At 39.1% G+C, this 63,623-nt stretch overlaps 1 long non-coding RNA gene across 1 annotated transcript; it reads right to left on the reverse strand.

Moving 5' to 3' along the window:
* Window positions 1–7,819: 7,819 nt before the first annotated feature.
* On the reverse strand, window positions 7,820–42,315 carry LOC115108909 (uncharacterized). The gene is made up of 3 exons (XR_003860432.2): window positions 42,122–42,315; window positions 8,451–8,778; window positions 7,820–8,308 (listed from the first exon to the last, which is right to left on the reverse strand). It is a non-coding gene; the product is annotated as an uncharacterized LOC115108909 (long non-coding RNA).
* Window positions 42,316–63,623: the final 21,308 nt, after the last annotated feature.

A 63,623-nucleotide genomic window follows, 5' to 3' on the forward strand; every position in this document is an offset into this window, starting at 1 on the left:
TGAAATTCTCTCTGTTTTTGCCAAGTGCTGCCTGTGAAACAGAGCACTCTAAGTTCCTTCTCCATGGTCTAGTGTACAGCCGCTTCACCCAGTCCCCTAGAGCGGGTGCTGTGAGGTTAACAGGGAGAGGGCTGGCGGAGTCGCGTTTAGTGAGAAGTGCGGGATCATGGGGGCCAGCTGGAGGGGTTATGGGGAGCGTAATTGTGCCCGCTGTGTGGATAGGGCGGGGGGTGAGAGGATGGGGTGAGGAGCCCTGGAAAAAAGGCAGGGGAGGGGACACCTCAATTACCTGCACTCCCTCTGACCCCTCCCAGTCTCTCTCAATGGACTGATCCACTTTCTGAGGGGCTGACTTCCACAGACAGACAGCCCCCGCTCTCTAGCAACTTAATATTCTCTCTTTCTCTCGGCCAGTATGCCTTTTATTTCAGCTATATTCTTAAATGCCTTTGTTCGGTGCTACATTATCATTTTTACCTTACTGATATAATTTCTGATGACGAATTGTCTTTAAAAAATAAGTTAGGGATTGTTTAGATCACAAGGGTCAACATTTAGACATGAAAGATTTGATTGCATACTGTGCGTTAAAACATTCCATCTTCAGAAAGAAAAGTAGCAGGTTGCATGTGAAACCTTCATTGTTTAGTTAGGAACTTTGATATGGCTAATACAGTAAGTGACAGAGACTGGTGTTAAATCAATACTTCACAGGACTGTGATGTCTTAATAAACTCTGTTGTTCAGACAGGGAGGCTAGACATGTACGAGGAGGGCTACAGCGTGAGGCATTGTGTAGCTGTCATGGCTGGCCCTCAAAAGCAGATGAAGCTGTCAGATTATTAATATATTTATACTGACAGGCCCCAAGTCCAGCCTCAAAACCCTCCCTTCTTTCGATGTCCCTCAAAAAAATATGCTCAGCTTCAAAGACAGAGGGCGAGGGGTTGGATGAAAGGTCAAAGGCCTTAGACATTTTGAAAGCGAATTCTCTCCCTTTTGCAACCTGTTTTTATTGCCGTCGCTCCCCTTCTCTGTGGCGGCCATTCAGCTGAGATTTAGGCTGAATTGGCAGCAGCTTTCAAAGTGCTTGGCAGCCTGGTGATCCTCGGGAGCTCCGGCTGACATCTCTCTGGGTCTGTCTATGCAAAGGGGTCAGCACAGGGCCCTGACTCCCAGGCCCCGCTCACTCAGGCGCTACCATGAGTCAGTCCTGAAGACTGAAATTAAAATGTGAAAAGCTGGGTGACTGAAGGCATTCCTCGCCCCCCATGGCATTTTCTTTCCTTTGTGACAGTTCCTCTGAGACTGCTTTTTCTTTCATGATAATTTTTTTCTCCTTTCGATTATTTAACAACATACGAACAGAGCTGTCAAGGAGAGACATGCTTGATCGACAGTGCAAGGTAGTGTTTTAGTCAACACTGGGTTAAATGTGATTTTCTAAATGTTCAGTGCTGTAGTCTCAAGGCGTTTAATGCCACTGCTTGATGGATTAATTATCCAGTACAACATGTTGTGAAGCCTGTAAACAAACATAGAAAGTTGTGACCGGTGTTGTGGTTCCCTCTATTAGAATAAGGAAATTGAAGTAATTCAATGACAGCAAATCTATTCTTTGTTTGGGGCAATCTCATTATAGGCTCTGGAAGTTTGGTCTGTGAAACCCTGGAAGTGAAATACACTCAACATGAAGTATTGGGGCTAATAATATTCATTTTAAAATCTCTATAATTCAGAAAGTTGAAGTTTTTCAAGCAGAAAGAAAGGATTTGACAAACTAATAGCAATAAGTTTTGCAGATACTATACTGTATGTCTATTGGTATTAAAGCATGTCCTCTGTAATCCATATGGTATGCTTGCTGTTTTAATACATTTCTTTGATGGTTAACATACAAATGTATAAACAAACAGCAAACAAAAGTACAAAGGTAATATGATAAGTTTTTAAAAAATAGATAGATAGTTAGTTTCCAAAAAAGTGAAATGTGCAAAGACGAGCCCAGAAAGGGAATATTTATTTTTAGTGGTCTGAATTTCATTTTACGACTGTGACACAGTCTTGCTTTAAATCAAACCTTAGCATCAGACCACCTTTATTAGACTGAATTCATAATAATTTATTGATAAGTATCAATCACTATTAATAGCAACGTAAGGGGATTTGAACCAAGGCGATGTGAATGTCCGTAATGGGTATGTGAGGAAACTGCGTGAGAGAGTCTTATCGGGATGTGTGCTTCAATTTGCGGGGGAAGAGATTTATTGGGATTATCAATGGTATATTATTCTAGTCAGTGGTATAAAGGAAAAGGAGGGAATATATGCTTCTCTTTTATTAAGGATTCACTGGGCCCTCTGTCAATGGTTTTGCCTTGGATGGGTCCCCTCATTCCATGGAATGATCTCAGACCTAATTTAGTGGGCAGCTCAGGATCCAGACCATACAAGCTTGTTGTCTGCATAGGATGTGTGAAATAGATAGAGCAGTCATGCCTCAGATGTGCTGAAGTAATCTTCAGCCTGCGCTGGTCCAGCAGGCCTCACCCCTAAAGGGATTGATGCAGTGTCAGAACCTTTGGCTCAGGGGTCATTTTCTGTTCTTGCCTACCCAATCTGACAAAAGCTGCAATTCTTTCCCTCCCTATTCATTTCTCTTTTTTCTTCTATTGAATTGAATCAGCCAGGGAGGCAAGGAGCACGTTCATTTGAGATGTGAAAGAAACATCTTCATTAGAAGGGAGGCGAGTCCCCTGGTCAGAGACGAGGCCGGACGTGATCTGAGCCAATGACATCCCCATAGATAATTTCTTCTCTTTTTTTTCTCTGTCTTACTTTCTCTAGCTGTCGGACTGTGTGCTGTGTGGCAGGCTGATTGAAATCAGCACAGTGTCAGGGCTGTCATATCTCAGATAGACCTAAAACATGCAGAAACATCAATAAGCAACAGGCCGCAGACAGCTCCCAGCCGCTGCGGCTGGTGAGGGGAGATGAGGGGAAGGTTAGGACTCTGGGGGGGATCCCTTACAGTTGAAGTGTCTTCTTCAGGCTTCACTGAGACCTAGGCAAGACAAGATAAAGTCTATCAGGTTATCGCCTAGTTCCTTCTCGGACAGCAAGGCCACTGGGACAAGGCATGTCAGGAGATCCGTGTGTGTGTTGAGGGGAAGTATGAAAGAGACTGAAACTGTCTGTATGTCGTGACATGCATGTTTAATATGGCAGAGATATTCCTCATTGTGTCAAGTAAATTCCTGGCATAATACAGTGCATATGCTACAGGTCCATTTTTTTCCCTTGCGGCTGATGACTATACAGTATTATAATGTAGATTTACCATGAGCCTGTCAATAAAATGAACCATTAAATTATGCATGTAAACAACCCTTTAGGCAATATGATTATCTAGCGAAATGCTAAGAATTGCTTACCTGAAATGGTGAAGCATAGAATGATACTCGCGTCCAAGAGGTATCCTGGGACTTGAAAGCACAGAAATCCCTGAGTCTCCCATTCACGGGCTTAAATAATGGTCATCATAGAGAAGTTGTTGGGGGAAATGATAATGATGAACTTATTTCACACAGTCCTGACAGTGAAGGGCTAAATCCAGCAGTAAATTCATATGACACTGAAGTCGATGGAGGTTGTAGAGTAAAGGTTTCAAAAAGTGCCCTCCCAAATTGCAACCTATTATTTATTGTTTTGTAGACGGTAGACTTTGTGGACAGGCGCCCATCTGCATATCAAATGTGACTCCCGTCATTTAATGTCTCTGTCTAGCAAACCTCCCTACGCTCCTGCATGTTCTCCTCCATCTGCCTCCTGTCCATTGATCTGCCTACTTGGGCATCAGTCTGTTGAACATCTGTTACAAGTTTCTCCATCTCAGGTAACTATCTATCTGCTATCCACCGTCTATTGATCTTCTTGTCCACATGCAGTAACATCTGTTTTAGCATGTCTTTTGTCAAATAAACCAACTACCCATCAATCCCCTGCCTTGTTCACGTTCACTAACTAACTTGTTTGGCTCATTCAATAATCCTAAACCAAATCGATATTGTAGTCTTTATCTAAACAATTGAGGGGAATCCATGATCCTGATTTGATATAATTGTATTAAGCTCATAATAATTACAAGAGAGAAATTGTGTTAGTAATATTGGATATTTTTTTTACCAACCATAATTTGTGTATTATTACGTGTAATAAAGCTTGCACCAGACAGTTGCAAAGGATACAGTTTGTGGTGAGCTGGTTAATAACATTTGTCCATTAAGACTGCAAACAGAAAAGCAATTGCATGCCCAAGACATGCACTCTTGGTTGACTGATTTGTCATGAGAAAAAAACAATCTTTCAATTACTTATTTATCTACACATATTAATGCAAAATTCTACCCATGATTAAATAAATCTAACCGTTACAAAGGAACTGTCAGCCTGAAGATGTACTTATTTGAAAGCTAATAATAAAACGCATGTGGAATCTCTGATTTTATGTACAGTAGAAGCTGCAAAAATCGATGACCAAACAATATGAGTCATGTTCATTTGAGCATAAAAGTGCATAAAATGTTGACTCATATTCCAATTAACTGTGTGGTCCATAGCAATTTCACACATAAAACTATTTCGGTGCTTTGGAGTCATCACAATAATAAGCATTATTGGTACCTTCTGTCAGAAATACATGTGCATATCTCTGTTATTTTCACTCTCATTATGGATTTTTATATTTAAAAAAAAAGTACTTCAATCAACTTTACAGAGAGAGAGAAAGCATGCATCTTACAATTATTTGAAAATGTACCTTGGCAGGTTTGCACTGCATATAGGAAACAATGTTGCAATGTTCATTTGCTCTTTTGTAATGACGGGGCATAGGTTAGTTAATTTCAATTTCAGATTTCAAAAGCTATCAAATACAGCTCAGATGAGAAATCAATTTTCTCGGCTGCCCTGGCTTTGAAGCAAAAAGAACTACTGCCATTGGAGGACAGCCTATCACATGACCCAGCCAGGGATTAGTTCAGTAGGCCCATGCTGCCACCACCTCAATTACAGGCTCCTCTTGTCATTTACCTTCAGAACATCTAATTCTCAGACAGAACTCATATTTAATTCATGAAAGCCTCCACAACAGTAATTGTAATATAAATTGCCATAGAAAATATCAATTTGTGTCTTCAATTTTTATTTGGTATGCTGGTGGCATTCATGGTCATTCCCCTTAATTTGTTGTAAACAAAGAAGGGGGTAGCTAATGCATTTGATTTAGGAGAGAAATCATTATCTCAAATAATATTATTGAAAATTTCCTGTTAAAGCCTTAACCGTCACCACATCAGTCTGGTCATCATTAGTACTGTGAATGGAAAGATGGTTGTCAATGTTATCATTGTCATTGCAATTATAGGATCCAGAGTCTACACGACACAACTTAAATTGGAACTGTAAGGATTGTTAATAGGCAACACATGAATATTAATATTCCATCTCTAATCAATAAATGTGAAATTTCCATTGAATTTCTTTTCCCCAAGTTATAATGAATAGATCAAATAGAATAAATAGCGTTATCAGACACGTTAAGACAAAGTACCATTGTTCAATCACATATCCCTAGACTTGTCCTGCTGTTACCATTCACTATTTACAGCACATATGGCCTATAAAATCATTTATGGAATGAATATAAGGTCGATGTTTCAATATGTGGGCATTAATGCAAACGTAACTATACTGAGCTGCTATCTCTACAATAATGCACTCAATTATTTGGCAGTGAGGTTATCCTACATTGTTTCCATGACAACTGTTTGGGTGAGGCCTGCTATGAAACCAACCTTAGCTGTCATCTCTTCACCTAAAAAGCTTTGTAATTGCTCTCATTTGCATACTACAATTAAGTGTGTAAGACAAAATCAACTGTTCTGCTATTGGTAGAGATGGTGTTACTATATTTATCTATGCATTTCTGAAAAACTTTCTTTACAAGTTTGTTTCACGCATACCCTTCTCATCACCTCTTTCTTATTTGTTTTAGAATCATTTTGTTGCTAGATATATTTATGTTTAAACAACTGACTGACTTCCTGGCCAGTAGGACTGTTGAGATGGTTAGTTTGCCACTGTCAGGACAAAAAAATGTGTGTTGTTCCAAATCACCTTGTTGGCAAAGTACAAAAGTGTTTTGTTGTGCAATCAGGTGCAAAATGTTCCTTCTCATCTCTATCATGAAACACCATCACTGTTGTCTGTTGGTAGGTTATCCATATTCATGGTTATCACAGTATCAGCATGTGGTCAACGTAATACAGAGATAATGTGAATTTTCTCAATTAATTAGGTACCTAAGGGAGCATGAAACTGCAAGTACAGTATTTGTCACATGAGCATGGACCGAAATTGTGTGCTGAAATGGTGCATGGACAAAATTGAAAGTGAGGACATCCATTTATAATGATCGTCAGCAAAAAAGGTGCAGTCAAAGGGTAATTCTGAAACAGAGATAACACCTAAACTCGACAAGTAATAGCAATAGTATCAATGGTACGTACAATGTGTTCCAGCTCAGAACAGTTTAAACCCCCTGTGCCAATCTCATTTGCTGTGTAGTAGTAAAGGTGACACACAGTAACAGCTGTGGGACATTGAGACAGCCCAAGCTCTTTGTACCTTCAGACCATTAGCCTACTGTAGGTGTGAAAGTCTGAAAAGGTTTGGGAAATGAAAATTAAACGTTATGAATGCAAATGAAAACATTTGAAGCATAAATACTGTATATACATTTGAAGCATAAATACTGTATATACTCAACTAAAATAAAACGCAACATGGAACAATTTCAAAGAGTTTACTGAGTTACAGTACATAAGGAAATCAGTCAATTTAAATTAAGTCATTAGGCCCTAATCTATGGATTTCACATGACTGGGAATACAGATATGAATCTGTTGGTCACGGATACCCTAAAAAGGTAGGGCCATGGATCAGAAAACCAGTCAATATCTGCCTCATGCAGCGTGACACATCTCCTTAGAATAGAGTTGATAAGGCTGTTGATTGTGGCCTGTGGAATATTGTCCCATTCCTTTTCAATGGCCCGCGAAGTTGCAGAATATTGGCGGGAACTGGAACACGCTGTCGTACATGTTGATCCAGAGTATCCCAAACATGGTCAATGGGTGACATGTCTTGTATGCATTTTCATCTGGGCCATGCATTATGTTGAAACATGAGGAGATGCCAGTCAATGAACATCATGACAGTGGGCCTCAGGATCTTGTCACGGTATCTCTGTGCATTCAAATTGCCATTGCTTAAATGCAATTGTGTTCGTTGTCCATAGGTTATGCCTTCCCATACCATAACACCACCATAGGGCACTCGGTTCACAACGTTGACATCATCAAACCGCTCGCCTTCACGACGCCATACACGTGACGTGGTCTGGGTTGTGAAGCTGATTGGACGTACTGACAAATTCTCTAAAACAACATTGGAGGACGGCTTATGGTATAGCAATTAACATTAAATTCTCTGGCAGCAGCTCTGGTGGACATTCCTGCAGTCAGCATGGCAACTGCACACTCCATCAATCTGTGGTATTGTGTTGTGTGACAAAACTGCACATTTTAGAGTGGCCTTTTATTGTCCCCAGCACAAGGTGCACCTGTGTAATGATTGTACTTTTTATTCAGCTTCTTGATATGCCACACCTGTCAGGTGGGTGGATTATCTTGGCAAATGAAATGCTCACTAACAAGAATGTAAACAAGAGAAATAAGATTGTTGTGCGTATGGAACATTTCTGTGATCTTTTATTTCAGCTTATGAAACATGGGACCAACACTTTACATGTGTTTATATTTTTTGTTTAGTGTAGATAACAAGTCATATATAACTCTGTAAGCCACCTTTTTGAGAAGTTCAGGTTTTACTGTTTTTGGGGCCCTTAACCAGATTTGATTTGGGGACCCCAACCCTATTAAAAAGTGAATCTGCAGACCTGTGCATCAGGAAGCTAGGCAGGAGGACACTGGTTAGCTAGCTACCTAGCTACAATAAGTTAAATGACAACCACTAAAGCAGCTGGTAAGCAAGCTCAAGTTCAGCTTTTACGTTGCTGTTGTTGTTAGCTTGTTTGTGCACTGATACTGGTGTAATGTGTGCAGTGTGTTTCAACTATGTTTCTAGTGCGCTAGCATCCATTGTAGCGCTTCGTCCCTTACCATCTTCAGAACCCCATCGTTGTTTCTGATAGCGCAGGTTCCAGGGGGCCTTGGAAATCTTCAACACTGGGAGCAATTACAATGTTGACTGTTGATCACGCCATGCATTTAATGTAGACAACCAATTCAAATGCAGGATTTAAGACATAAAAAAATCATTGCATAGGTGTATGTGATGAATGACATTGATACGGTGCTAGATACTTACTTTGTCTAAGTGCGTTTACTAGTGTGATGCGGTGAGAGCTTTTTCTGCCTAGCTTGATATGAAGCCATTTGCCTCAAAGTTGCTCTCAAGCCTCAGAGACTAAATGATGTGGTGGTGGGAGACAATGCAGTTTGAACTCCTGATTAAATGGCAAGGTTACAGGTCCCAGGCTGGGCGCGTTGTTTTTCTTTCCCTTGGACACAGTGGGGCTGTAATGAAGAGCTCTTGAACTGCCAGTCAGACAAGATGTGACTGTTTCAGGAGGACATCCTCTGTGGCTCCTTTCACTGTGCAGGAGCACACACGCATAGTCCCTCTACCTAAGTTCCTGGAATCAAAAGGAGGCTGTCATTCATAGAATCTCTCACAAATCAAGAGCTTTTCATTTCCAGTATACCTGCCTCACCCATCTATGTCCTTCCAGTGATGGAAAACATCAACATTGTAGTCAGCCTTTTTGTGTCTTTATCCTGGCCTTTTTATCATACAATGTCATCAGCAATGAAAGTGAATAAACACTATGAACTGATAAATATTTCAAATGTGCTTTAAATCAAACGTGTTTATGTCAAAGGAGTGTTCTCCAATTATATATCTCTGGGCAGTTACATTTCATCTGCAGTTTTTGCCTTCAGGGCTATGGTGTGAAATGGAAGACCTAATGACAAGCCCTACATGTCTGCCTCTCTGTAGCCTCCCCATACGAACTGGTCAAACAGAAATGAGACCTGCATCAATTTTAATTTGTATTTATCCTGCCGATGACCTGCTATTTTCACTTTGGTGTAAGAGGCACAAATTACACCCATCATAACTCTGATTCTAAGGCCCAGCCTTGCGCTATCAGAAAATGAACATGGTTATATATCACCAGCAGGTTCACAATGTCATGACACAATTATACAATCATGTTACCTGCCTTGCTCTGGCTGGCTGCTGCTGTATGACAAGTAAGCTGGAGGGCTACAATGTCTGTCATTCAGCCCGGACCTGGCTAGATAGGGTACACAGTGCACCCGGACCTGGCTAGATCGGGTGCACAGTGCAGTCTGAACTGAATTTATCTTCTGCTCTTAATGGAACACTATCAAACATCACAGCATAGGCCACTGGAGTGCTTTTCAGAAAAGCACAAACAGCTTCATCTCATTTTATCTTGACATAAATACATTCAATATATTCCAGTATTTAACTCCTCCCACTGGTTTAATCAATGTTGTTTCCACTCATTTCAATGATTGTTTATAAGCACATGAATAATTTGATATTAAACTGATTTTGGCAGTAGGCAGAGTATGGAAATAGTAATGTAAACACCTTACTCTGCTTATCTTAATCGGCGTAAAGTCAAGATCGAAGTAAGCATACACCGAATAAACAATCTTTCGAATGATTAAAATCGGCATTCTGGCGGTGTATTTGATCTGCGCATGTGTTAGCACCCGTACGTAGCGCAACCTCCCAGAATATGCAGGAGCGAAGCGAGTTCGGAAAAACTGAAAGTATGCATGCATCTTAGAAATAGTTTTCGCATACAAACTTTATGTACCCAAACTCCGAATCAAATAGGCTTAGCAAAATAACCGTCACTGTGGTAGAACGTTTATTTTGATTGCCGATTTTCTGCGTTTATTTAAATCCCATGAGATTTCATATTTCAGATGTGTCCATGTAAACAGGATTATTCGGGAAAAAGTTCTTGCAAATCATGTAAACATTTAAATGTAAACTATTATATTAATCTGACTATCAACAATAATCGTATTATTGTGTGTATGTAACCGTGCTCAATTAAATTATGTGGAATAGACATTGAATTACGTCTGTGCCCCGTGTGCTGTGTGTATGAACCAACACTCGCGTGGACAATACAATACAGAGCAGTCTTGCTGTATATTATTTAAGAAATATATTCATCAGTTTTAAAATGTTCTTTGTCATAATTCTACACGTTCTGCTGAGTTGAAAACCCCCCAGTCCAATCGAACTTTTCCTCATCTCTTTTCTTCCCGTCCCTTATATAACCCGGGACAACACTGAAGGGAAGCTTCCCTGGCTGGAACCCTAGTGTGCTCCCAGTGTCAAGCCATTAGGGGGTGTGAAATGAGGTGCCACTCATGAGTTATAATGCTACACATCTAGTGATGCAATGAGAAAATACAGCCCCATGCAGATCCCTCAGTGTGAGAAAAAAAATCTGCTCTGATAGGAGGCACATCCAAAGATATCCCAACTTAAAGTCTCAACGATATGAAGAAGGCTGTCTGACAAACTCAAAAATAATCCTCTTGAGGATAGCTTTGAGTTGAATGGAAAACCTAGATGTGTGTGTGTGCGTATTCATCTTGAAGGTTAAATGGTATGGCATTTGCAAAATACTTCAAAGAAACATGATAATATAAGGAACCAAAATCCTATTTTTCTGGCTTGCGCCCATTTTTCTGTGACTCCAACACAAAGTACACGTGAAAATGAGTGGATGGGTGACTGGATTATTTAGAGAGAAATTTAGATGAGGCAAAAGAGCTCTGTTATTTGCATTTACAGTCAGGTCCAGAATTTTTGGCACTCTTGATAAAGATGAGCAAATATTGTATGCTCAAAAAAAGAATGAAAATTATATTATTTTATTCTAATACATTTGCTCAGGAAAGATTTTGTAATAAAACAAAAAAACACATCTAAAAAAGGCAATTATTGGCACCCCAGTTTTCAATACTCCAACACCATCCCCTTTCGAGGATAATACTGAGCCTTTTTCTAAAATGTTTTTTGAGATTGGAGAACACATTGGGAGGGATCATAGACCATTCCTTCATACAAAATATTTCCAGTTTCTTGATATCCTTTGTCAGCACTTATGGACTGCCCTCTTCAATTCAAAACACAGGTTTTCAATGGGCTTCAATTCCAGAGACTGAGATGGCCTCAGCAAAATGTTGATTTTGTGGTCAAATAACCATTTCATGGTTGATATTGATGTGTGCTTGGAGTTATAGTCTTGATGGAAAATCCACTTGTGGCCAAGTTTCAGCCTCCTGACAGAGGAAACCAGATTTTGGCTAAAATGTCCTGGTACTTGGTAAAGTTTATGTTGCTGTTGACCTTAACAAGGGCCCCAGGACCAGTAGAAGCAAAATTGCCCATAACATCAAAGATCCACCACCATATTTTACAGTAGGTATGAGGTTATTTTCTGCAATTTTGTACCTTACTGTATTTGATGTTCTTAAAATGCTACTGTAATGCGGTACCTCTTGCAAATATTTCACTAAGAGAATACTAGACACCTGTGCTACAACTCATGAAATCCATACAATTCTATTAAAGGTGATAGGTAAAGTGCTAAACTTTCCCCAGCATACGTAGGACACATACACTTATCTGAGCCCTGCCTGCATCAGAGTCTATTTAACTTGAATTTGACCAGGAGGTAGATGGAACAATGAAAACAATTCTGCCAATAACTGTGACTTTGATGTGGAAACAAATGATACATGGCGGTATCAGATCCCATTTCCCTCCCTAGAATGCAGAGAGAGAAAATACCCCGGAGCACGCCTTTTAATGGTAGCCTCTATCAGCACCACGGAGAGCCTGTCTCATTACTCACACTAGCAACACTGTGCCGAAGGTGGTCTCTTTCCCCCAAAAGAACCAGAGGCAGTGTGAAGAATATGACTCGTTTTTAAATGCACAGGCTACAAGAGCACAGCTGTTGTTAGGCTGCTACTTTGGGAGATCATTATCCGAGGAAGTTCCAGAACTTGTGAATATTCAAATCAATTAAATGTTTTAGGACAAGAACTGAAGATTTAAGATGAAACTAGAAATCAATATTTAATCTCTAATAATGAATAATATATGTACTAAAAATACTAAAAATATATTATATTTATTGATCATTACAATATTTTAGAAAGTAGTTTTATACATCAGAAGCTCATCTTCATTACGTTTCTGACTCCATTCCATCTGATTATTATGCAGAGAGAATTTTCCAATCGCGAGAGTACCAAATACATACATTACCTTCTGTCCTTTCCAACCTGCGCAATTAATATTTTAAAAACCATAATGTACTGTATATTGGCCATCAGAGTTTCAATGTAAGACATAATACAGTCCCTCCATTGTCCATATTATCTGTGGATCTGTTCTCTGCTATCGCGGTTGTAACTGCAACACCAGGAATGCTGAGACTTGCCATGGCTCACAACACAATTTGCAGGCAGCAGCTCACAGTGGTTTAACTCCCTCATCTCTGTATTTCACTCTGGACTGGCTTTCCTGACAAAGTCAATAGGGGGCATCCCTCATCTGTCAGAAAATACAAACGGCACAATACTAATTAGGTGTGTATTTGTTTGTGTTCACATCTTGATTTCTGATTGCCCATTACATTTTTGTTGCCCTTGTTAAACTTATGTTCCCTTTGTCATTTTAGTGAGACAAACGGATTTTGTATATAGTCAACATAAAAACAGCCAGCAACACAATTGTATGAAATTAATCCATGGTTATCTTATTCCAAATGTAAGATAACAGCTTTGCTAAAGTCATGAAGAAATAGCTGACCCTCCCCTGACTCTGTAACCCAGAGGGGTGGCGGCAGCTCTGGCTGTGTGTATTTCGGTCCAATCTGTGAAGCAGGTGGCTGAAGTCTTAGGCAGGGAGCAGCAGGTCTCACCCTGGGTGTCACCGGATGGACGATGTGTCCCGGCTCCCTCCCAGCTTTAGTTAATACCCTCTGGGTTAGAGTCATGTGAAAGGGCCTCACTCACAATGGCCAGCAGGAAACTCACTCATTCACCTAGAAAACTACTGACTCTCCATAGAGTAGGATGGGAGTCAATAGAGGTGTATGGAGATGAGACTGTAGTCCCAACCTCTGTGTAGGTTAGTCTATTTATGTTTTATGGGCAGATATAAGTTAAGTGGCTCTGATATCTTAATAAAGATCTATTTTGAGAATTGTCTGTAGTAATTATGGAAAAAGGTGTTTGATTGACATTACACAGATGGAACTGTAGTAATATTAATAGATTTAGTAACATATCTACAAACTATAATGTCCAAGATTAATTGTGGGTATTAGCCTTCACGTAACATGAGACATTGTCCTTGATCGACTTAATCTGTTACATCACACTTGGTCAAGTTAATGAAGATGACCTATCACAGCATTGAGCCATCCCCACATTATTTATGCTTTCTGAATATGAAAATATTGATCAGTGTATAGCTAAAATGAGCTGTCACTTGTTAACCTGAATCCTCCAAATATTGTACTAATAGTATCGTTTTCACAGAAGGCAGTAGGCGTCATTGCTTTAATAGTGTGTTTCCCCTTTAGCTTGGCTTCTGTTCTTCCTGGTGCTTCCCTCTTGCATCCCTTGGCCACCTGGGCTTTAATCTAGGTGACTGGCAGGGAGACGCCGGGTGGATGTGCCTGGTGAGGTGAGACTGGTGCTGCCTCTCCCTCTCCTCTCCCTCCTAGTATTATATAAAGAGTGGCAGTAGGCAGAGTGACAGACTGCCACAAGAGATGACACCTGTCACCGAGGGGAACGCTGCTAATCTACAAGCCTCATTTTGTTTGAACTCTGTCACCTCGCTGTCAAGTCCTCATCTTCTCAGTCACTGCCAGCTTCCCGCCCCTCTGTTTCTCTTTCTCTCTCTGCTTCACTTTATCCTTCTTCCACATGCCTATACAACCACTAGATCCATGCCATCACCAAATAAGGACAGCATTCAAACTCATCCGTAGCCCTTATACAAATGCACACACAGACGCAGCACTCACACACACGCAGGTTTAGCATTTCACATTTTCCCACATTCACTGCATTGTTTGTCTGTCTCGCCTATGGGGGTGAATATGTACAGAGAAAGGCACCATTCCAGTTGTCAGCCATAACGGCTGCGCTTCGGTCTGTGCTTGTCATTCACACTATGTATGAATTAACACCGAAAATAATAATAATAATAATGATAATAATAAGAGCGCTCCTATCACTCCTAGGACTATCATTTATTGACATAAAATTATAGTCTGGAAAATGTGTCCCTTGCTCAAATAGAGGTGTAAGTTCTCCTCATGCCTGATGGGACAGTTTAGAGTAGTATGAGACGATATGGGGGCCTTGTTCAAATGTTTTTATTTCTGGAACAAAACGCTATTCACTGGAGATTCCTGTTGTGTGCATTCGTATTGAGATTTGTCTAAGTTAGTGATCAGAATGGAACTGCAGTTGGTACTGTGCTCTGGAGTGGCCTGGGTCTCTATGGTGCAGCACACTCCACCCCCCGGTCAAATATCTGTTTTGTCCCTTTTTACAGACCGTGCATTGTAATTATAATATCTTTCATTATGTCTATGCTGCACATGTCACAAAGGAGGCGTCCTCCCCAGTCTTTCTCTGCTGTTCAAGCTGACCGAACACATCCTCGCCCCCTTTTTCGGGCCTGCTGCTTGAAAATACACTCCCACATTAACAATAGTTTATCCTACTTTTGTTTATTAAGATATCAACAGGAAATTTGACAGCTCGGGCCAGTGCTCCCATTGCAGGTCCAGCCCTCATTTCAAGCTGCGATGACTCGGGTACATTTTAGCTGTATTTTGTTTGGGATGTGGAGACCTTTTTGGTATCAGAACAAATGTCCCGCACCAACATAAAATAATATGACAAATTATTATCTTATTAAATAACAGAACTAAACAATCCAGGGGAGAATTTTGTCAGTAGAAATGACATGCATTGACTAGATCCAATGAGAGTAAAGATCTGTTGAAATATTATATTTTTCAAATGTATAATCTATTTGTTCTGTCAAGATGTCTTCTTGGATATGGTTCAGTAGGTACACCAAGTGATTTCCTTATTTCATTCACAATTTGAAATGGAAATGTTCATACAAACCTATATTGCAACAATTATGGTAAACAGACATATTGATTGTGCTCTTATTCGCTTGGTCGTGTTTATAAAGATAATCTACAGCAATACACAAAAGCCATGATATATTACCCAAGGTCCAGTAAGAGGCTTCAGCCAACACATTTAAATGCTTCCATTAAGCAGGAATTATCTTCGCCTGACACATTTTGTATGATTGTGTCCTAAAATTACTGTTTCTTTTGGAATGCGTTGGGTTTAATTAAATCCTTTTGCTGAAAAAAAGAAGATGCTGCATCTTTCACAATAGAAAGGCCAGTCCCCATTGAACATGATGGTTCTGAGGTTAAATTGAAGGTTGTGTGAATTATGTGGAGAACAGCCTTTGCTGTATCAGAGAATGGTGCATTCATATTCAAATGGGTGGAGACAGCCATGTACTGAATCCTTGAAAATATGCTAGTATGCAGCTAAATGTTGGTGTGTATTGTGCAGGCAAAAACAGACAAAATGCAAAGAATGATGACTTCATATTTTATTCCGTATGAAAATGTAAAAATTTAATGGAACTACAGCTAAATCTAGCATCAATGAAGTTGTTCTAAATCATCATTTTAATACATTTATCTTAACACATTCTTACTGTGCTAACAAACTATACTGAATGTTTGGTTTCGATATGTAGTTGTGTGTATGTTGTCAACCGTCTTAAGAACCAGTATTGAGCAGTAGTGTCTCTAAATCATATTGGGAAATTCAGGTTATTAGTGTAAGGTCTGGGTTTATTCTCAACAACAGCTCTTCTCTTGTACCCAATATCACTTCAAAATGAATATTTACTCTGGTACACAAACACATTCTTCCCTTTTCTGTGCACTAATTGGTTTATGCTTATAAATGTAGCCGAGTGGCTCCTAATGGAACATCAGTCTAACAAAAGTTAGACACTGGTTATTGTTTTTAAACTAGAAGAGATAGTATCTGGTCTTTGGTCAACACAAACACAAACACTCCGTAGCCTACTGGGAGCACTATCGACAGGCTTAGCTTTGAAGGTGTAATATTTCTTTCTCCTCTCGCACACAAAATAAAATGTGCATCCAGTGAAAGCCGTGTGACTAGGGAATATGATACACTAATACTGTCCTTCGCCGCTGAGCACATTTAAGACAAGCACAGTTACTTATCAAGGGAGTCAAGCAGCAAGTCCAACGTCTTCTGCTATGGAACACCAATGGGCTGGCAACCTTCCCAATTAACACCCTACCTGGCAATCGCTGTCAGGTCACAAGCTGACTCCCATGGAATGCTCTACCTGTCTCTGCTGCTCTAAACACATGCCCACCTCCAATATGGAATTAATGCTACTTTTCACCTGGTCACACCGACACGCTTCAGATTAGACTGGTGGATCATAGAGATACACTAGGTGTTCCAAATGAGGGTTCTTGGGGTTAAGATTTCAAATGCAATGGGCTATTGGGGGCTATTGTGCCTGCCACTCCTTTAATATTAATCAAACTCAGGGATGAATCAGTTCTTAACCAAACCATCAGCTTAATTCCTCCTGGAGTGAACACCTGATAAGATAATCATTTTAATGGCCACCTGGGTGTTACAACTTATCACACTAGTTAAGACCTTAAATGTAATAAGTTACTGAGGTTTAGCCCTTTTGTATTGTATTTTATTCCCAAGCCTTAACGTTGCAGTATGCAGGAATCGCTCCGCCATTTCTCTGTTGCTAAAATTCAAATAGTTTGCCTAATTTCCGTTTGTGACAAAACAAGCAAGTATTGTGTAGAGAGTCATTGTACAATCTAAACTGCTTTGAAATATATTTTCTATAACCAAAAATATTGTGTTTTCAGCTATTTGAAGCTAGTGTACAAAACCGAAAGTAAAAAGACAAAAACCAAACATGAGAACAGGAAGTATAGAAATGGCGTACATAGAACAGATACTGCTACTTAGACTTGCTTTCAATGAGAATGACAGATCTATAACACACATTTCTAAACGAGTTTGGTCAACTCAGACAAAAAGTTACATATTGCGGCTTTAAATAAAATCCTTACTGCAACAATTTATTGGTTAATTGGCAAGTTCAACAGAATCAAAGAACTAGATGACATTGTCTTCAATTGTGTGAATTCAAAGGCTAGGAAAGAATACTCAAAATGAATATACTGTAGACCGATACAACACCTGAATCCCCTTGCTGTAGTCATTCTCTAGTTGAGTGGAGAAGATGTGTGGATAATGTTGTGGAATTGAAATGAAGGTACAAAGTCATGGGGGTGATCCAGAAGGACCTCAGTGTATCCCAGTGCTTAAGAGGAGACAAGCTGACTGATGAACCATACTATCACAGATACTGTGCAATTTTTGTAGGCTCTGGAGTGAATCAATCAAATGTTGAAAGACCCTTAAACTACGATATCAATGCTCTCCTCAACCCTTCTCAGAGCAGGCTACTGTGTTTCTTTTAGTACATTTAACAAACTACCATTATTATTATTATTATTATTATTCAGTGGCAGTACAAAATTAGAATGATTGGATGAAAGGAATGGGCAAAGTATACACAATGTTTTCCTTAGATCTTACCATACTTCATATCCATCGTTGTAGTGGGGGTGTAACATGTTCAGGTTTGTTTGCACTTTGCCTGCGGAAGGTTTATCAAAATTGTCCGTTGACTATTTCCATGGGGAATTTTTCAACAGAAGTCTTTATCATTTCACATCCTTTAAAGTGCAACATAAGGGATCCATCTACTTTTCAAATAGATAAGATTATGAGCCCAATAACTAACTCATCTGCCTCCCTGGTGGAAGACACATTTGCTTAATTCATTTTCTATCCAACCTAAATATGGAGGTGAAAGCGGTCAATTACAATCTGTGATCACTTGCATTCATAATTTATTTCACTCTATAACCATTTTTCAATTTAGTGCTTTTATGATTTGTACCGGCAATTAGACAAGGTAATTGATATAAACTCAACAGTTTCCGCTCTAAAATGACTTTCGAGGCTACTTGATTTCATGTATAATAGAGAACTGTGGTTGTATGTCAATCAAAAATCCAATAGAAGTATTTTGTTGTCACACTCTGTAGTGTTATTGTATCATAAAATTAAATTGAAATCTAACGTCATTATTAAATAGTAAATGGGAAAAGTGTGGGTTACACTAGTGGAGTTTGAATGAATGTTGGAGATTCAGCAACTTTTGTTGGTCAACAATACATAGCTGTTTGATAATGCAAAACCACAAAAAAAGATATAATAAATGGTCTGGTGACCTTTTGGGATAATGAAGTACAAATGTATCCTGCTTTAAAAATATCATGCTGTACCAGACATTTCTGGTTAATTGGTAGTTGAATTTACCATTTTGAATAGCGAATAAAGGTTAACTTTGAGAGACATTGGTAAGTAATATTCAAAATCCAGCCAGACCAAGCCAAGCTATAGCCTACTGCAAGAGTATGGCTCGATAAGGGTTGGCACAATTTATTTGCCCACCAATTTATCAAATGTTTAGTCATCTATGAATCTTAGAGTCATGTAGAATAATTCATTAAGTGTCATCTCAGGGAATATCTGGATTTTGTGCTTTCTGAGATCACACACACACACACACCAAAAGATGTCATTCAGAGTAGTGGCCCTTAGATACACTTGGTGGAGAGACTATGTCCTTCCAATGACTCTTATTGAGGAACATTTTAGCACTTAAATAAAACAAAGTGCACGCAAGGGCAGAACAAAGGAAAATAGAGGTTTTTGAAGTCTGTGAAATATGCTTTACTGCCACCAAAAGTCCTAGCTGTCTCTGTATTACTGTGAAAGAACTATGTAATAAATAAAGAGAAGTGTTTGACATGCATCCTTCATAGCACATAGTGGTATACAGTGAAAGGAAATGTAAACTGGAATTTGGGGGTCTGATTGACAGGAGCGCTAACAAGGATATTAGAAGAAGAAAGCTAATCCAACAATTATCCGTTTCCATCTGATCTCTGTTTACCGCACAATACGCCCCCTCATTTTAAGACAAGCGGACCCCCGATTCACACACCTGTAACATGAACGAACACAGGCCACATGCTGGTGTATGTTCACACGCACCACATGACACAGCCACTGAATAAAGCCATCACTTACTTATTAAAGGATGGGCTTGTCACAGCGTGGCATAGCTCTCTATTGAGTAATCGCAGAACCAGACCAGGGAGCTTTAGCAATTCCATAACCACATAAGATACCTATCTGCCAAGAGCTGTGGCTTTCACCAAACTGAAATCAAAAGTAAAAAATGTTGAGTGTTTCAGCTATTGGGGGGTGTATTGTTCTGTTGAATCATAATTCATCGTAGAGGTATGGCTCTGATTAAAATCACGAAAACATTTTTTGAAAATCATGAGGCTGTCCTTGGAGATGACAATTGGAATACGAATGCTAAAATCATTTTTTTTTATTTAATTGGAATGACAATAATTATCTACCTTCTACACAGTATTCACATTCCCAATAAAACACTTTAAGTCATGCCAGTTAGATGAGACATAACCTTGAAGCTGTTCCCTGTTGGAATTAAACCACACACTGGAAAGGTTAGGGAGGGTAGAATTGTGCTAATAACAAAGGAAAATATTATGTCTAAATAAGTAAATAGGGAGTCGTATTTTTCTGTTGCAAGCCTCTGCCAAACTACAAAGCAGGGGGTTTGAATTCTGTCCTACTTCAGTCACTTTGATAGTGGACCACCAAGTTATAAATAATGTATTAAAGGATTTACAATGAATAGAAATAGCTCTGCTTTTCAACAGAATGAAAGTTCCCCTACTTGTGCATGAATTCGCTGCCAGAAAAAAAAACACAAGTTAACCCTTTGCATTCCAAACTCAATCTCAGTTATAAAAGCCTTCATATATTTTATTTCGGATTGTCTAGGTTAAGAGAGTGTTTGGTTTCCTTTTTTACAGTCTATGATGGCTTATTTTTCTGCCGAAAGGTGTCTGAGGCCTACTGGGACCACTTAAAAGTTTATGCAGAGCACTAGCCAAGTAACACAAAAAAGCCTTGAAGTATACACACACTGGCTCCTTTCTCAGAGCCTCTCAGCTCCAGCCAGGGGGAGTGTTGTTGGTTTATGAGAGGGAAAATAGCCTCAGCTTTCTGCAGAAGTGAAATGGGATTAAGGCCTTTGTGCAGCCCACAATGGAGAGGGGAATTAGCAATAGTTGTAGGCACTTAGAAGGGCTCTCACACTGAAGCTTATCCCAGATTTTGCACAATAATCATTTGAATATCAACAGTGTTTTGCAACTACAGCGCTAATGTATAAACTTCTCTTTTAGAATCGCCCCAAAATGATGTTACCAATGGTTACTACACAAACATTCAAACTCTCTTATTAAGAATAAAAAATCTACTATCATCAAGAGTTACTGATGATTCCTCTTGCCAAACAGTGACTGACTGATTTAAAAACTCATCCATTCCTGATTTAGGCAGGAGTTTGAGGAAAGGCTGCATTGTAGCTAATTCCGCTTCCACGTCCATGTCCTTTGTTATGTTGGCATAATACACCACATCAAATGTCAAGCATCCCTTTTTTCAAATGCAATAAACAAATCAATAGAGTAGATTGATATTTGACAAAGATCGTACCAGTAACACACATTGCTCACTACTTGATAATACATAGTACCCAACAAAAACATTAAGCCTACCATTCCATACAACACACTATACTTTTTACTGAAAACCATCAGAAAGTACAGTGGATTGCTGAGTTCTCAACTGCAGATGTAGTTCTCTCCCTCAGCTGCAAATGTGTTGATATGGAGCATATGAGGGAGACACTGAGGAGGCAGTTACCTTTTTTCTATGTGCATCATTAGATGGTGTTTGACTGGGTTTTTGGTGAGCCGTGATCTGCCCCAGCAGGACTCTGAGGGGAGTAATCCACTGCTTCTGCCTCAGTTGAATCTCACAAGGCAGGCCTCCAGAAGTGTGATGGCCTCAGCATTTTTCTCCACAGAGAAAAAAAACGTATTGTCCATATCACAAAACATTGAGTGAGATCAGCAGACTTGTCAAGAGGCCCTGGCTTGAATATGAATGATGAGAGAAGAGCAGGGTGGTCTCGACTGCTAGGGTGCAGGCAGGTGAAAATCACCCTAACTGTCCCTGCCAGCTGCTCAGCAGGAAAATCAAACACAGTGATAGGAACTTTAAAAGAGGAAAACACTCTGATGAGGAATCTATGTGAAACTATGCTAAACAAGATTCTAAAAATCTCTAAAAGGGCTAGTTATGGTAGCCACCATCCTTAACTAAAGTCTTATGTCGTCACGGAATAATGTTAGGATAAATATGACTTGTATGCCGTTATTCCGCGGGTATTACATTTTAGATACATGGAAATAATACAGAATAGTTATACTTGGCAAACAAAAGTTAAACATGAAGGGCCTGCAGAATGTAGCAGAGAGCAAGATCATAAGAGAGTTAAGGCACACACTGATTTCTTCGCCCAATTTAAATGAACGAAATTAAGACATAACACTCGCGCCCACCCGGACGACACACACTCGCACACTAGTTCAATTCACTAGAGTGTCTGCATAGTTCCTGCATTCAGTTGGATACAATGATGCACAAGATGAATAAAGTTATCTCTGGGAGTGAATGGGATGTTGCTGGTGGGAGGGGACAAGGAGGGTCCCTGTATGGGGCTGAAAGGAGCCCTGCTCTGAGGGGCAGATCTGCAGGGTCAGGCCCCAGCTGCCTTAACGGGGGAAAGGGACACCAGCGGGCTGGACAGGCCTGCCCGAGGAAATAACAAAAACAATCCTGTCAAATAAAGACATCCCACATCGGACATCTACAGATCCCCCATCCCAAAGTTGCTGAACACTCACATCACACACATTGAAAAACGTTGCTCTTTGGTCCGATTTGTGCTCTACATCAGAGTCCCGTTTGACGTAATCTAGTGGTCAGTAGTTTGTTGTTGTGTTGACTTCTCGTCCTTGATAACTTTATAAAAAGCATAGTTAATTTGGTGAACACAACAGGGCTACCAAGGTAGGAACCATGTTCTAACTTACTTTGTTTTAAATGGTGTAGTTTTACCAAGTCCATTACTTGCTTATATTAAGTATAAAACTGGCCTAGTGATCAACTTCTGGTCAATTAGCAACTTAGCGCTGTCAAAGAGTTTTGGATTTGTCTGTGTGAGAAGTCACTTACATTGTTTTACTTGCTTTCTTTTCTGTCAGTCGACTTCGAAATAGCCATAGGTGCATCTAATGGACTATTGAGGATTTAAAATATTTTCTGTAGTGTAAATATTCTCTTTGCTTAGGAAAAAAAGCTTGTGCCAGATGTATATTTCTAATGATAAATGGGATATTATAATTTCTCTTCAAAGACGCTACTTGTTAGGCAGAGCTCATTCCAGACTAGCAATAATGTTAAATGTATTTGTTTTTGCTTGAGATTGGTAACGTGGAGATATTAGTATTGGTTGCAAAAATCGTCTCAGGGCGCCACATTTTCTGAGGTTACTAGGTGGTGGTGAAATGCTCAAAGTTTGAATTTGCAGGGGGTAAGTAGGACGATAATCAGGCCACATTATAAGGAATTGATGGTTCATTTTCCCTGTCAGCAGTAGCAGTGCCTCGCCCAAAGATGTGCCGACCTGTACAGATGGGGTTCAAAGCCAATTTCCATGTTAAAACTCCACACGCTCCAAAAATCCCTCAGTGCGGATGGCTGATCTGAGCATGTGACTCGCCTGTCTGTTAAAACAGATCTGCCCATGTTAGGGATGGACCTCCAAAATAGTAACTATTCAGGCTGAGACATGGTAATAGGGCTATTTTCATGGATACTTAGAAAGACAGCGAATTACTATGGATGGTAAATAGGTTTGCATTCTGCTGTCAAATGTGAAACATGCCTCGGTTCTGTGTTTCTCAGTCGCACATACTGAGCACATGACCAGAACTGTCAGAGGTAGCACTAAGTTTTTATTTTAGATACGTTTGTATTTTTCCCCCCCTTTGTTTTAACTGCTTTCATCAAATCTGTGCCAAGTGTCTTCACAAAGCTTTAACTCCTGCCGGGGAATCAGTTTGGCCCTTCTTCATCCGCTCACATTATAAAACATTTTCCTTCAGGCAGGAATATTTCTGCATATACAGAATTTACTGGGAGAATGAAACCCAGGGAAAATAAGAAAGGATTCACTGAGATGGAGGAAATTTGTTTGATGAATTATGAGATGAGGGGGAAAAAAAAAACACTGGTGCCAAGTATCATTCTTAGTATCCTGTAGACAGGACAATTTAGCTTTTTATTATGCCGTCCGTCTGGGAATTTATGTGTGTGTGCGTGCGAGCGCACGCACGCGCGCGTGCGCAAGTGTGCAGTGATCGGGGGGAAACATTTTACTTGCAAGTTCTGTGTGCAATTATTATGTCTAAGATTCCACTAATTTTCATATTGTGTTTAAGACATATCTTAATTGCGATCACACATTTCTGGAGCAGAGAGAACACCAGAATACAGTCTCATTCTGTCTACTTTGGTCAGATTATTAACATCATAGAAGTCTGTGTAATGGTGTCTGTTGGTGAAGAGGGGGGCTAACTGCTTGGTTGCTCAAACATGTTAGACATTATAACCAATCATAGGCCTGCAGTTGGACTGAATGAAGTGTATTCCTATTACTATGTTGGTGGGCACGCTGCAGGTAACCATAGATAGTGGCATGATGACTTATTAAATAGAGCAAACCCGCAGCTTGGCTTTTCTCATTACCTTTTCCATTCCAACCCATAAAGCCTATGGGGTTAGTGACAAAACTCCTGCCATGTAATTCTCTCACCCAGCCTGCTTTCATCAGGTGATTTGGTGGAGAAATATGAAGCCGATTTTATCTCACTTTATAAATTCACAAAAGGCCCCTAGAGTGCCCCTGTGGAAGATACCCGATCACAGCCATGTGCCACCAGTATCGCTGATCCACTGGAATTGATAACGACACCTCTCCTTTTTAATGATTTGACAGGCATCAGACGCCAGTCCTGCAGACACGCTGGACTTTTTTAATATACTTTTCTTCATGTCATTGCCTGTTTACACCGAGCAGGTCAGAAGACTGAACATATCTGTTCCCATCTCTCTGTCTGAATGTGATATATATTAAAACCTAGCCTTGCAGCACGGTCTGTCATCTCAATGTGATGCTATTCTTACTCATAAGCTTTTTTAATGCATGGAATGAAGTATTGTATTCCATCTGCTAAGTACTCAGTGTCATTTGAAATACAGAGCATTCTATTATGAAATATATTGTTTGTTTCTGGGCTCCAAAACACTTATTTTGGAATTAAAATCAATAATATATATTTTTTAAACTTTCTTCACAATTCCAGTAAGACACATTTACCTTTGTGAAAGAGTCTGCCTATCAAAATTACAACAAACCTTTTATGTAGAATCACCAAATACACCAAATGATGTATCAATATAGAATTTGATAACTAATTGTACTGACCAATATTACAGTATTATCTTTTTTTATGGAATAACCGTAGAATCAACAATAACCACAACGTAAATAACTTCTCACTCTAAGGTTATTTCTTTCTTTTCTAAATTCAACAACCCGGAAAGTAACAATACAGTATAATGAATTTGTGTTTATATGCTAAGAATAGGATATGCTCACAGAGGACACTTGCTATCAGGCGCTGTTTTAGTTATGATTTTGACAAGTTAGTACTATCATTATTTATTCCATGGCAATTCATAGCTCTCTCATCTGATTTTATTATTTGGTTCCTGTCACAATTATTGTATTCAGGCATACAACAGAGATGACTTCCTTTCAAATGTTTTGCCTTTGATGTCATAGACAAACTTTCATAGGTACCAAATTAAATAGAAATTCCACTAACTTTCCTCAAAGATTGACTGGAACCAACTCAAGCAGTCACCTACCTCTGTTCCTCTTCATATCAATAATGCAAAGGCATCTGTACACCTCTGAAACAGTGTTGAATCCACAGATAATGACAATCCCAACTCAGAAATAGCACAAAATTATACTATACAATGTATCATTAAATAACTGCTGGATCAACATGCATTTATTCCATATCCGTTCCTCGTGTCAGAGTAATTCCCTGTTGTGTTTTATGGACATCAAGGACTCTTAGAAAAGAGTACTAGCTACTATAATTTGCCAACCTGAGTAGATGAATGATGACAACTTAATAATAATAACAATCATGTTGTGAACATGATTATTGTTGACATGTTTTTTTTTTTAAACTTGACTGTTACGCTTTTGCTTTCTCCCACACCCTGTGCAGCCCCTCACCCCAAGGATGCCAGTTCACAGGGTGTGGGTTTGATCAATGTTCCATGGAGCAACGCCTCCCATTGTCCTAATTACATTTCCTTCATTAAAATGTTTGATGATTACACTAGATTTGTTTTCTTCTATTTAAATATATCTGCAAATATCACCTTGTTAACTTTGTATGCTTCTGCACAGCAGAATGATTTCATATTCACTGTCTTCTCCTCCACACTGAACATATTATCTGCCATAATCATTGTCATAATCATTATTCTTTTTCTTGGTCTGTTGGTTCAAAATAACACATTTTGTTGTAAAGCGGCTTCATCCATTTTGCCTATTCATTATTCTTCCCTATCATATATACAAATCTTCATTTTATAACTGACAGCTTATTACCTCTGAGCACATGCTGATAAATGTAATTCCAATGAGTTAGCTTCAATTTTCAGATCCCATTACCCACCAATATTGCATCATGGGGAGAAGACCACTTAGGTGATATAAATATTTTAGAACAGAATGAATGAAATGTGTTTTTATATTTCCTTGTGATAGGAAAGACAATACCATGTTTTTGACAACTGGATTTATTATTTCCCTTTAAAAACAAAACAAAATATAGCACATTTATTATGATCATCATCATCTGCACTATTGTTGTTGCTGTTATTGGTTAAAGTATTAAGGGTGTATCTTGTAAAAAGAGACCGAAATAAAGACATAACACTAGGAACTACATAGGATCCAGATATAGGGACGTCACCCCTTTCAGCAGAGATATCATCCCCATCTTCATCATTATTGTTTAGTCTTTGATGAATTTGTCAGTTTGTGTGTCCATGTATTTAAGGTCTAAACCACCCAGCTTGAATGCTCTCGTAAATTGTCTAAAATCTCTTTGGAATTAGCTGCACAGAGAGCAAAAAAAAATCCTGCTGCATTGCAATGCTCTAGAATCCCACGGTGAAGAGGCTTTCTAGGCTAAAGAAAAAAGATAGAAGTGAAGTTCTCTGAAGTAGGGGAGATGCTGCCATGTAGAATGCCTTCAGTGGTGATAATATTATTGTGGCCAATGTTCTTACTGTAATGGTGCACAATAAACCTAAAATGAATAAGCCTCCTTAAGCATACACCCCCCATGAAAGCAGCATTAGTGCACTGTTGGGTCTCTATTTTGACAAAAATAAATAAAAGGAACTGAACACTCTTATTATTTGCTTTGATGTTGCCCTGAATAGCACTCAATTAACAATGTGGCTAATGAGCCCATTAAGGATGAAAGACTTCTTAACAGGTATGAGAGGATTGCTGTTTCTCTGAGTCTCAGTGCTCAGCACTGAGTACTAATACAGAAATATCACAGTTCTCTTTCACAACTGCTTCACAGGCAAAGCTTCTGTGCTAATATCATGTGGAGAGCCGAATTAAATACATGTTTACCAGACAATTTTCAAATGTACAGACCCAAGAAAGCTATACGGCAGTAATACTCAACGCAAACTGAAAAATAGATGTTCGACCATATTTCAAAGTACACACGATACACAATATTTTAAGTGAGTAGAGATTAGGCCTACATACATACAAATTAGCTTAATATTGGATTAAAAAGTATTATTCATTTTAATTGCAAATGTAATAAGAGGACAGAATTATAAACTGGATACATAGGTAAATTCACATGTGACTTTGCTCAAATTTGAGTTTGTCAATCTTTGATGGTCTGCTCATAGAACCATTATCATTGATGATCATGTTTCATAATGGCTGCTTGGACTTGTCTACTGCTGAAAGTGAGAGACCACTCTGATTATGAAAATGTGAGGTGAATGCATCATTTGTAACTTCCAACCCTAGCACTTCAGCTAGAAAACATGTCACTGTGAATGACGTCCCACTGTGGTCTGCAGACAGCCTTACTCCTGGACCCGTTCCAGATTCTCTAGTGGTGGTGTGTCTCTGCCGGGCAACATGAAAGCTTCTTTTCTTTTTTTGGAGGGGTGGTTTTACACCCTCAAGTTGACCACAATATATTCAAACATCAGGTGTTTTCTACACAAACTGTGCATGGAGGAGTGTAAGAACATTACGTTGTCCATTTAATTGTAGGGTTCTATGTAAAAAAATAAACAAGTGAATATATCACAGTATTTTTGCAATCATTGACAAATTAGTGAATTGAACAAGTTAGAAATGTATGTCAATAAAAAGGACTAACAATTAAAGATATCAGCATAATAGAGTAGTGCTTCTACACTAAAGTAGATGAACCCTTGTTACTACATGCTGTTTCTGCATTCTTACTGTGAGGCAAATGGCTAAATGTATTCTGAAAATGAATACGTTCTGTTTGGGAAAGCAACAAAGAAAACGTAATGGCATTCCAAATCCTGCACTGTAGACACTAAAAGGACAATACATAAATAAAATGATACAACAGGATACTGAATGGGTTTATCTAGACATGAAAACCTGCCTGTCTGAGGAAGTTTTAGAATGTTATCAGTAGTTTCAGCTCAAGAATGGCTTGAGGTGTTTTGAGTGCGAATCCGTCTAAAGCTGCCAACACTGACATACACAGCATATGCTAAATACAGATAAGAGTATTTTTTATAGATCTGCAAAAAAGTCCTTCCATATAGCTCAATGGATGTGCTTTGAATGTAGTTGATAGGTTGGCTTAAGCTGAACGTAGTATCCCATGCAACATTGTGCTGTTAGGTGAGCCCATCACAAACTAGGCTCCCAGTTAAGACCGCATCCAGGGGAGGGATTAGAGAAAAGCCTTAAAGATCAGCTTCATGCCTTTCCGGAGTTTTGATCATAAATAGTTATGTGCTACCAAAATGCTAGACATTGCTCACTCCTAAAGAAAGTAATAAGAAAAAACAGTGTTATTGCTTTCTGTTCAATTGACTATACAATGCTAGTTTTTTGAAGACTGATAGTAAGTTATTATGTAATATTAACCCTGTTTGAGGGATTCAGTATATTTGCATTATTTTTGCGCTCTGTAATCTCCAAAACATTAATTTGTTAATTTCATTCATAATTTAATTTCTAATTGATCCTAGCTACGGAATTTAATTTTAATTTACACAAGTAGGCACTGAGGGTACACAGCATGAGGAACACCTTTCTAATATTGAGTTTGACTCCCTATTGCCCTCAAAACAGCCGCAATTTGTCAGGGTATGGACTCTACAAGGCGTTGAAAGTGTTCCACAAGGATTCTGGCCCATGTTGACTCCAATGCTTCCCACAGTTGTGTCAAGTTGGCTGGATGTCCTTTGGGTGGTGGACCATTCTTGATGTACATGATAAACTGTTGAGCGTGAAAAACCCAGTAGCGTTGCAGTTCTTGACACACTGAAACCAGTGCGCCTGGTACCTACTACCATACACCGTTCAAAGGAACTTAAGTATTTTTTCTTGCCCATTCACCCTCTGAATGGAACACATACACAATCCATATCTCAATTCTCTCAAGACTTAAAAATCCTTCTTTAACCTTTCTCCTCCTCTTCATCAACACTGATTGAAGTTGATTTAACAGGTGACACCAATAAGGGATCTTAGCTTTCACCTGGATTCAGCTGTCATGGAAGAGCAGGTGTTCCTAATGTTTTGTACATTCAGTATAATTGTATTCCTCTTTTCAGTTTCTTTCTATAGAGTTTTCAGCCAATGTATGGCTGTGAAGGGATGAGAAGGGCAGCTAAGCCCATTTTAAGCTTCCCAAGCCTCTTAGAGGTCTGAAGCACCAGCTTCTGTTGCAATACAGGGGGAAAAGAAATAAGCCATCGTTGTGATACAAAATGGCTTCTCTCTCAAACTTGTTCATTTAAATTAGTCTACGGTACATACCACATAACCAGGCTAGCATGCATGTCTTGTAGTACGTCTGGGCAGAATATTTCAGCCAATGGTGCTTTTTAGACAATAGGAGGGTTGATTCCAGTTGGTGCAGATCTTAATGTATATATTACATGGAACACAGGTGATTTGTCTTAATGGCAGTTGCAACGGCGTTGTTGATGCCCTAAAGCAACACGATCATTCTCCCTGAACCCCATTATGCTGTTACTGAATATGCGTATAACTTCTGAAGACCAGTAAATAGCTACACGAATGCATGCTGAAACAATGGGCCTTATGTCAGGGGAATACAATGTTTTGGGGTTTAGAACATGGCACTCCCAACATGTAGGCATATGAGGAAATAGTACAGCTAATGTATATTGTCAACAATCACACCAAAGGTATACTGTGTAGTACATTTTTGTAGTCTCAAATCTCTTAAATATAAATGTCTTACTCTACCCTGAACTGTCCAACTCTGAGTTATTTAGAGTGAAAATTCTAATCGCTTCTCCAAATATGGGACACTGTGGTCGATTTTGGCTCATTAGATGCCTGGGAAAAAAACTCCCTCCCAGCTTAGCATCGTTCAAGCAAAACATTTCAATACAAGCGAAAAGAGGCAGTAATATGGTTAACAGGATGCCCAGGGCAATATTATTGAGAGAATGTTTAACTCTGCTGCGTGGTACCCATAGGCTACTCGTCCATTTCTGATGGCTAATTGAAGTCCATTACACTGAAGTCTCCATCAGAGCTGGTGTGTCAGAGCTGTTGTTTTACATGTTTTGGACAGCAAATGTTTTCTTTGATGTCCTGCTATTCATGGGTGGGCAATGTGGGCAATACGATTGGGGAAGAATGGCTTCGGGCATTATCCTTGGCGTTATCCACCAAAGGGCTTGGGCAACGTGATTGGTCCACATGTCATACCAGATAGCTGCAACATCTGGTGCAGACAATGAGATATATCAGAGGTTTGGACTGATTAAAAAGCACATAGGAGTCTGGAGAACAACAGTCGTGCCTTCCACCGTAGGCTATGCTGTGAATCTGTCAAGGTTAGGATCTCATAGTGAAGGCTTTTGGAATTCATGGATGAGAAATACATTTCCTAAGGGGGAAAAGTGGAATAATATTTTTCTTTAAAGTAACAAACTGTTGATGTTCGAATAAGCCACTGATTGAATAAGCTTGCAAATTTGAATAATTTTAAGCAGATATGCAAAATGTAAAGCATTTGTCTAAACGCAAATGTAACCATCATGTAAAAATCCTTTATTGATAAAACACACTGCAAGTTACCAAAATAAAAACTTTTGACTACATATTAGTCTCAGGCTTTGTTTTTATATGCTGCGAGGATTGTAATATCTGCATCAATATGTGACCCCAAGTTTCTCTTCATTAAGCACTGGGTTTCATTTGCTGTCTGATCTTCAGAGTTCTTAATGAGCTTTAGCTACTCTCCTTAAATATACCCTCTGCTTTTCCCATCGTCATCAGGCAGAGAGCCTGTTAAAATAGACAGTAAGGGATATTCGTGTTGCATCTGTTAAGCATTAAAAAGCAATTGCAACACTAAGAACTGAAAGGGGAAGAAATAAATAGAAGAGATTGTGGAACGTGTCCAGTAGGAAGAGATGATAGCACTGTTGTTGAATTGTCTTGGTTGTTTAGAATTCTAGAAGGTTTGGGTTAAGGTACTGCTGATGACTGATGCGGTGGTACTGATGTGATGATTAAGTTTAAATCTGCATTTACATGTTATAAACCATGTACATATGTAGGACCTTAATTTGAGCCTATTTGCTACCTTAATATGTGAATTATAATTCATGGAGATTTGGGGTTGATTGTAAGGGGAAAAATAGAAGTGGAAATTACACATTTCAGAAGCCTTTTTAAACCTTGAATACAGTACAAGTTTTACATTTCCTTTATTGCAGTAAAGTTCTCCTGCAACAGGGTGATCAAATTAAGATCTATGGAAATTCCAAAGCTGAAGTTTGCTGTAATTGTTTTCCCTCTATTTCATTATGTAGTTACATTTCCTTAACAATAAGCTTAGTTCAAATAAATCCATTATTGACTTGCCTTATAACCCTAATATTATCTGGTAATGAAATAAAATCTTGGCTAGTTATATATTCAGTAATATGGAGATGTTTTCAGTTCCAGAAAAGTGTCATGGGGGCATCTCTTCTATGCCCACACCTCTTAATAAGGGAGCTCTGCAGACCTCTACTGTAATATATTTTACCAATAACAGCTCCAGCATGGCCTATTGACCACCTCTGAGAACATGGAAAGCAGCAGGCAGTCTGCTAACTAGGCCTTCTCTCTAATATTAGATATCTGTCCCCTGGCTTTGCAGAGGCTGGCTTAACGCTTGATATTTTCATTTGGGCCTGCCAAGATGCGACACCCCTGCTTTAATCTTGTGTTTGACGTTAAGCACTGTGTTCATGAAAAGCCTCAGTGAACTTCAACCTAGGGGTGGTGCTGTCATACAAAAATTATGTGGTGGGGGAGTGGAACTGCCTCCTCTGTCCTTGACCTCCCCTATTGGCCAGCCAAAGCCTTTCCTCTGCCCTTTTTAATCAGGCCACACATTGACAGATGGGACCCTTCCTTTATAGGGTTGAGTAAGACATCTTACTAACTGGGATGTGGAGGGGAGAAGTTCCAAACACAGACTTCCAGGGAAGAATAGGTTGTTAGATTGTTTTTCTGGTATTGTGTGCTTGTATTGTGTGCTTGTTTATTGTGGAGTGACAGGTTTTGGTTCAATATGACTTCGAGATGGGTATGTGTAATATGACTAGTAATTGTAGTTATACTTGCACATTATTCGTTTTGATCATAGAAAATGATCCTATATGACACAACTTGACCAACACTCATTCCAAGTCCTTTGACCTCTATATTTTGGCACAGCCACCAGTCTATTAACAAAATCACTTCAGTGAGGCTGTCTAAAACTCAAAAATAGAGAGGATAACTTATTAATTAAATGTGACAATTGAATTGATTAATTTCAGTATAGCCCACTCTACATAGACACTGCTAGTTTTAGTAGGTTGATTCACTTACTCATACACACAAACATATGTATGGAAGGATCCTCTTCTAGAGCATCAGTATAAGAATATCAAAGGGAGTCCAGTGTAGCAGAACTTGGTCTAAAATGCTCTTTACTGAAAGAAACGTAACAGTAGGTAGTGGATGCTACAATGTTGGCTGGACAACCATTCCGATTGCTTTAGGTACTGCCACTAACACGGCAACACAGTTGTGTGTTCATGCTGTTGTTTATGATGACGTAAGGGACTAAAAAAGCCTTTTCTCCCTAATTATTTAGCTCAATTTCTATGTGAACTGATTGATGCAGCAAAACCAATTGTTCCCCATAGCATCCATGTCAGTCTATTACCCCACTCTCTGGTAATGATAGGCTGTCCCCTGGCAGATTATAGTGCTCTGTTTCAAGCAACAAAGAGTAGAATCTCTGTTTGACCTGTTTTGTGATCAGTGTAAATAGCCTTTTACTATAGGTAAACAGAATATATTAGACCGAGGGAGTAATTCCTCTCAAATTATCTGTGGTTCTTTGTAGCTCAGTTAGTAGAGCATGACACTTGTAATGCCAGGGAAGTTGGTTTGATTCCCGGAACAACCCATACATAAAACTTATGCATGTGTGACTGTAAATCACTTTGGATAAAAGTGTCTACTAAATGGAATATGTTACGTTATTATGTTATTTTTTTGCTACAAAGTCATTAATTATTGAAAGTGTAACAGTGGCCAACTATTTCTCTGTAATTCTGTTATGCCATTTCAATACAATCAACACTGAGTTAAATAAAATCATGATTTGATATCACACAGACACTAACGCTGAATACCCCATCTTATAAATGGTTCATTTTAAGCTCTGAGGACCAGCCAGTAGTCATCCATGTGACATAGCATATATGTTGGGCCTTTATACATCAAGGAAATGTATAATGTACAACATTTCAAGCATGAGCGGCAGTGAAATACAGACAAACCTGGGGGTTGCACATTATTATCAGGTTGACAGGTGTTTTTCAAAGAAAGTACCTTCAAATTGTATCCCCTCCTGTAGTTGAGTTGTGGATGGTAATGGGAACAAAAACCTCTCATTAACATATGACCCACCATCAAAAACACTAAACAACTTCAGGGAAAAGCCTCAAGATAAAGTTGCTTGAGCCTCATTACATACAAAAGATGTAGTGTTGTACAACTACTTGATGATGTCTTTGTGCTTGAGTGAAAACTGCATGCTCGGTGGCAGTGTTTCTGAGCTGACTAATTGAATAGACTTACCAATTTTATTAAGGTTTAATATAGCAATTGGCATTTTCTACAGGTTGACCCCAATCGTTCGAATGTGTGGTGTGTTTAATTACTTAGTGAAATTTGATTATCAAAAAATATGGTGAATATGAAGTGATTTCTTGCTCTGTGAAATATATATATAGATTGAATGGAAAAAGATGGCATGAGACTTTAGTCAAAACAAAAGCTTCTAGCTACTAATGAGACTGGTTAGCAATTCTAATTTATGGAAATGTTCTTAATTACAGACACCTATCTTTCATCTGTATCATTTGGTGGTAAAGTAATTAAAAACAACAATGAGAATCTCAGCAGTGGAAAAGCAAACAAGATCAAAGGAGACAAAGCAGCCAGGAGAAAGTCCCTTAACCTAAACTGGGCCTTGCCATGGGCAACAGGGCCTCATTAAAGTCAGAAACACTCTGTTGATCACCAATTAACCTGATTTGTTCTCTTTCTGATTAAGGCCTTCTAGAACATTGGCTTTTCTCTGCTCCTGATGACAGTTTATGGACAATATATATATATATATATATATATATTTTACCTTTATTTAACTAGGCAAGTCAGTTAAGAACAATTATTATTTTACAATGACAGCTTACACTGGCCAAACCCTCCCCTAACCTGGACGACACTAGGCCAATTGTGCGCTGCTCTATGGGACTCCCGATCACGTCCAGTTGTGATACAGCCCGGGATCAAACCAGGGTCTGTAGTGATGCCTCTACCACTGAGATGCAGTGCCTTACAATGCTGCACCACTCAGAGCCACATATTGTGGCTCCCATGTTGGCAAATAGAACATAAATCAATGATAATTGGTGTCTTGTGAAACAAAACTTTGTAATGTGACTAAAATGACTTTTGATTTGATTTCAGAGCAATGCCACCGGAGCCTTTGCAGACAGAGAAAGAGCAGCCTTTTGAACATAATGGGGTAAAGACCATAGCTTGTATCATGTGACCTGAATCAGAGCCTTAGAAATAGATATGGAGAGATCAATCGCCCTCTCTGGTGTCCCAACCCTCAGGATATTGACCTATCCTCATGGAAGAATCTCCATTTGGAACAGCACAGGCAAGATAATAGAAAGGAAGCAGAGAAGAATTTAACTTCCTGCTAATACCATTCCACGATAATGAGTAATGGCTGTTCACATCACTGAAATACTCACAATGATGGTCAGGATTAAATTATATTACAGTGTTCTCAGCACTCCTTGATTATGATTCCATATACAATAGACTTTTACATTAGATGACCCAAAAGGTGAACTGGTATGGTGTCTTTACAGAGATTTTAAATGTAAGCTGTGTTTTCCAATTTAGTCTTCCTAAGTAATCGCTTGTTAATCATACACTTATTATACACTATGCTGGCTTTTTTAATAATAAAAAATCCATCAGATCAGTATTCTCTTTGTTTTACATATTCACACTAAATTGCTTTTAATCACCACTTTTCCCAAATAATTATGTGATTTGTCAGGCATGAAGTGAATCTTAAGAATACAATGTGATAGATTAAATGACTTGAATAGAATCCACCTTCCTGGCCCCTTTTCCAAGCCTGCAATTTGAAGCCTTGAATGATGGAAATGATACAATGTGATTTGTATGCATTGATTGTGAGGAAAAAAAAGTTTTGCTTCATACCAAAGTCACATGTCTAAAGTGATGATTACCCGTGTAACAAATACGAACAGGTCGTATATCTTAATTTTTTGTTTTTACCAAGCCACACATTTTAAATGTATTTTTTCCAAGTAGCCTATAAATTAATTGTCAACACCATGTGCCGTCATAGTTAGGTGCCAATCAAAAAGTAGCCTAAGTGGCAAGGTAATGCTATGTAAGGTAATGGAAGTGTATACATGTAGAGTCCAGTAGTCCTCTGAAGTCAATCTGTTAGGAGGTAATGAATGTGTTGCCAGCTCTATATTGAGACGTACATGTAGTCTTTGATATGAGGAGTTCTGCCATGCTGTGAGGAGGCTGACATCCCAGTGCTCCAGGGCTTCACTGGGTTTACCATCAAGCTAATGAGTTTCTAGTAAAGTCTGATATTCCCCACTCTGGTGTGCCTTTCTGACTATGATCAAAAGTATCTACCAAAAAAAATGAATGTAACTAAGATTAAGAATATACTTTAGACCAGACAGTGTTTCACAAAAACCTTTTGCAAACATAGATAAAATAAACGTATAAAAGCTATATGGAGAACAAATAAAGCACTTGGTCAACAAATAAAATGGCGAATCCTAGCAGAGGATGTGAGGGGTGACGGTTGTATTTAAAATGAGAGATTAGCTGCTCATCACAATATTGGTGGGTTATTAACAGCCTGCAATGAAAGCAAACCCTGACTCGATAAGGGTTTGACTGCATTTCAAATTAATTTTCATTAGCTTAGAGAGCCCGACTCAATCTCTATTGATCGCACTGTTAATCCATAACCAAACTCATCCTTTCCCCATGGAACAAGCAGGAAAATAAAATAGAACATTGGGGAGAAGCTCTTGACTTTATAAATCAGTGGGAGAGTTAGAAGTGATCATAGAAGTGATCATTGTTATACTCCAAAACCATTGCTACTGTCATCTACATTTTGACCTTGATTTACCATGGCAGACCGGAAAGCCATGTGGATTTTGTTGTGTGTCAATGTGTGTGCATGCCTGTTTGTGCAGTGGTATTCTATTCACTTAAACTTTTTAACTCTATCTGTATGACTGCTTGGTGTTTGTGTGTAAGTGTACATCTGAAGTTGGAACCCTTTGATTGATACGATTAGTCTGACAGACAGCACCAGCGCCTCACCCCTCTCTGTCTTCTCTGTTTTTCTTTTCCAACTGAGTGACCTCCTCTGTTGAAGAAATTTAGCCCGGACCTTAAACCTCTGGGGTTCAACATTTGTCTACAGTCCAATGACCACAAACAACTTCTGGATTGCTGTAAATGTCAGTGCAGTGGTGTCTCCGCCCTCTCCCCTGTGAACTATAGGGCTGCACTCAAACTGCACAAATGGGAGGCTTTCATGAGAGCTCTGTTATCAGTTCTGTCTGATTTGTCACTTTCCCTGTTGCTCTTTAAAAATACACCACTAAATCAAACACTAACAAGAAATGGCCGCATTAGATGTTTCATATATTCTTATTGAAGACATTTAAAATAGTCCTGGCTCTAGCTGTCACTTTCTGGAACTTTATTACATGGGATTGTTCAAGTCAAGTTCAATATCGTCGTGCAAATTATCAAATGAAGATGTGATTCTGATATTGAACTAACAACATTTTGTTCAGAGCAACATTTAAAACATTTATCTCACTTCATTTTCTTTAGGGTTGAAACAGAGCTCATCAACATAGTCAGAGCTCCTGATGAATGTTGTATTGATCCCTGAGAATGACCCATCTTAACAGGGGACCTGGTAATAGTTTTAAAAGATGCTTCTTATGGGATACTATTTTATTTTCAGAAGAAATTGGTCCTAATGAGGCTTGCTCTGCAGTCCCCCCTCGTCTTCCCGCTCTCTGGGCCTCCCGGGGTTGCGGTCTCTGCGTTAGGACTCCATTGTTACCTACTGGCGGATAATGTCCTTATTAATTGTACCTCTTTGTAAGGTGTCAGCTGCAGCCTCAGATTGAGATGGATGGATTCTCTGGAGTGTGTTCCCTGGCACTCCACAGCCATCCTATCTTTATACAGCACACAGGTGCACAGTTTCTCAGCCAACACTCACATAAAAGTGTGACAAAAAGATGAAACACTAGAAAATGAATTTTAAGGCAAAATAGATAGAGAAAAGAACAGTGTTTTATAAGGCTATATGTCTGTTTTAGACTATTGCTGTATGTCACCTAGCAACAGACAACTAACTAGCGCCATGAGTAGTTGATAGTTATTACTACTATAGCGTTTTAATTATAAATCTTTGGATTGCACAATTTGATTGTTAATTGCATGTTATTGTTTCAGTTTACATGTGTTCACTCTTCCTGTTGCCTTTTCACATTTAACAAAGGGTTAGTGACATTTCATATACCAATAGAGGGCAAATTATATTTGTCTTCCATTCCCTGGCTAGAAAATATATATTTACTCTAATCACTTGTCACTCTTAGGTTGGTAGTAGTAACTGGTAGTAATTAAATATATTTTTGTTGATTATTTTAGTTTGTTGAGAAAATACCAGTTAATTAGGTGGATTGAAGCCTCCATGAGATCAGCGGCATTAACATCAAATCCTTTCTCCCTCATTAAAGGAAACGGGGAATTTAATTAATGCATAATAATCCCGACCGATGCTCATGTTAGCTTTAAAAAAAAACATGGTATGGCTGGTTGGACTTCAAAATCGTTAATTTCAAACATGCAAGTTTGATCGTTACCTGAATTTGTGGGCACATACACAGGGCCTCAATTTGAAAAATTGAGGTAATAAAATAGTGTGCTTAATTCAGCTATCGCCCACACAATAGTATTGCATTGGTTGAAGCTCAATGTTAAATTAAAATCTCCCTACCATCATATCTAATGTTGATAACAATGTACAAATCAACTTGGAGGTACACACCAGACTTCCTGCCTCTCGTCATGAGCTGTCCGGCTGTTACCGAGAACCACATACTGGATTTTTAACAGGGCCGTTAGCAATTGAGTTCTCAGGGAATTTTTAGATTAAAGTGCAGACTGTCCGCTTGAATTCTTATGTATATGCATCCATATCAGGCAAACTGTTTAGAAATTACAGCACTTTTTGTACATATTCCCAGCGTTTTAGGGGAGAAAAAGTATTGGCACAAATTCCCTTTGATAAAAGGGACCCCCGTGTTGAGGATCAGCGTGGCAGATGTTTTTGCCTACCCTTACCACCTGGGGCCGGCCCGTCACGAAGTCCAGGATCCAGTTGCAGAGGGAGGTGTTTAGTCCCAGAGTCCTTAGCTAAGAGATGAGTTTTGTGGGCACTATGGTGTTGAAGGCTGAGCTGAGCTTCCTTTTGTCCAGGTGGGAAAGGGCAGTGTGGAGAGTAAGATTGCATCATCTGTGGATCTGTTGGGGCAGTATGCAAATTGGAGTCGGTCTAGGGTTTCCGGGATAATGGTGTTGATCTGAGCAATGACTAGCCTTTCAAAGTACTTCATGACTACCGGTGTGAGTGCTAAGGGGTGGTAGTCATTTAGGCAGGTTACATTCAATTTCTTGGGCACGGGGGACTATGGTGGTCTGCTTGAAACATGTAGGTATTACAGCCTCGGTCAGGGAGAGGTTGAAAATGTCAGTGAAGACACTTGCCAGTTGGCCCACGCATGCTCTGAGTACAAGTCCTGGTAATCCGTCTGGCCCCGCGGCATTGTGAATGTTGACCTGTAAAGGTCTTGCTCATATCGGCTACAGAGAGCATGATCACACAGTCATCCGCAACAGCTGGTGCGCTCATCCATGCTTCAGTGTTGCTTGCCTCAAGCGATCATCAAATGCATTTAGCCTGTCTGGTATGCTTGTGCCACTGGGAAGCTTGTGGCTGGGTTTCCCTTTGTAGTCTAATAGTTTGCAAGCCCTGTCACATCCGACGAGCGTCAGAGCCGGTGTAGTAGGATTCAATCTTAGTCCTGTATTGACACTTTACCTGTTTGATGGTTCGTCTAAGGGCAGAGCACAATGCCTTATAAGCGTCCGGATTAATGTCCCACTCCTTAAAAGCAGCAGCTCTAGTCTTCAGCTCAGTGCGGATGTTGCCTGTAATCCACGGCTTCTGGTTGGGATATGTACGTACAGTCACTGTGGGGACGACGTCATTGATGCACTTATTGATGAAGCCGGTGACTGAGGTGGTAAACTCCTCAATGCCATTGGATAAATCCTGGAACATATTCCAGTCTGAGCTAGCAAAACAGTCCTGTAGTGTAGCATCCGTGTTATTTGACCACTTCTGTATTGAGCGAGTCACTGGTACTTCCAGCTTTAGTTTTTGCTTGTAAGCAGGAATCAGGAGAATGGAATTATGGTCAGAAATGCCAAATGCGGGGTGAGGGAGAGCTTTGTATGAGTCTCTGTTTGTGGAGTAAAGGTGGTCTAGAGTATTTTTTTCATGCTGGTAGAAATGAGGTAAAACGGATTTAAGTTTGCCTGCATTAAAGTCCCCAAGCATTACGAGTGCCTCTCCTGGATGAGCATTTTCTTGTTTGTTTATGGCCTTATACAGCTTGTTGAGTGTGGTCTTAGTGCCAGCATCGGTTTGTGGTGGTAAATAGATGGCCCACCAAAAAATGAAAACTCTTGGTAGATAGTGTGGTCTACAGATTATCATGAGGTACTCTACCTCAGGCGAGCAATGCCTCAAGACTTCCTTATTATTAGACATTGCGCACCAGCTGCTATTGACAAATAGACACACACCACCACTCCTCGTCTTACCGGACGTAGCAGTTCAGTCCTGCCGATGCAAGGAAATCCCAGCCAACTGTACATTATCCGTGTCGTCATTTAGCCACAATTTAGTGAAACATAAGATATTACAGTTAATGTCCCGTTTTGTGCCATATTTCACTGTTGGACAGGACAAATCTCAAACTGTAGCTGAGAAATCAAATAACTGGCTACATGTACATGTACCCCCAATGCACATGTAAACACCTGGGTTGAGCAGTGCACTTCACTGCAGTGTGCAAATGCATGCTTGCTAGCATCAGAAAAACTCACCAGTTTCAAACATCCAGATTATATTCCGGTATGCTCCTTCTCCTGTCTTGACATTTTCATCTAAATGTGTTCTGTTCAAACTAACAACTTTGCCATTTGACCGTCGATTGTATTTACAGCTCCAGTCTGGATGCTGGACTAGCCCATGTGTTGGAAATTTGGCAACAACTCTGCCGTGCGCGGCCATTCCAGTGAGCAGCACTAGAGGTGGGGGGAGGGGGCTAATGCTGTCCCAAAACCGGGTTATGCAAATGACTTTGCATGTGGAAGTGTTGTATAATGTACCTTTAACAGACAATCACCTTCTGGTGTAAAAACATGGAAATGATAAACAAAAAAATACATTTTAAGTAAGTGCTGGAAAACCTTGGTAGAGCATGGGTGAAGAAGGTATTGTGGTGCTCATGTTAAATTCCTGTCTTTTTCGGCTTCAGACCAATGCCGACGTCACTTAAAACACCGTTTTTTGTTTTTAATGCGATGTGGGTCAAGTTCAGAGGAAGGGTGGACGGCAAAATAAGTCACTGACAAAGTGTGCCATACAATGTTGTTTCAAGCAAACTGCTGGGTAACACTTGCAATAGAGCCATTGTTTATTTTAACAATAAATAAGCTTTTGAATTTCAATCCATTGTCCTCCAAGAGTTTCTCCTCTCTACTTCAGTTTGCTCCACAATTCATGCACCTTGGTTGGAAAGCGAGGTAGTGGCAGTGATCCAATCCTATGAAGCCACTGAGAGCATTGTAATAGTGCAACATAGTGCCATTATGAAGAATTCATTATAACTCACAGCTATATTCACTGATGAGTCTTGCACAAATATGATGTCAGTTTGCCTTGTTAATCTTCTACTCTTGCTTGAAATGGGGTGTAAGGTTGTGTCAGGGTTATGCTTGCCCTTGTCTGTGTTTCCTGACTGGAGCACTTTCTGGATAGCCAACACATTATTCTCTCTGGTGACACATGGAAGTAAACAGACTTGCCAGAAGGCAAACATGAACAGGGCTATCTTTAAAGAGCAGTGATATGAACTAACTAGGCTAAAGTGCTGATTTCAATACTCTCATGTCGTTATCTTGCTGATATCAAGTCTGTGAATGATCAACAAAGCATTGGCGTCCAGCTAGGAAGTCACAATGAAAAGGTAGCCACCTAAAGTGTGCTTCGGATATCTGCCCTCAAGGTTGTTTTCTATCAGTAAGTCAGTTTGCTGGCAATGAGAAGTTAAACAATAAATCTATAGTATTGTGTGGCTAAGGTTGTGTTACGAAACCAATAACTAGCTTGCTACTATTGTTGCACTTGCTAAGTCTAGGGGTCTTAGGACTAGTTAACCGGTCTGTTACCTGATTTAATGTGTGCATTAATATGAGAAGTAAGTGTATGCGACCAGGTGTTGAATGTACATGCAACCAGGAAACAGCCACCTTACCTTAGGTCCAGGCCCAACTACTTCTTGACCTCTTGGTCAGCCAGCCAAAGCAGATAAATATTTGTTCAGATGGTTACGAAACATAAATATGTACAAAACAGAAAAATACCAAACCAATACCAAACTAAAGACTCAAAAACAAACAAAAAGCCTCATGGCCAGCAAAGAAAACCATCAGCCTTGCGGATTTTCCAGCTGGGATACTGACTGACATTCACCTAATTGGCAGCACCTCATGCGCTTATCAAGGCTTTCGGGCAGAGCAAAGCCCTTGACTCGGTTGGTGCTGACACCTGGGGGATGGAGTGTGGAAGTGTATCCTGGTAGAGTGGTTTGCCTAACTGTGCTAACACAGCAGGTAGCCTCGTGGTTAGAGGGTTGGGCCAGTAACCGATAGGTTGCTGGATCGAATCCCTGAGTTGGGCTGGGATGGGTTAAATGCAGAAGACACATTTCAGTTGAATGCGTTCAGTTGTATAACTGTCTATGTTTTCCCTAAACTACCCCCTATCATAACAGTTGTTTTAGGTTCATGGCTATCATTTTTCTTAATTACTTCTCCACTTATTAGATTATTCGTTTTTCAAATAGATAAAGCACTTGCTTGAGCTGGATTTCATATATTTAATTTTTTACAAATGAAATGAAATAGTGAATGTGCAAGTGATGAGGTAAAAAGAAACTACAACAATACTGAAATATTTTGCAACTTTGAAATAGTCATCTCAACATATACTGTCAGGGTTCTATTTTATATTTATTTTTATTTAACTAGGCAAGTCAGTTACATTTACATTACATTTAAGTCATTTAGCAGACGCTCTGGATAAGAGCGACTTACAAATTGGTGCATTCACCTTATGACATCCAGTGGAACAGCCACTTTACAATAGTGCATCTAAATCTTTTAAGGGGGGTGAGAAGGATTACTTTATCCTATCCAGTTAAGAACAAATTCTTATTTTCAATGACGGCCTAGGAACAGTGGGTTAACTGCCTGTTCAGGGGCAGAACGACAGATTTGTACCTTGTCAGCTCGGGGATTTTGAACTTGCAACCTTCCGGTTACTAGTCCAACGCTCTATCCACTAGGCTACCCTGCCGCCCCACAAATCGATATCTCCCCATAACTGCCAGAGGCACCTGTTGTTGCATTATATAGCAAGGGAATGGAAAGGTGTTTTGCCATCAAATTAGACATATTTTTGAAATATTTTGATTGACCAGTTGGTATTGATGGGTATTGAGGGGTATTCATAAATACACCAATGCCTACAGAGCCTGGATTGAGCAACTTTTGATGTCAGCAGGCACACGCTCTGGCTAAAAATATCCCAAACAAATATATTCTGCATCAAACAAAATCTCAATTCCATGCAATACTGTCTGTGTTATTTCCCCTGTGAATGACAAGTGGATCTTATTGATGGCATGTCTTACTATGTCCACCACATATTCTTTCACTTATCGTGATGTTATGTGCATTCCTATGAAAGAGATATAGACCTACACAGGTGTGTCCCTCATCAGTAATTTTCCTCACACCTGCACTTGGTACCTGGTCAGCGGTCATCGCAAAATGAAAAAGCATATTGCTCAAAGCCATATTTCTCATGTAATGCACTCTGATTCTAATGTGCTTTTCCTGGCATATTTGGTGGAATAAACATACATGGGTAACTGCGCTGATAGGATAGAGAGAAATGGAGGGGTCATGGAGCAGGAAGAGGAAATCCCTCCCTTTCAGATTCCATTAAGAAAGGTGCTGCACTTTTTTAAAGTGTCAATTATTATTTTCCCTCTTGAAGTGTACATGGAATGCTTGAATTCCAGTATCCCGGTAGAGCCTGCTGAGTTACACGATCAAAAGTATGTGGACACCTGCTTTGTCTCACTCAAATCTCATTCCAGAATCATGGGCATTAATATGGAGTTGGTCCCCCCTTTGCTTCTATAACAGCCTTCACTCTTCTGGGAAGGCTTTCTACTAGATGTTGGAACATTGCTGCTTCCATTCAGCCACAAGAGCATTAGTGAGGTCGGGCACTAGGCCTGGCTTGCAGTCTGTGTTCCAATTCATCCCAAATGTGTTTGATGGGGTTGAGGTCAGGGCTCTGAGCAGGCCAATCAAGTTCTTCCACACCGATCTTGACAAACCATTTCTGTATGGACCTCGCTTTGTGCACTGGGGCATTGTCATTCTGAAACAGGAAAAGGCCTTCCCCAAACTGTTGCCACAAAGTTGGAAGCACAGAATTGTCTAGAATGTCATTGTATGCTCTAGCTGTAAGATTTACATTCACTGGAACTACAGGGCCTAGCCCGAACAAATGAGCCCCAGACGATTATAGCTCTACGAGTATTCAGCACTCGGCAGTCCCATTCTGTGAGCTTGTGTGGCCTACCACTTCACGGCTGAGCCGTTGTTGCTGCTAGACGTTTCAACTTCACAATGACAGCACTTACAGTTGACTCGGGCATCTCTAGCAGGGCAGAAATTTTACCAACTGACATGTTGGAAAGGTGGCATCTATATGATGGTCCCACATTGAAAGTCACTGAGCTCTTCAGTAAGGCCATTCTACTGACAATGTTTGTCTATAGAGTTTTTTTTGGCTGTGTGCTCAAATTTAATTCACCTGTCAGCAACAGGTGGGGCTGAAATAGCCAAATCCACTTATTTGAAGGGGTGTCCACATACTTTTGTATATATAGTGTATATTATGGTCCACGGGCCGTCAGCTGGGATTAATCAATAAGAATAGATAGGGCAGTGTGTAGTGTATCTTCTCCAAGCAACAGGGACACTGCCCACCCAGCTCTGTCCCCAAGCACATTAGATAAATGTGATCCTGAAACAGGTCACACTGGATTATATGTTATCAATGTAGAATCAGGAAAGTGCTGCTACACTCCCCTTGCTACTTTGAGCAATATTGACAAAGTTGGCTTTAAACATGATGATGGTGTATTAGTCTCTGACACTCTCTCCCGCTCTCTCTTTGTGGGCAATGTGGGAAGCAGAAGTAAATATAAAAACCAAGGACCAATAGTGGAGAAACAGCTTTAGTACATATACAGTGGAATATGGCCCTTTTCATATCAAAGCATACAAGGATCAGGGTTTATATCATTCAGAATGACTACTTTATGATAATTTTTTAAAACTTTTTGGAACTATAATATTATCTTGAAAATATACATAACCACCGTATCTCTTTTATTTCCACATTGATAATTTGCTATACAAATGATTGTGTTTAATTCTGATTTACGTATGTTCTTAGAAAATGTCACCACAGAAGATGAGCTTTTAACTGACGGGACTTGTGATCATTATTTTTTATTTCAAGAATTAAATAGATTTTGCTCTGACACATATAGATTAATGGATGACCGAGTAAAAAGACAAATCTCAATTAGCCAGCTAACTGATCTTGCTTTGCAACTTCCAAGCTGGCCATACAGTAACCTCATATCACTGAGCCACTCACATTATTGATTACCTCAATTTCTTAGCAAGTGAAAGGGTTCAAACCTGAGATGTGCGAAGGGCTATTATCTGTGACCACTTCAGATAACCTGATACAACCTTTTCAGGAGGTGGTAACCTACATGCCCCCTCTGGCCATCATTATTTAACATCTCGCTCTCCTTCTCCCTCCCCACTCTCTCTGCCGTAGTATTCCTGTCTTATTCTAATTGAAATGAAATGCAGATCAGGCAGCAACTTCTTAACTTTGATGTTTGTGAATTATATCATAGCACTGCTCCACAGCTCCAACCTGTGTAGTCGCCTACAGGTCTCTCTGGGGGCTTGTTGGACAGAAAGGAGTCTGACTAGATAGGGTTAGCAGTGTCTTGTTTATGTGGTGTTGGGACTTTAGTTACAAATAACCCTTGAACCTCAGCTGCAGAGCTCAAACAGGGTTGCGGCTTGTGTGGACTGATGTAACAAAGCCCACTGGAGACCAGCGACGGCCCTGATGGCCCGCGGCCTGCCATATCTACACTGTGACCATCACATCACCTTGCCTTTATCACACTCCATGAGTATTCATAGACCTTCATATTGGCTGTTTTACAAAGATGTTTTACTTAATGGTGAAAGTGATATGGAATATTACTAAGTACAATGATGCTATGATAATGCCATCATAGTCATGCTGCACCCAAAAATACAGCACATTTACTTTTTGATATTTTCAGTATATAACCCTATCATGTAATGGCTATACAATCATGTAAAATACATGTTTGCTAAATGTTTATATTGCATATACCACTTATGTTTATTTTATGTTGAGAATAGCCTGTGCAAAGTCTCCCAATGCAGGTATTAGTGACATAGTGAGTCTTTTCTCTTTTTCCACAAAAGATTGATCAGAACCCTATTTGCATAAGGTCAGAGCCTACCTCCTGATGGAAGTTGTGCAGCATGGCCTGTCTCTTAGCAACACTCTTACTCTCTTGGTCTCTGTGTGAAATTGACTGGTCCTTCGCTTTCTTCGTTTTTACCAAGAAACTCACAATATAATATCACCTCCAACCTGCATCTATCACCCAAAGCCACACCTCTATCTTTTCCCAGGACTATACTCTATACTTCTATATGCTCTCTACTCCAAATAGTAAAAGAATGCATTATCTTTTTTTATGGTCACTAAAGTGTGTACTTCAGTTTTAATTTAGAAAAGGTTAAATATTTACAGGACGTAGCCCACAAGCATTAGCATTAACGTAAGAAAAATTAGGCTGCACAAATGTTGGCAAGATAAGAAGCAAATTGAAGGCACCTGCAAAACAAAAGCTCCAGTACAGGGCTGATAATGTGGAAAGAGATGAAGGAAGAGAATGGTAGCCTGGGTCTTCCTCTCCATCCATTTAGTGATGCTGGGGATACACTTAAAAAGGAGAGGGATTTGGTATGTTCAGAAAATGAGTTGCCCTGTCTGCCTCCATGTCTGGAATTGGTGACAGGATCCAGATGCTGGAAAGCGGTGTTAATAGAGGGTCACATTTTGGACAATAGTATCCATCACTGCTTTCAGAGCTCCCTCTGTCATCCAAGCCATCTCTCCCTGCTCTATCCAGCAAAATTGAAGAGATGATTCAATTACTGTCTTTTTGGCAAAGGCAGTCACACAATTCCTATTCTGCAGTTGATCAAGACAGTTTTATCACCCTGACCACCTTAGTAGTCATCATCTTTTAAATTGGATACATTGATTACTTTTCTAGACAGGTAAACTGATATCCATCTGTTAATATAGCTTAACATAATGAAAGAAGTAGGATCCTTATGCTTGTTAAAAATAGTATTATCATCATCATTATCTATACTGTACATTGTATAGTAATGTATGCTAAGTATAAACGTGAGACAAAGTTTTGTCAGCCAGAGTATATTCATATGGAGTTGATACAGGATCACATAATCATTACTCAGGCAAAGTACCATTACAGAAGCTTCGAGGTTTGTTCTACAACAACAACAAAAACGATGTACTTGTACTCAAGATGTAGGTGTAAGATCATGAGTAAGCTATTCCCAAATAGAAATTGAAACGTGACATTATAAAAGATAAACGAAAAAATCCTATGATTCATTATGTACAAGCTTTATTCTCAATTTAATAATACATTCTACAATTTAATTGAGATATTTATTTTATATAATTATTTATGTATTATCAGCTTATATGAAAACTCCCCATAATATTATGCGCGTTCTTGTGGGCTATTGTCACCAAAAATATTTTATTTTCAGTAAATGTACCCCTATTCATTGTACAGTAATATAGATTTTTCAATCACAACGTAACAAAACTACCATCGAAACAGGCACAATGATGGAATTATCCCAAAAATACGTAGCACCCCCCTCACAATAATACGTCTTTATTAGTGGGATATTACAGAAAACGACACAAATTCAAATGTGGCACCATTTCACATAAAATATGCATAGAAAACGTATAGTAGCCTATACTGGAAAGTATAATTAACAAAAGCGGTTAAAAATGAATCTCAAATCTGTTTTAACCTGTGCTCTATGCTATTCGATACTACTTGTTATTTCTATGTCATGGAGCGTGGTACAGCATTGTTGTACAGTTACATGTATCTGACAAGCATGTCTTTAACAAGGGCATTGGATGAGTTTGCGTATATGCTGGTACTCAGTCTCTCATTTCCTCCAGTTGCTGTGTTAGATTTTTCTCCGAAAGTGTCCCTCGGAACTCGGGCATGATGGCCAAAGATAACTAAACTCAAATGTAATTTCATTCTAGAGATTCAGACGACACCTTAATGTTAATCTCAGGGGATGTACATGCTATTCCGTGAAGTAGCTAATTTGACTCATTTTCTGTCATAAACTATACCGTTATATCTAAATTAAAGTGTGCACTATACCATAGTTATTACTATATTATTATTATTAATTAATCATTTATACCTATTTATTGCCTGTAACGATTATTATAATGTTTGCAATATTAATATTTGTTTGTTAGAAATTATAACCCAATGTGAATATGTTTCAAACAATGGCTATATTCTGTGTATAACCAATATAATACTAGAAAATGTGTGAACTGAGTCGGGTTATAAGCATGAACTGTATGTTTATTTAAATTGTTGCGGGTTTATATGAAAGGCTGTGAAAAGAAATGCTTGTAGGTGTTCCACTCTCCGTCCCTGAACATCTGTTACGCACAGTATTACACCTGTGAAGTTTGCTAATGTGGAGGCTGCAGGAGAGAAAGCACTCTTCATCTGGCGGCAAGCAGTCTGAAGTCATAACAGTGACCCCTTCAAATTTTAATGAACTGCAAGCAGATGCACTGGAGACAAAGGTTCAATAAAGGACAAATTGGGAATCATGAAGGAAAGGAGAGAGGGAGGTAAAGAGGTGGGAGCTGGGGAAAACATCGACGCAGTCACTCTGATCGGTTTGCCCTTTAAACAAAGACCAATGTCCTCATGAACCCCAAAATAGATACATTGGAATGTTATATATGTAAAAAAACACAAATTCAAGAAAATGAAAGAAATAACTCAGTTTTGGCCTGTAATATTTATCGAATAATGTACATATATCTAAAATTGTATTCTCATCAACAGAGGACTAATTGTAGTAAATGTTAAGTAGGCCTATCACCCAACATGTCTTGGCAAAAAGCCCACAAAGGTAATGTGGAATTATTCCAAATAGAGCTGTGCTATTAGTGCCTGAAATAAAATGAACATGGAAGTGTTATATATTTTTCAGAAGTGGACATTTTTATACTATAGCGATCTTGATGAATGTGCACAGTTTGGGAGTTATCCCCAACGGCTTCATTGTTTGTGTAATATGTGTGTGCTGTCCCATTGACACCACCCTTTTGGAGAGAGTGGAGTTGTCAGGTCCTCCTGACTCACGAGACAGGCAGCAGATGACCTGTCTAATTGGCTGCTACATCCAGATAGACAGATACATTCTCACTGCATCTGTGATGGAAAATGCATTATTACATCGTCAACCTTCACAGTAAAAGAAATAGAGGAGTGTGAAGGAAATATAACTATGTTTGTTACTGTGCTAATGATATTGAAAAAACGGAATAAAATCGATCCAGCAAACCTTCATATTTCACAGACGTGTTTTCCGCGTTGAAGGGCATCTCAGGATAGAAGGGGCCTAACAAAACGGCTAATTGGTGCTCGGTAATAGCGGATGAATTGACCCTCACAGGATCCTTGGTCCCACTCGAAATAAACCAACACATCTGCCTTGGGTTAAAGACCCTTTGTATCGCTTTCGATTTCTGCATCGTGCATGTGTATGTGCATGTGAGGGAGCGAGGTGGAGTTACAGGCATCATCATGATCACTCATTGAATAGGCCTCAATTCTAAAACATTCTATCGGGATGTCTCAATTTGGATCGATATATGGAGCAAGTAGAGTGTTGGATCGGATTGAGTTTCTCAAAGCAATACTGGCGATGTTTATCGGAATCTACCCCCACTTGATTGTAATGATTGAAAACGCACTGTCCCAGAGCGCTGATTACATCAAATAATCCCCGCTTCTACCTATCATCTCAGGTAATCTTTAGTCCTCTTCAGTCTGCTTCCTAAATAGCTCGAGTATTTCTATTCCACTTGTCATTTCCTCGTGCTCCCAGTGTCTCTCGTCAGGCTGTTATAGCCTGTAATAAAATTGCTTATTTTTTTGTGAAACGTTGAAAGTCCAGAGGACATCAGATCTATATCAAACTGACCACAAAAAAATAATGTGGGACAACCTTTAGTATGCCCCCCTCTCGGTTGACCCCGTCTTCTCCAGACCACCAATTTGTCTTCCCATTTCTACTTTTAGCATCTTTATAGGACTTATATGTTTCAAAAAAGCATCTGAGAGCTGTTTATGACCTGATATATTATGCAAATGTATATTCTTTCTTCTGAAATGAACCCTTTGATGCCATTATATTCATGGAATCAGAGCATAGTGTGTGATGAACTGTGTGTCTGTGTGTGCCAGTCTGTTCTCCTCCTCTTGACATAATGGCCCCATCCCGCAGAGATGTGGAGTGCAGGAGACTCCTCCCAGCAAACCCATGGATATGGTGTCATCAGGCGGTGCTAACATGTCTCTTTATTTATTTATCTTTCTTTCCTTCTTTTTCAAAATGATACTGTGTTACAATATAATAATGTTTTGTTTTTTAAATGGAGGAAGCTCATTGAACATAAATAATGGTCAAGTGAGGAGGGAGTTTTCTATATAGCCCCCCAGTGCTAAAAACATCTGTGTCTGTGACGTTGTGTGAGGGTTCCCACCCACACCCTGTGACCCTCATGATTCCTCCTAGACAGTCAACCACTGAGCCAGACTCTGTCTCTCAGACAACGATTCCCTAATGCTTTTCTGCCTAGTTCATGCACTGCCCTTTTAACAAACTAAGTGCATCTCGTCGTCTGGTTAAATCTGGGGCGTAATGCCTCATGTGGATAAGCCTCCCACGACCATACCTGGCTGCTCGTTTCTTAAGCAGAAATCATATCACACTGCCAAACAGTTTTCCAATTCCCAAATTGACTTTCACAATGCTTTACAGTATAACATTTAATCTGAACCTGTCACAATGTTAAACCCAAATATTGTCCATTGTTGGTAAAGAGGGACAAGAAACATGTGCACACAATAGTTCAGGTTATGTCCCCTAGTCAAGTATTCATAAAGCAGCAATGAAGGCAAGTCTCTACTTTACATTACATTGGTTGCTCAGCCTGCCTCGGTCTCTCCTGTGTAATCCTCTCTTTCCCCCACTAGCAGACAGGCCATCACTCCCAGTGTGTACTACTTCCAGCAATGATATCAAAAAGGTTTTTTGGTCAAGCCAAAGAGAGGTCACGCTAATAATACCCAAGGTCAGTGGTGGGAGCCAGTGAGTCTCCCAGTCGCTTTTCATTTGTTCACAGAGTTAATGACAGTTGCAGGGGGACGAGAACTTGGAGCCAGCGGCCATGTGATGTCACTAACACACATGACAGGGGATTAGAAGGGCAGGCAGGGGACAAGAACTGTGGATTATAAACGGGGGGAAAAGTTTAAGATGGGTTTGTTATGGTTGCATGGAAATGCATGAGTTATACACAATTTACGAATGTTAATGCAATCAATATATGCATATAATTCTCAATAAGATTTGTGAGAAGACAACTGTGCAGCTTGAATATGGTCTAGGGACTTATTTACATGTAAGTAAACTATTTTCCTTAACCCAAAAAAACAACATTAGAACTTATACATTTCACATTACGTCTGACCCAAACATCATTAAATGGTCATTAAAATAAAAAAAACAATCAGTGTTTCAGGTATCATACTAGCTACTTCCTACCACAATATAGTAAATCGCTGGAGAGAATTAGCCCAATCCAATCACCTAAGCTCTCAGAAATGCAATTGTAACTCACTGTGCTGTCTGTAACATATGCATAGGGCTAACATGGCCCACATTAACAGCTTAATAGATTGATTTCCTACTGCAGTTTGAACAACATTTATATGCAGAATAAGTGTTGCTTTTGTATATTTAAGGCATTGCAACCAGACATAAATAGTAATGTGTCACACCTGCACACACAATGACAACATCCCCTTATGTTGCACTTGTTCAATAAGTCATCTTTACTCCACCCAGGAAAAGGTTCAAAAGTTGGGACGTGTTGATGAGGTTACTGTGATCAATTCTGTTTATCTAACTTTCTGATGGGATAGAAGTGACCATGTGTTCAACTCTGTGTCTATGGTGTCCTGTAAGATTATTAAAGGGGTAATCTGAAAAATAAAACAATTACAAAGCAATTACCGTGCACTGTTGGTTAAAAAGCTGAGGGATCACAGTGGAGAAATGTGACCAGTCTCGTATTCATAGCCAGAGCTACGGAATCAAGGACTGGCCATCCATGATATAAAATGTTTATTTTGAACCATGTTTTGAGGCTATACCGTGTTTGTTTATATTTACATTGTTTACAAACATTGGAGTAAAACATGCTAAGATGTTGGGTTCTGATGGGATATGACAGTTGAACTAAGCTCATGAGGCATTTATAAGTTCAATTCTTCAATAAATAATGGGTGTATATCATTCATTTATAAGTCCAAAATGAATGTAGCAACTGCAGACTGCCCCTTTAATGTGGAAGGTATGCTATAGTGCATTATCAATTAGTTTGTACCTACCAGCCTGTACAGAGAAACCCCTCATCAATAATTTTGCATTCTATTAACTGCAATGATGTCTCTGTTTTTACATATAGCCTACATTTCTCACACAAAAATAGCATGCCCAAACTCAAGTTAATGAACAAGATCCCTAAAAGACAGATCTCCTTCCTCTTCCAGCTTCCTGATACATAACCCCACTGTTCAATGCCATAAAACATATGAAGATATTTCCCTTCAGCACAAACGAGTCTCTGATGTCTTGGAGCTCATGCTGCATTTTGTCAAACTCTTTTGTTACTGCTGTGAAGACAATGTCAGCCTCATATTTAGGAACCTTTTGGGCTTTTCCACCAGCACTACTGTACTTATGTTCCCTTTTAAGTTCACAAACGTTTCTGACTAATTCCTTCTGAGTAATTATCCTCTCCATAACAATTTGCCTTGGTGACCAGAATGTAAATACAGCAGATCCCCTCTTTGAGCACAAGGTCACATTTTCTAAATATGAATTGCATATTGCATTACTTCCAGATGAGTGAAGCTGTCAGACCAATAATAGCAGCTATCAGTCCTACATTCTGCCACTTCTCCCCCATTTTTGGTCATGGGGTCATGTGTAAATTGAAAGTGACAGTTGGACCAATGTCTAATATTGTTAGAGTAGGTTACCCGGTCATTTTGTATGTTGGAACCACCTGGCGTCCTAATGAGGAAATAAGTTATCCTCTTTTTGTACACTTGTTTTCTTCTGGACATTTAGCTCTAGGTATCCTCCAGGAGATGCTAGGAGACAGAAATATACACAAACACATACAATGATTCAAGTATGGATTCAGAGCTGTCAGAGACTGACTGAAAGATATGACATGGAAACAATACTTCAAGAGGCAGACACACTGAACACTTTTCTTCCACTTACTCTGCATATTATCAACATGAAGGACAAAATAAAAGTTTTTGCCTGAGCGTATGAGAATGGAGTGTCACATTCCTCAAAGGATTTAAACCCTGAAGTCTGATTTATCCCCTTATTCCACAAAGGTAACATTCTATAAGTTATAGATTCATGAAATCTCATGGTACAGCATGCAATTATTTTAACGAAATGGTTCATGTTATATTCTGCCTTTACATTGGTAATTTAATGAGCACGTGATCTGTCACATCAAGGATTTTCTCAACTTCTGTTTCTACTCATAAATATTTTTTTCTGTCATTTTCTGTTTCGTTTCGTTTTCCTGCTTTGCTGCAAACTGTCAAAATCAAACAGCTCTCCGTCATGTATTTGAACGGTAGCTAATAAGTAACGTCATTACTAACTATATATTTTTTCAATCTTTGAAACAGAGGAAAAATAAAGTGTTTTGTCAAGTTGAAGAATACCTTCTAGTCCCTACTCTACTTTCTTGCCGAGAACCCTTGAAAGTAGTCATACAGCAGTGCAGAAACACATAAACATTGAAAGGCACTGATGGTTATAAATCTGATGGGATTTGCATATTTTGCCTTCCCTACAAGGAAGCAGGGGAGAGAACATGAACATATCAACAATAAAAACATGCTGGAGTCAGAGATTTAATATGCTATTTATTGAAGAGTTTTGAGAAAAGGGGATAATAAATGAGACAAATACATTTTTTCTGCAATAAAATTGTAACTCTTCTTGTCTTTGTCTTTCACATGCAGCTTGTGGGTTTTTAAGCATTGTGTGCCAATTTCCAATGTGAATATTAACGCTGAGTTAATCAATAGAAATAATGACAAATGTACAGTAGATTGAAAGACAAAATCATCGGAGGATGCTATAATATCAACCACGCAGCATTACAAAAATAATTCTGATAAAAATATCAATATTAAGTCACATGCTATGACAAGGGTCAGGGTCCATGTCTCCATCTTCACATCTGGTATGATGGGTCCTGCCTAGAGACTACTAGTGTAAATGGGCTTCCAGTCCTGTCATCTTCAAATAGACCTGTCAACCAATGCCACTGCCTCTTGTTGGAGCATATCTGGTGTGTCGAGGACATATTGTAGCCATTATCATAGGCCTATAGGCTATAAACTAGTTGGAGAATGGGGGGGGGGCGGCATAAAACAGCAGTTGCTTTTTTAAATGTGGTTTTAAATGTAATCATATTGATTTTTTTTTACTCTTAACGGTATGCAATCGAATGTGTAGCCTACAACATTCATAAAACGTCAAATGTTTAACTGTGTCATGTCGAGCATTGTATTGGACATTTTTAGATGTTGGACCTGTAACTGTTTTTTCACTTCATTTAGGTAACATGGGGCGTTTGAACAATAATTTGTTCAATGTATTTATTTCTGTGACAACATCATTCAAAGCAGCTGTTGATTTTGCTTGGTTATCAATTTGTCGATTTAACTTCATACAGTTTTGGGAAACAGTGTTCATTTATCCGTTTTTTATCTAATGACATACTATCAAACTAATAAGTAGTCAACTATTTATTTACAATCAAAAAACTCTTATCCCAAAAGAGGGACCAAAGTTTTGAGATTGCTTCATGGCTGTATCTCTCAAAATATCCCCAGACGTAGTTATATAACTATCATATTGTTCGTTTATCACGTAGATGTGACTATGCTGTTATATTCACGTTATTGAAATATTTTGATATTTAACTTAATTTGAGTTAATAATTAGACTACAGGCATGTCCTGGGCCTAGAATGAAAATAAAATAAAAATTCAGATGCAGACAACATAATACCTTTACTTCGTTTTGGTTATTCGATTTCTTCTCAAGAGAGTGTTAATAAAATAGATGAAAGACTAATGGCAACGCAGAAGCAGGTCATAAATCAAAGCAAGAGACATATGCCTCTAAGTAGCCTACCACTCTGTTCTCCTATCTCACTCAATTTTAACTGATCTTAGGCTAAATTGTGTCCCCAGATAGGCTATGTCTCAAGGCTTTTGGTTCCATCAATTTTTTTTTTTTATAGAAATAGGCTACATTTCTTTGCATATATACATCTTTATTAGTTACAAATGCTGAAACAATATGCAATTATATAACTGTGAGTTGGTTGAAAATGTGCTATTGAATTGGTTGATATTATTATATATATTTTTAATACATATTTTACTAGGTAAGTTGACTGCGAACACATTCTCATTTACAACAACAACATGGGTAAAGTTACAGGGGAGAGGAAGGGGAATCAATGAGCCAGTTGGAAGATGGGGATGATTAGATGGCCATGATGGTATGAGGGCCAGATTGGGAATTTAGCCAGGACACTGAGGTTAAGCCCATGGGGTCTTTAGTGACCACAGAGAGTCAGGTCGCCCGTTTAACGCCACTTCCGAAAGACAGCACCCTTCACAGGGCAATGTCCCCTATCACTGCCCTGGGGCATTGGGATATTTTTTTAGATCAGAAGAGTGCTTCCTACTGGACCTCCAACACCACTTCCAGCAGCATCTTGTCTCCCATCCAAGGACCAACCCTGCTGAGCTTCAGAGGCAATTTAGCAGTGGGATGCATGCATGCATATTAGCTGGAATGCAGAATTGTATTTTAAATAAAATGAGTTGTTTGGATCCTGGATGCTGATTGGTTGATAGCAGTGCGTTATAGAACCACAATCCCCACATTCCACTGGTAATGCTTTTTAACAGTTATATTATATTTATCAATGCGCAACCACTGTTCCACAGCCCAGCCATTCAATTTACAAACTTAATCTCTGACAGAAAATAACGTTGGTACAGTGTGGGTTAATACAAACCAAGCAGTGTGACTATCTGACCTGTGCATGCATATGAACGTGACGGGAAGGACAGCTTCTCTGAGACAGGCTAATTAATTTATCAGGATCAGTATAATGGATATCTCCAAAGAAATGGTGAAATTGAAACGAAGATAAAACAAACGAAAATTCACATAGTTCGCTGTCATTTCAGCTGCTTGATGCTATTGTGTGTTAGCTTGCCTTTAGTTGGCAAGCTAACACACAATAGCATCAAGCAGCTGAGAAGTAATGTTAGCCAAGGAGAAGTAATGTTAGCCAAGCTATCCTCCATAACTTTATTATTGACTTGACAATCAGACGTTTTTTTCCTACATATACATTATTTATCAAATCATTATTTGCTGAAGTTCTTGTTGACTATTTATTAATTATTTATTAAATCATTAGGCCTATTTATTGAAGTTATTTTCTCTTGCCATCATAGCTAGGTAAGATGCCAATGATTTGTTTAGCAACGTGGAATTAATAGGATGACCAACTGGGTCAAAACACCCCAAAATAATTCAAGACCAGCCTGTCTGTTTAGTAAATTCAGAACCTCAGAACTAACAACTGGCTTTTACACGGACTATATATTCTGGTGAAAGGATTAAATTAAACGAATTTACTCATTAAAATAACGTTTTTTTATGAAAACATGTTATTCATCTTTTTCTTTAAAACAAATTATTGACAACCTTTGTATAAAAGAAACAAGGCCTAGAACCCAGGATTATTGTGTGATAACTCCCTCTTAAACCCACACGTTTCGAGTTTGACCAGCAGTTTTCAGCAACTTTTTTAATACAGTTGTCATATTGGTAGGTTTACCAGCAAAAAGCTATTTAGCCACCTTCTAGCCTAATGTTTTATATGCAATGTAATATCGGGACACCATGCAATCATAATCATGGCGTAATATGCGCCTACACATGCAGACCGTACATGCTACAAAGTTACAGAAAGCTTAACTAGCAACTACACAAACAGAAATTGGATACATTGTAAATACAGGTTTAGCTAGCTAGGTTTAGCTTAGCTAGCTAGCTAGCTAGCATTGATTTGTTTTTGCAGAGACATCCTTTTTTTTGAGCGTCTGATGACCTAACTTGGTGAGTGATGAACTTGAATTTCTCCAGTCCCCTCCGCCCTACAGCTGTTTTCAGCAACTGATTTGTTGGAATTCGGTTGTCATATTGGCAGGTTTGCTGCCAACAAACTATTTAGCTAGATTTGAGCCTAGTGTTGATATGCAATGCGATCTTCACGTAATTAACTACCAGTGTTGACCAGTGTCCTGACGAGAAGGCAAGCTTTTCTAGCTATGCCAGGCAAAATCGAGCATTATCAGCTCATTGTTATGCATGTATCCAAATGAATGACAATAGCACACTCTACTTTGCTGTTATTCTAGGCTCCGCCTCGTCCCACTGCGTCATCCATTGTTTCCAAGGTAATGTACAGAACGTCGGTGTATATCCCTTACATTATCCCCGGGTTCTCATTCCTTATTTCTTAAATATATACTCTTAAAAATAAAGGTGCATGTTGGAACCAAATAAGGGTCTTAAGAGTGATGCATAGACCCACGGCAAGCGGTACCGGAGCGCCAAGTCTAGGTCCAAGAGGCTTCTAAACAGCTTCTACCCCCAAGCCATAAGACTCCTGAACATCTAGTAAAATGGCTACCCAGATGTTCAGGAATCTTATGGCTTGGGGGTAGAAGCTGTTTAGAAGCCTCTTGGACCTAAACTTGGCGCTCCAGTACCGCTTGTCGTGGGTCTATGCATCACTCTTAAGACCCTTATTTGGTTCCAACATGCACCTTTATTTTTAAGAGTATATATTTACACACGCAATTGTCTGGGTAGTCTGGGTAGCCATTTACTAGATGTTCAGGAGTCTTATGGCTTGGGGGTAGAAGCTGTTTAGAAGCCTCTTGGACCTAGACTTGGCACTCCGGTACCGCTTGCCGTGGGTCTATGCATCACTCTTAAAATACCCTTATTTGGTTCCAACATGCACCTTTATTTTTAAGAGTATATATTTAAGAAATAAGGAATGAGAACCCGGGGATAATGTAAGGGATATACACCAACGTTCTGTACATTACCTTGGAAGTCATTCTGAATGCAGGTTGCAGGGTGAATAAAAATGCAAAAACTGAGATATTGGAAGAAACAGTTTGAAAAATGCTGGGAAATATAATAAGGATTGGAGTGGTTTTGGTTCATCTCTGGTAATTAAAAGCAACACTGGGGTTATTTTACACAACTGAGTGTTCATTTAACTATTTACAGTGTTAATTTAACTCCTGAATCAACACCAGAAACATTACACAGAAAAATCAACACTAGTTAACACTGGCCAATTTTCTGTGTGGAAACATTGGCAGGCTTTCATACGTTTTAAGAATCAAGAACCTTCCATACATTTCAAGAATTCTGAAGACCTGTACATGCCACGTCAAAAACCCAGCACTTATCTCAAAGGGTCTTTATCGGGCAAGAGTTCTCCAAAGGAAGAACCATTTAAGAAACTTAATTTTGTTCAGTGTACCAGAGGACTGCCAACTTATGTGTGATGTGCTATTCAAGTATATAGCTCTAATTATCGAGCCATTTGTGGTCTTAGTTCTTGCTTGATGATCTTACTGCAAACCTATGCTTTTGACACATTTATCCACAATATTTCAGTTAATAAAGTTTTGCTTTTGCCGTGAATCAAATTAGTGGGTATGTAGAGCTTATTTTCTCTATTTTACACTTTTTCACACCCTTCAGACACAAAGAGACATCATTTGAGACAGTGTTTATTTAATTGTGTGATCCATGTTTAAAAAGTAAGAATGGTATCTTCTGTTCCACGCCTTCCTCTGAGGGATCAGGTAAAGGCTTGTCTCATGTCTTCCCAAATCACTCTTCCTATGGCCATCCCAACATCACAATTTTCCAACCCCTGTTCTTTTTTTGTGATTCCACTGATCTGAGCTTGAAATGCGAAGACAGCAAAGCACTAAGCCTTCAAACGTGTGATTTTTTTCAAAAGATCTTTCGAAGCAATCTCAGACTGGCTGACCCCTGACAGCTGCAGATCTCTTTATTTCTCTCTCTGCCGGCACTTCATTTGGTAGAAAAGCTCTCAGATTCACACCTCTGTTCAGACAGCGCAAGTGTTTATTATGTGCATACACACAGAATACCCCATAGTGCACACCACAAAGAAATGCAGCATGCAATCTTTATATCATAACTATCCTGTGCTGTTTTACGATTGAACTGTACTACCTACCATCTCCTTAGATGGCCTTTTTTCTGTTATGCTGTCCTGTTCTCTTCCAATGAATCCACCAATAGTTCCATATGAATGTGTCAAAGTCTCATACTTAGTATTCTGTTCAGTTACCTAAGCAGACCTCTGATGCCTGCAAGCCCAGAAGGGGCTGGGAAATCTGGCCTTTCACTTTTTGGTGAACCATTAACTAGAATATATGTTAGCGTTGTTTTGCATTTTACACTCACATTTCTCATATCAACTCCTGGGAAATAAAGTAATAAAACTCTGAATTTATCATGGTGTCTTTTATTGAAAATTACATTGTTCATTTGTCATATCTGAAACACATTTTGTTGTGCAACTGTCATCACTCAATGGTCACTACCAACTAATTTGAACCCTTTTTCTTAACTTTGACTCACAAGAATGCATACAGGGAAGTATGTGAATGAGGTTGCACCTTGAAAAAAGGGTACTCAATGTAGTTTGATTGTAGGTCTATTTAAATGTACATGCACGTACATGATCACACTTACATTCAGTAAGTACTATGAAAAACACAAACACATGCACACTTACACACATCTTGTGAACAATCAGATACATGCTTATTTACAGTTTTCCTTGATTTTATTTGAATGTCACTTTCCCCTCCCTCATTCTAGTAGTGTATGTGCTGTTAGTCCCTCCTGCTCTTGAAATGAGACTGCAGGCTCTATCATTAGATCGAATGGCAAGTCTTTATACAAAGTGTTTTGCATAATTACATACCAAAGCCAGAATAGCCACCCTCAAATTTTATGGGTCACAAAGCATCAACAATTGCCACATTATTGTCCACCAAAGTCCAGCCCCACCAATGACAAGGAATGAAAAAAAATCTAGTCTGTTTGGGAGATTTAATTTTCATTCCAAAAAAAAGCTAAGAAGATTATTTCCAAACTGACAACTTGTTTACATATAGTTGTAAAGTTCAGAGGACTGGATGAGACTTCAGGGGACACGATTAGAGGCTGCACACTCAGTCCAGCACATAATAAAGGAAGCATATAAAAGACTAGATTTAAGTCCTCTTTTTCAGACCAGGGTCCAGTCTCTACCTTTGTGTCCAGGTGATTAAGATATTCTAGAATGGATAGACATCTTTTTTGATAACTGAATCATATTATGTTATTAATGCATGTGATGATACATATGACATTTATGGTACATAAAATGTCCAAAAGCTCCTATATATTGAATTGTAAGCACTTACTATGAAGAATCTGGCATTATTATTCTAAAAACAAATTAGTCAATAATGCAGGTAATTTACATATATTTTGGGGAAATTCATTTGCTCGTCCATGTGTTCTAATTTCAATATAAAATTGAAATCAATATAAAATATAATTTACTGAGTTTGAAAAGTTGTTTATGCACATTAAGTAAGCCTAAGTAGTTTTGATCATTTCAACTGCAACTTGTGTATCGCCATACTGTCGTTACTTTCCTTAATTAATTAACAATAATTTGTCTCAATGCATGTTCAATATTCAAATATTCAAAAGTGCATCAATGTTATTGAGATGTCGGTGACCATTTCCTGTAATCGATTTTGACAGCTTCAAATTGCTGTATGTTTTGTCAAGGAAAGTTTTGATTACAGGGTAGAGTGTAGTACAGGGTAGAACATAGGATTTGAAATGAAAACAATGTTCATCACGTTTCCCTCTCAATAAATGGAGCTAAGTCTAGGAAATAAAATTGCAGTGAGGTTTATTTGCTAGATTTGATGTCTGTATATTTAAACTAGCTTCTATAGTTTCCAGTCTCATCCAAAAAAGTCCTTTATAAAATCATGTGAAAAAAAACGATACTGTTTTCTGATTTGATCTGCTGTTTTCCTTTTATTCCTGTTGAGAATACAAATCAATTTCCATGTCACAATGTTAAGACAATGGGACATAAATACATATATAAATAAATATAGTCCAATGTATTTTATTATTATTATTATTATTTCAATAAGAATGATCCAATCGTAAAATATTAAGATGATAAAATGACAAAATTACAAAAGTGCGATAGATAGTTTTTTTTTTTTGTGTGATATATTTTCAATCTGGGACTGGATGTTCTTCAAACTAGGCCTACATGAACCCTGAAAAGATTAAGCAAATATTTGTATAGCAATAAGAAGATACGAGCTGCTTTGAATCAACGATGCTGTTGCCCAAAATGCATGGAACTCGGGGGGTATACAGTGAGATGTGTGTGTGTGTGTGTGTGTGTGTGTGTGGGGAAATGGCGTTTTATTTACATACTTGGGTTAGATTTTTTAATTTCAAATACTTACAGGCTATGGCTCTGTAAACAAAAGGGCCACCTTAAACCTGGATAGAATGAAATGTAAAAACGATGCAGGCCTATTAGATGCCTATTAGCAGATTATGAGCTAATAGCCTAACTTAACAGTATTTCAATTTAATCACCAAACAATACATAATATTGTAGTCTAATGTTGGACCACCACACTGGAAAACATTCAGGACCAGTCAAAAGTTTGGACACACCTACTCATTCAAGGGTTTTTCTTTGTGTTTACTAATGTCTACATTGTGGAATAATAGTGAAGACATCAAAACCATGAAATAACACATGGAATCATGTAGTAACCAATTTTTTTTATTTTAGATTCTTCAAAGTACCACAATTTGCCTTGTTGACAGTTTTGCACACTCTTGCATTCTCTCAACCAGTTTCATGAAGTAGTCACCTGAAATGCATTTCAATTAATAGGTGTGCCTTGTAATGTCTTTCCTTCTTAATGCGTTTGAGCCAATCAGTTGTGTTGTGACAAGGTAGGGGTGGTAAACAGAAGATAGCCCTATTTGGTAAAAAAACAAGTCTATATCATGGCAAGAAGAGCTCAAATAAGCAAAGAGAAATGACAGTCCATCATTACTTTAAGACATGATGGTCAGTCAATCTAGAAAATGTCACGAACATTGAAAGTTTCTTCAAGTGCAGTCATAAAAACCATCAAGCCCTATGATGAAACTGGCTCACATGAGGACCGCCACAGGAAAGGAAGACCCAGAGTTACCTCTGCTGCAGAGGATAAGTTCATTAGAGTTACCAGCCTCAGAAATGGCAGCCGAAATAAATGCTTCACGGAGTTCAAGTAACAGACACATCTCAACATTAACTGTTCAGATGAGACTGCATGAATCAGGCCTTCATGGTCAAATTGCTGCAAAGAAACCACTACTAAAGTACACCAATAATAAGAAGAGACTTGCTTGGACCAAGAAACATGAGAAATGGACATTAGACTGGTGGAAATCTGTCCTTTGGTCCGATGAGTCCAAATTTTAGATTTTTGGTTCCAACTGCTGTGACTTTGTGAGACGCAGAGTAGGTGAACGGATGATCTCCGCATGTGTGGTTGCCACCATGAAGTATGGGGGGGAGGTGTGATGGTGTGGGGATGCTATGCTGGTGACACTGTCTGTGATTTATTTATTCAAGGCACACTTTACCAGCATGGCAACCACAGCATTCTGCAGCGATACGCCATCCCATCTGGTTTGCGCTTATAGGGACTATCATTTGTTTTTCAACAGGACAATGACCCAACACACCTCCAGGCTGTGTAAGGGCTTGTTTACCAAGAAGGAGAGTGATGGAGTGCTGCATCAGATGACCTGGCCTCCACAATCACCCAACCTCAACCCAATTGA

The sequence above is a fragment of the Oncorhynchus nerka genome, linkage group LG25 (genome assembly GCF_034236695.1).
Source record: "Oncorhynchus nerka isolate Pitt River linkage group LG25, Oner_Uvic_2.0, whole genome shotgun sequence".
Taxonomy (NCBI): Eukaryota; Metazoa; Chordata; class Actinopteri; order Salmoniformes; family Salmonidae; genus Oncorhynchus; species Oncorhynchus nerka.